Below are 72,089 nucleotides of genomic sequence, written 5' to 3'. Positions count from 1 at the left end.
TATTGATATGTTTTGGAGCTTCCTGGATGTATTGAAAGGAAGAAATTATGGGCTTCATCCATGATAACTTCCCTGAGCTCTCATTTTGGAACGACATGGCGGTCCTCGAAGAACAAGGTATCTCTTTCATCAACACGGAAGCACTTATATTTTGGAATGCTCTTTGCCAAGAAATCTTCACTTTCTTCACCATCGCATCTAGAAGTTGAGCTTGGCAGACTTGGTCTTCCAAGGTAGGAGAAATCTGTATATTAGCAAGAAATCCGTGAGGTACTATCTGAAGGTTGAGCTTCTTGAAAGATTCACAAAGATCAGGGTGGAGAGTCTTCATAATGAGACTGTTGTAGTAAGCCTTTCTGCTCAAAGCATTTGCACTGACATTTGCTTTTCCTGGAGTGAAGTCAATGCTTGGATTATAATCTTGGATCACCCAACGAGTGTGCGAAGATTGAGACTAGGTTGGGTGAAGATGTATTTGAGACTCTTGTGATCGGTGTAGACTTCAAACTGTCTTCCCAACAAGAGGTGTCTCCAAGTCATCAAAGCATGGACCACTGCCGCCAACTCAAGATCATGAGTGGGGTAGTTCTTCTCACTTGGCTTCAATTACCTCGAGGTATAAGCCACCACTTTCTTCTCTTGCATTAGAACTGCACTAAGACCTTGGAGATAGGCATCACAGAACACTTGATAAGGCTTGGAATCATCTGGACGAGTCAAGACTGGAGTTGAGGTGAGCTTCTCTTTGAGTGTATCGAAGCCAATTGTCACATTGAAGACCACACATACTTCACACTCTTCTGAAGAAGGTTGGACAAAGGCTTCGTAATCTTGGAGAAGTTCCCAACGAACCTTCTGCAATAGCTTGCAATCCCGAGAAAGCTTCGAAGTTGCTTCACATTCTGAGGAGGTTCCCACTCAACAATGGCATGCACCTTTGTAGGATCAACTTTGATGCCCTCGACAGAGATGATGTGCCCAAGGTACACAAATTCCTTCAACCAGAATTCACATTTGTAAAACATAGCATAGAACTTATGCTCTCTTAGCTTATCAAAAACAAGCCAAAGATGTTCTTCATGATCTTCCTCAGTTTCAGAAAATATCAGAATGCCATCAAGATACACCAAAACAAATTCATTTTTGAAGGGCGAGAAGATATAATTCATCATCCGAGAGAAGGTCGGAGGAGCATTGGCGAGACGAAAAGACATCACTTTGTACTCATAAGAGCCAAAGCTTGTCCTGAAAGTAGTCTTGGGAATATCTTCTTCGCGAATGTGGATCTGATGATAGCCCATACAGAGATCAAGCTTCGAGAAAATCTTGGTCCCTTTCAGTTGCTCGAACAATTCACTAATGATGGGAAGTGGATATTTGTTCCTGATTGTCTTCTTATTCAATGGACGGTAATCAACACAGAGTCGGTCAGTGCCATCCTTCTTCTTAACAAACAAAACACCATAACCCCAAGGAGATGAACTTGGTATGATCAGACCAAGACATTCTTGCTCATCAAGCTGCTTCTTCAACTCTTTTAGCTCTTCGGGACCAAGCTTATACGGACGCTTGCACACCGGTTATGTTCCAGGTTCAAGTTCAATTACAAACTCAACTAGGCGGTGTGGAGGCATTTTTGGCAATTCTTCTGGAAAGACATGTTCATACTCACAGAAAACCGGAACTTGAGAAATGGGAGAGATTTCATCCTTCTCATTGAGAGAAAAGAGGTAGATCGTGTCATCGCGAGTAGCGAAAATGATGACGTCCTATGAAGGATGAGTCAACTTGACTTCTTTGGCTTCACAATTGACAAATGCCTTGCTCATCCCTAAAAAATCCATCCCAAGGATGAGATCAATATACGAATTGCCAAGAACATAAGGAGAAGCCAGAAAGGAATAATTGCCCATCTTGAGAGAGACATCTGGAATGACCGATGTTGACTTCATTGCCAAACCAGGAGAAAGCACACCCAAAGGTCTACTCAACATTTCGGAATTGAAATCATGCATAAGAACTAATGGTCTAGACATGCAATAATGTGATGCACCAGTGTCAATTAGAAACTTTGGAGGAATAGAATTTACTCGGAGATTTCCCATGATCACATCTAAGGAGTTTTCTGCTTCAGCTGTATTCACCATTTTCACCCTTGCAGTCTTGGGGTTAAACTTCACCATTGCATTGTCTGGGGGTCTGACTGGAGGAGGAGATGGAAGACGCCGCTGACTGGTACACTTGTTTGAGTAGTGACCCTTCTGACCACACTTCTGACAAGTCACCTCTGACAGTGGACGAAATTGCACTTGAGGATTTCCTTGCTTCTCCTGCTGTAACTTCTGCTCGAAAGCTGGATTGGGTGGGTAGGAAGGACCATGACCACCAGACTGGTTGAACTGCGGAGTCTGCCAAGGAGGAGGAGAAACCCAATATTTATGTTGCTTCGGAACAATGTGAGTTGAGTAAGAGGAACTCGAGTCTCTGAAACGCTTCCTTGAGTTTTCAACTTTGAGCAAGGCCGACTCAGCCATGCGATCCAATTTGTAGAACTGGTCGAACCAAGTGGGATCGTGCAAGGCAAGGGTCAGCTGCAAGTCTTCCTTCAGACCACCACGGAACTGATAAATCTTGCTCTTCTGATGTGGAATGTCTTGCTTAGCATAACGATCCTGCTCCTGGAATTCCACATTGTAGTTGTACACTGACAAACTCCCTTGCTTGAAGCGCCTGAATTTCTCACGCATCTCTTCCACAAAACTTGTTGGAATATAGTGAGCCTTGAAATCCCTGCAGAAATCATACATGCTGATCACTGTCTCCTCTAGAATCCTTCAATTGTTGCCACCATTCTGCTGCCCGCTCATTGAGCTGGAATGTTGCAAACTTGACAAAGTCGTCTGGTCTGACATTACTGCACTCAAAGTGTTTGTTTATGTCATGAATCCAGTCATTCGCATCGAATGGCCGGTCACAGGAGGTGAAGGACTTCGGGTGGTTTGCTAGGAATTGATTCAGGGATGCAAACTGCTAACCACCATTGTTCAAGTTTCCCTGGTGCCCTTGGTTCCTCTCTTGCAACTACTCGAGCAACATCTGAGTGTTTGCATTTGTTGTTGCCGTCATAGCTTGCCATGCCTCATGAGGAGGAGGCAGTGGCAGAGGGGGTGGTGGAGGGTTTGACTGATCAGTCTCACGACCTGGATTCTGACGAGTTGGTGGAGCCATCCTGGAGATGGACAAAAACATTAGACCAGAGATTAAAATTCAAAGGTGAAGTTGATTCAATGGACAGAAATATCCGAACAAGAATTCTTAGCAACTGCACTTGAACTAAAATTAGTAAGAATACATCCACAAAATTACTATCGACAACATCTTATTGAAAAACCACTTGCAATCGTCAAGGGTGAGGTAGAATTGCTCGGAATAAATGTAAATTCCAAACATAAATCTGATGAAAGAATTCCTAAGTTACTAATGGAATTCCCACCTAAGAACTTCCGAAATTGCTGGTCATGCAATCGGGTCCACGGATACAAGGAGAAATTCATCACTCAACTCCTAGCATCTAACCCGTCCAATGTACCATATCCGTCAACACATAACCAGAATCTCGGAACCTGATCTATCTCAGACCCTCGTAATCACACCGATACTAAGTATGGCGATACATCCGGACCGATCTGCACCAGTACTGGGGAAGCCAGACTCCTCTCGCCACTAGTAGTATTGAAGCAATTTCGAACATCCTCCGTCCTGAGATACTAAGATTTCTGAACGATAACGATGTGCTCAAGAATCTCATGGATCTCAACTCCCTAGAAGAAATCAAGTCAGACAGGAGGCACCAAGACAGAACTCCGTCACATCGGCATCATATAGATTCCAAAATATCCGTGTGATCCTAAAAAAATTTGAGCGAGAAGAGGAGTAAAATTAAAATTTCCTAAGTCGTGAATCTCAATAGAGCATAGAAGAGGAGAAAAAAGAAACCTACTCTCCGATATAACTAAGACCCAAAATAGTTTTTCACTAGACTCGACTCAGCCAAGTTCGATCAACCAAAGGCTCCTATGGTCGTAAGGCTCCGATTACCAACTTGTAACGTCTAAGATGCGACACTTTCTTTATTTCGGGGCAAGGCTTCAAAAGGGGAAAGGGTCGCATCTAAGTGTTTTGCAAGCAGGATAAACATTGCATTACATAATAGATGGAACAGTGCTAAGATTTGGCTTACACTCGCCACAAGCTAAATTACAGAGCCACACGATCATTCATTATTCAAATAGAACACAGGGTCCGACTACGAAAAGATAAACGACAAAAGCTAATGCTATCCCTCCTTGCTAGTCCCATGATCACCACCAAGTGCCTCTAGTTCTTGGGGTACGTCACGTACAGCCTGCCATTGTCCTCTTTAAACTCCCACTTCAGCTGGGTATCCTCAAAAGCGTCTGTATCTGGGGTACCTATACCTGTGGGTGGTTGGAGTCATCTGTGAGCCACAGGGACTCAGCAATCTCATGACCTTGGTATCGAATCTAACTAAGTCACTTGGTGAGGATGGGGTATGTGATTGAGTTTTCAGCAACCTAAGCATTTATGGTGGCTAACTTACGTTGAACAAGAACTAAAGATATGGTGGTGTACGCATGACGATCGTTATCTAAGAATAATCACGAAGTGATCCTTAACACCTACTTACGTCAATCATAACACCATCGTGTTCTTGATCAGAGAAGGAACTCTGAGGGAGACAGTGACGGTTACACACACAGTTGGCAGGTTTTAGTTAAGTTACTTTAAGTTATCTAAACCGGATGTTAACAAAGTATGCAATATTTCCACATAACCGCGGGTACGGCTTTCCGAAAGATTTAACCCTACAGGGGTGCTCCAACTAATCCATCACAAATTACAATAGGTCGCATAGAAATCCTCGATCACGAGACCTCGTTGGATTCCTTAGTGGAAAACCTCAACTCTGAGAAGACCCAAAGTCTCACTGGAATCCCAATGCACAATATATATCGTTAACGTAAGACAAGTCCAGGAAAACCATCCGACGTGTCACCGAACTCGATAAGAGCCGCGTATCTCAGTATAAAGACATGACGGATAAGCTACTGTACAGGGCATCATAGAGATCTCCTAAGATGCCCTGGGTTGGCCCCACACAGTGCTCTAGTTTGGACCAACACTCATGAGGAGCACTGGCCCGGGTTGTTGATTAAGTCTCCTCGGGGTAGGTGTTCCCTACGCTTTTATTATTAAGTTATTACCAAATTAACACCAAAGTTGGGTCTTGCCAGACAAGCCTTAACACTGAATGATTTACCAAGGGGGTCCCCATAACAACCCCGAATGTGTTAGGAGCGCTCAGTTATAGAATAAAACACCGGTAGCCGAAACTAAGTTGGAAAAAATGAAACAAATCACCCGGCAAAAGGCCAAGCCTTCTGCCTTTTACCAAGTATATAGGTCCATTAATTAAATAGCATTTAAGTAAGATGATAGTCAAATTGCCCTTTTTATCACATGGACCAGCTTGCACCAGCAACTAGGAAAGCTAATGAAATGGTTGAGCAAGCCTAACTTAGCCAAACAATATTTGCTGGGAGGGGAAGTGTTGGAGGTTTCATGGCAATGTTTGATGGCCTATATATGAGGTGGTAGGCAACGGAGAATAACGATGGAAACGGATGAACTATGCACAACAAAGCAAGAAACGGTGTCAACATCACGATCATCTTGCTTGTGAAATCTTCAGAGTGGAACTGCTCGTGATCTTCCTGAATGTACTCACCCGACTCCTTGAACTCATTTCCCGCACTCGTTGCTACCCAAAAGAAACAATCATCCAATAAATTCCAGCAAGTGATAATGCAACAGACAATATGATACATGTATGGCACACACTTAGAAGCACGCACAGAAATAATCCTACTGAAATGACAAAGTGCCACCCCTTCACAATATGGCACTTTTGCAGAACTGCTCAAAACTGAAATCATGTGTCACCATTGGATTCCTTGGGTTTTGCTACCCCAAATCCATATATCATAATGCTATACTTTAATGCGTAAAAACACCACAAACTGAAAAGGAAATCTACCCGAGAATCATAAATCACTTATATCAAACACAGACTGAACTTGCATATGCCAGGTTTGGCATATTCCATCCCTGAAATGTTCGAGTTATGGAAATACACACAACTAAAAATAAATGCCCACAGAATATAATTTAACAGGGGGGCCACTAGTCATAGGCACCAGGGGCACTATTGCATTATAGGGGCCCCCATTGACTAAGCACACAATGGCACAGAAGAAAATAAAAGGGGCCAGTGGGATTCAAACCCAAGTCCCCTTGGGTCACACGACGGGTGTGCTACCACTAGTATACGGTGGTGTTATTGCTACTTCTAGGGCATAAACAGGGACATACTATACTTCCCTACCTAACGCACAAGCAGAAAAGAAACAACGCAGCAAAACAATTGCGCGCGGCAGGGGGGAGATTCGAACCCACGACTTCTCGGTCATTTGCACACGCGCGCTACCACTACGCTATGAAGGGGATCCTGAAAAAGAGGGGGATCCACAACTCTTAACCATACTAAAGGGGCGTGGCGCACCGCCAGCGGAACCGCGGCGAGACACGGTGGCTACGACATATGGACGGCTCTACTGCGAGGCAGATCCTTCACGAGGGATGTGGCAGGCCTAGGGAGCTCATTTCCGTGGCTAACGGCAGCAAACAATGCAACGACGAGGCGCTCGAGCTCGAGCTGCTGCTCGGCTCGGGCACGGAGGCGACAAGCAACAGCAGCACTATGCTAGGCGCGATGAGGAGCTCTACGCGAGTACCTAGACCGCTAAGTAGCGGCGGGGGCGATTAGTTGCTCACCAGAGAGACGGGAGCACCGATGCTGACGGGGACGAAGCAGGACATGGGCACTGATACGTCCATTTTGCATCATGCTTTTATGTTGATACTTATCGCTTTATGGGCTGTTATTACACTTTACGGTACAATACTTATGTCTTTTCTCTCTTATTTTATAAGTTTTACGTGAAGAGGGAGAATGCCGGCAGCTGGAATTCTGGTCTGAATAAGGAGCAAGTTTGAGATACCTATTCTGCGCAACTCCAAAAGCCGTGAAAATCAACGCGGAACTATTTTGGATTTTATAAAAAATACTGGGCGGAAGAAGTACCGGAGGCGAGCCACCAGGAGGCCACAAGCCTGCCAGGCCCGGCCTACCCCCCTGGTCGGGCCTAGGTGGCTTTTTGGCCCCCTGTTGCCCCTCCGGCACTCACCTTTTGCTATAAGGAGAGTTTCGTGCCAGAAAAAATCAAGAGGAGGCTTTCGGGAGGAAGCACCGCCGCCACGAGGCGGAACTTGAGCAGAACCAATCTAGAGCTCCGGCAGGGTCGTCCTGCCGGGGAAATTTCCCTCCCGGAGGGGGAAATCGTCGCCATCGTCATCACCAACACTCCTCTCATCGGAGGGGACTTATCTCCATCAACATCTTCATCAGCACCATCTCATCTCCAAACCCTAGTTCATCTCTTGTAACCAATCTCCGTCTCGCGACTACGATTGGTACTTGTAAGGTTGCTAGTAGTGTTAATTACTCTTTGTAGTTGATGCTAGTTGGATTACTCGGTGGAAGATCATATGTTCAGACCCTTAATGCTATTCAATACCTCTCTGGTCATGAACATAATTATGCTTTGTGAGTAGTCACTTTTGTTCCTGAGGACATGGGATAAGTCTTGCTATAAGTAGTCATGTGAATTTGGTATTCGTTTGATATTTTGATGTGTTGTATGTTGTTTTTCCTCTAGTGTTGTTATGTGAACGTCGACTACATAACACTTCACCATTATTTGGGCCTAGAGGAAGGCATTGGGAAGTAATAAGTAGATGATGGGTTGCTAGAGTGACAAAAGCTTAAACCCTAGTTCATGCATTGCTTCGTAAGGGGCTGATTTGGATCCACTAGTTTAATGCTATGGTTAGACTTGTTTTAATTCTTTTTTCGTAGTTGTGGATGCTTGCGAGAGGGTTTAATCATAAGTGGGATGTTTGTCCAAGTAAGGGCAGAACCCAAGCACCGGTCCACCCACATATCAAACTAAAAAAGTAGCGAACGTGAATCATATGAACATGATGAAAACTAGCATGATAGAAATACCCATGTGTCCTCGGGAGCGCTTTACCTCATATAAGAGTTCGTCGAGGCTTGTCCCTTGCTAAAAAAGTGATTGGCCCATCATGTTGCACCTTTGTTACTATTGTTACTTGCTACTCGTTACGAATTATCTTATCACACAATTATCTGTTACCGATAATTTCAGTGCTTGTAGAGAATACCTTGCTGAAAACCACTTGTCAGTTCCTTCTGCTCCTCGTTGGGTTCGACACTCTTACATTATCAAAAGGACTACGATAGATCCCCTACACTTGTGGGTCATCAGGCACTTGGGTGCGCGGCGAGGTCAAGGATAAAGCAGACGTTGGGGATGCGACCGCCGCGTCCTAGCGTCGGGAATCAGACGCGGGAATGGCCCTCGACCTCCTCGATATCTCCGACGGATGGTGGAAGGCCACAGACGGTGAAGGCGGCAACCGGGAGGCCGGAGATGTGCTTCTCCTTCTCTGTGAACTTTCGGTCTGAAACCTGCGGCTCTCTGTAAACCTACCAAGAGAAGGAGGAGAAGGGGAGAGGTGGCGGTGGTGAGGAGGAGAATGGGAAACCCTAAGCAGGGGGCACGGACGCCTATGCCTTTATTGGCAGGCGCGGCGTCGAGGTGGCTGCCATGGCGGCCATGGCCTCACGCTCTCTCTCTGACGCATAGAGGAGGAGGTGGAAAGGAGGAGGAAGAATAGCATGAGAGGAGTCGCTCGCAGATGGGCTATGCTCACGCCACGCTAGAGGGGGAGGGTGATGTTGGGCTGCATGGCGGTGGCGGCTGCTCGCTGCTGAGAGGGGTAAGGCCCAGGGTGGCTACCTCTCTCTCTCAGTTCTAAACAAAAAGGTTTTCCTTTTTGTTTTAAAATTGCTGTTAGCAAACTTTAAAATCCCACTAATTTGCAAGAGGTGGAGGAAAAGAAAGTATATCTGAACTCCCAACATTGCCCTTTGTTTTTATAAGAATAGTTTCGGGAAGAACATATAAAATAAAAGCATCAAGAACAGATGGGGCTCTATTTTTGCAAAGTTTTTGAAGGAAAATAATATTCACACCCGAATAAACTTCATAACAAATCCAAACAGAATATGTGAGGGAGGCCCAACATTTTTATTTGGCCAAAAAATAAACTTTTAACACATCTCCAAAATAAAAAAGAAGGGGGTTTTCCCTAGTTGAAGAAACCAAGGTTTTGCAAAGTTTGATAACCCAGACATGCTAGTGCTCACTCAACAATTGCCCACACCTCACCACAACCACTCACATGGCACTTGAACAAACATTATGCAACACAAATGGTATGATGCTTATGATGCTATGATGCAACAAGTGATGAAGGCCAAGCTTAAACTTTATTTCAAGTTCACACGTCAACATAGGAAGATTGCCATACAAGGAAATATATTACAAGAGGGGGAAGGAATTGTGATGGGACTGTTACAAGCGGGCCATGGGGTCGGCCAAGAGGAAGGGCCGGAGGCATGCGCAGGATGCAAGGGGCGAGGCAGCTACCGGCGCCGCCTTCGCTGATGTCACGTAGCAGGAAGACATCAATGCCCAGGTGCAGGCGAAAATGATGGAGGCCTTGTTGTATCTAGGAGTAAACCCTAGCCAGCGCAGGCTTGTCAATGCCGCCATTGCCACGGCCTCAGCCAGTATGGGCTCGTCATCATATCCTCGAATGATGCTGCCAGAGTCGCCGCGCGCGTCATGCACACAGCTAATTCCTGGCTTCCACGTCTACACGCAAGGTAGCCTATTCTCCACGGAATGCTCGCCAGAGGTGAGCATCTTGGCCCCTTCCACGCCCGCGCCGGTGACCATCTACCTCAACGCCGCGCCGGTGGCACGCGGATCATCGTTCGGAGGCATGAGTAAACGCGAGCGCGAGATGACAGCTGACATGCTCACCGACACGTGCAATCTGTTCAACGGAATACCGGCGGCCGTCGATGATGACACGGCCAACCATTTCCTCGAGAACATGATCTCCGAAGGTGCATCGGCGGTTACTGTGTACGATGCCGATGAAACACAAAGCTAGGACGGCCGAGGGATATTCACGCAAGCCACCAATGGTCCACATGGCGCCTTCATGCAAGACCAGGTCGGTCTAGACGGCTTCCCGCTCGACCATGAGTTCTCGGAGGACTACGGCCTTGAGGAGGAGGACGATGACATGGACATCGACGGTGACCTTTGTTTGAGGAGGAGCTCACCAACCGAACTCGAAGAAGGAGGGAAGACGGGACACGGTATCGACCGCCTTGCTAGAAAAGGTTGAGGGAATGATAAGGAAGAAGGACTTGAATTGCCGGCAAGAAAAGGAAGAACAAATGCACGCCTTCATGGAAATACAAAGGAGGAGGTTCGAGATGCACGCGGAGAGGCAAGTAAAGATGTTTGAGTTGGAGGAGGCCAAGCAAGCCAAGATGCTCGAGATCGAGGCGACGAATGCTAGGACCAAGGCGAAATAAGTGCCCCTTGCAAGCATGAAGATGGGCCCAGAGATCATGAAGGTGATCTAAGCACCATGTCACCAATGAAGAGATATGCTTTGAGAAGATGCAGGCCGAAATGCTTAAGTTAGACGAGCTGTGATCTGCAACAGAGATCACAGAACATTTTTTGTATGCCGGCAAGTGTGCTGGCATGACCACGGGCCGACATGGCATGGTAGAATTTGGCGTGCTGGCATGTGTGTGGGCTGCTGGCAAGTGTGCCAGCATGAACTGCATGGTGGTTTAATGTAGGCTGGCAATGTATGCCGACCGCCGGCATGGTGCCGGCATGAAATCTTGGGCGTTAGCATGCTGGACTGTTTTATCTAATGCACAGACATAAAATGGGTCGTCCGCTTGGGCACGCGGACAAGAGAAAAAGAAAAGCGGGCGGACGAGGAGCGGGCATGTCAGTGCACTAAAGACTAGGGTCTCCAGTGCCCCGGACACTGGCAGCCCCCTCCACACCGGCAAGGCGCGTCGCTGGAGCATAAGGCGCAAGCAAGACTCAGAAGCCCGCCAAGTACAGATTGCAAACCCCCGACAAGCACCCGCTTGTTGGGAATGAATAAGAGACCCCGGCAGGAGCTCCCTACCGGGGAGATAGACACTGCCAAGGCGAGACCCTCCCGCCAAGGAAGAAGGACGGAGCCCCGGCAAGCCATCCTTGCCAGGAATATTGACAAGGCCTCGACAGGCCATCACCTCCCTACGGAGAGGAACAAGAAGAGCCCCCGACAAGGTAACCTTGCCGGGAAGGAAGAGAAGGCCTGAAGAGAGGCGCGGGCCCAGGGCGCCCTCGCGACCTAAAAACACCTCCACCGACGAACATGCCACCGCCGATGCATGGACCACGCATACGCCCACACGCTAGTGAAACACCCCGAAGTAGCCATATGTGGGTACGTGTCCACCCGCCCCCCCCCCTGACGAGGTCAGAGAAGTCTATCGAAGCATTTAATGCACCGCGGTAACACTGTGGCGGTCGGTCGGCACTATTCTTCTCGCGAACCCACCGTTCACCCCCTGAGCCACTCTGGTGACCCCTTCGCCTATTAAAGGAGGCCCGAGGCTCAGTAGAAAGGACTTTTGGCTTTTTGACCAATCAAAAGGCTGTAAGAGGGACAAATCTACAGCAAACTAAAACGAATAACAAAACACATGCAGGAGTAGGGTTTTACGCACAACATAGCTCGAACGTGGGTAAAAACGACCTTGTCGGGCCCTAACTATTGGTTCTGCTCTTGCCGCTACCCCTCTCCCCGCCAAACCAGCAAAAGGGAACCGTTGAGGCCCCCATAGGTGTCGATCATTTCATCGACATCTTTGCCACACCAGGCCGGGGAAAGAGGGTCGCATAGACCTGATCTAGTGGTCAACGGCCGGATTACTTCATTAGCACCACCGCCATGGCTCCCAAGAGCAAGGGCACGACGACGGCCGAGACACCCGCGCCCAGTGCACCTGCCATGGCGCGGGCTCGAGGGGGTACGGGCGCGGGGGAGGAAGGTGGAGCCCCGGAACTCCCACAGCATTTCGTAAATCAAACGCGGGCGAGCGGGATCGTCCACGGTCCCGGAGACCCCATGCGTGCCGGAACATCCAAGGACGGAGCTGCGTAGCCAACAGGCAACGTGGATACCTCTAAGGACACTGGAGGACCCACGGCGACGCCTACGCCGCGGCCTTCCCAGGCCACGCATGATGGGTGGCCCCAGGATGAGGATCCTTCACCACTGCGACGATGAACCCTTGGTCCTCAAACACAGGACACTCACGGGAGACAGACACGCACCATGGCGAGGAAGGGCGGCGCACGCTCGCGTGGCCAAGGAGGGGCCCCTTCTGGCACTGCCAGGAGCAAGTGCCCCTCGCGTTCCACCCACGTGTCGCCTCCCGCTCGCGGGTAGAAGCGCTAAAGCGCGTGCAACTCCTCCTAGATTTTCCTATGACCGTGGACAAGATCAAGGAATGGAGGGCCACCATTCAGAGCCTCATCGCCTTCGCCAACGGAGACGGGCTAGAACACTCGGAGATGTCAAAACGACCCTCCAGTAGGCCTACCCATGAATGCACAGAGGAAGGGCGGGATGCTGCCGCCACGGTGCATTCCCCGCCGAGGCGGAGGTAACATGTCTTCGTCTCTGATGGCTCCACTGGATCCTCCGACACGCGCACTGATAACCCACAAGTATAGGGGATCACAACAGTTTTCGAGGGTAGAGTATTCAACCCAAATTTATTGATTCGACTCAAGGGGAAGCGAAAGAATATTCTCAAGTATTAGCAGTTGAGTTTTCAATTCAACCACACCTGAAAGATTTAGTGTCTGCAGCAAAGTATCAGTAGCGAAGTAGTATGATAGCAGCAGTAGCAACAGTAACCAGTAGCAACAAAGTAACAGCAGTAGCAACAGAGTAACAGTAGCAGCAGTGACAGTAGTAGCGACAAAGTAACGTAGCAAGGACCAGTAGGAAAAGACTCGTAGGCATTGGATCGGTGATGGATGATTATGCCGGATGCTATTCATCATGTAACAGTTATAACACGGAGAGATATGTAACTAGCTCCCGTTCATCAATCTAATGTAGGCATGTATTCCGTATGTAGTCATACGTGCTTAGGGAAAAGAACTTGCATGACATCTATTGTCCATCCCTCCCGTGGCAGCTTAGTCCTAATGGAAACTACGGGATATTAAGGTTCTCCTTTTAATAAAGAACCGGACCAACGCATTAACACTTGGTGAATACATGAACTCCTCATACTATGGTCATCTCCGGGATTGGTTCCGGCTATTATCACTCCGGGGTTGCCGGGTCATAACACATAGTAGGTGACTACAACTTGCAAGATAGGATCTAAAACACACATATATTGGCGACAACATAATAGCTTCAGATCTGAAATCATGGCACTCGGGCCCGGGTGACAAGCATTAAGCATGGCAAAGTAGTAGCAACATCAATCTCAGAACATAGTGGATACTAGGGATCAATCCCCGTCAAAACTAACTCGATTACATCATAGATCTCATCCAACCCATCACCGTCCAGCAAGCCTACGATGAGATTACTCATGAACGGTGAAGAGCATCATGGAATTGGCGATGACGAAAGGTTGGTGATGACGATGGCGACGATCTCCCCTCTCCGGAGCCCAGAACAGACTCCAGATCTGCCCTCCAAATGAACAACAGGAGCTGGCGGCGCCTCCGTATCGTAAAACGTGATGAATCCTTCTCCTTGATTTTTTTTCAGATGAAACGGACTATATAGAGCTGGATTGAGAGGCGGTGGAGCGTCGTCGGCTCCACAAGCCTGCCACGCGCAGCCAGGGGGGCCGCGCCTGGTGGGCTTGTGGGCTCACGGCTCCACTCCCTCCGCTGATTCTTGCGCCAGTATTTTTCATAAATCCCAGAAAAATTCTCCGTAAATTTTCAGGTCATTCCGAGAACTTTTATTTCTGCGCAAAAACAACACCATGGCAATTCTGTTGAAAACAACGTTAGTTCGGGTTAGTTCCATTCAAATCGTGCAAATTAGAGTCCAAAACAAGGGCAAAAGAGTTCGGAAAAGTAGATACGATGGAGACGTATCAACTCCCCCAAGCTTAAAGCCTTGCTTGTCCTCAAGCAATTCAGTTGACAAACTGAAAGAGACAAAAGAAAAACTTCAACGAACTCTGTTTGATCTTGTTGTTGCAACTATGTCTAACTCATAACCAGAATTTCAGCAAGATCACAAGCAAACCACATAATAAAATGACATCTAGGTCTCACAGTAAACTCATATCAATGGCATAATCAACTGGCGAGCAAATAATAATAAGTCTCAAACGTCAACACTTCAATCAAAACAATCATGAAGCAGTACGAATAGATGGTATCTCGGTAGCTCTTTCTGAGACCGCAAAACATAAATGCAGAGCACCTTCAAAGACCAAGGGCTGACTAAACATTGTAATTCATGACAATGAAGATCCAGTCACAGTCATACTCAACACAGTTAAAAGCACAGCATAAAAACGACAGAGGTGCTCTCTAATTGGTGCTTTTATAAGAGGAGGATGATTCAACAGGAACATAAATAGACAAGCCCTTCGCAGAGGGAAGCATTGATTTGCAGAGGTGCCAGAGCTCAAGCTTTGAAAACAGAGATAATAATTTTGGGTGGCATGCTTTCATTGTCAACGCAATGACTAAGAGTTCTCACCATCTTCCACGCTACACATGCTATAGGCGGTTCCCAAACAGAAAAGTAAAGTTTTGACTCTCCCACCACCAATCACACCCCACGACTAGCCGAATACTCGGGTGCCGTCCATACCAACATCAATCCAGGGGGGAGTTTTGTTTGCAATTATCTTTTCGATTTGAGCATGGAACTGGGAATTCCAATTACCGGCCCCTTTCTCGTGAATGATAGTGAATAAACACATATCGAGGATAACACGCCTAGCATGGAAGATACTGATAGCCCCCTGTCACTACATGAGCGGTTCGGGAATGCAAAACAGATTATTTTTGAAGATTTAGAGAGTGGCACATGCAAATTTACTTGGAACGGCATGTAGATACCGCAAATAGGTAGGTATGGTGGACTCATATGGAACAACTTTGGGTTCATGGAAGTGGATGCACAAGCACTATTCCCGATTAGTACAAGTGAAGGCTAGCAAAAGACTGGGAAGGGACCAACTAGAGAGCGACAACAGTCATCAAAATGCATTGAGATTAACTAACATTGAGTGCAAGCATGAGTAGGACACAAATCACCATGAACATGAATATCATAGAGGCTATGTTGATTTTGTTTCAACTACAAGCGTGAACATGCGCCAAGTCAAGCCACTTGAATCATTCAAAGGAGGATACCATCCTATCATACTACAACACAGTCATCTCAAAATTCATGTGGTCATCCAAGACAAACCATTATAAGCTCCTAGCAAAGTAAGCATGGCATAACCAACTATGATCTCTAAGTTGTCATTGCAAACATGTTTCTCTCACAACAAATCTGAATCAGGCACGATGAGCTAGTCATATTTACAAAAACAAAATAGATCGAGTTCATACCAGCTTTTTCAGGCTCAGTCACTTCATCATATATCGTCATTATTTCCTTTCACTTGCACGACCGAGCGATGTGAACAATAATAAGATTACTCGTGCATTGGACTATGCTGGAATCTGCAGGCAAACACAAAGGAGAAGACAAAGTAATATGTCTCCTTAACAGATAAACAGATATGCATGCGAGAGCCACTAAACATTGTAACCATGGTCTTCTACCTTGACCCAAAGAAAAAGAAAACTATTTACACGGGAAAGCTCCCAACAAGCAAAAGAAGAAAAAGAAAATCTTTTTGGGTTTTCTCAAACTAGACAGACACACAAAAAGAAAACGAGAAAAATAAAATAAACTAGCATGGATGAAACAATGGCTAAGTGTGAACACCGACGAACAAAGTGGAAGCATAAGCAAGAATGTAAAGTCGGTGAGAAACACGTACTCCCCCAAGCTTAGGCTTTTGGCCTAAGTTGGTCTACTCCCAAGGAGGGAAATAACCAGCTCCGGGATACTCCAGAGTGGATTGAGGATGCCACTGTTTTGTGAGCTCCTCTAGCTCCCACTGATAAACTGGCGTCTGGTACTCGACTGGTGGCTCGGGCACGGGCACCTGTGGTTGGGCTAAGCCCCAATATGCATAGATGTCCGAGGGCATAATAATGTACATGCCTGCATGAAGATTGAACAAAGAAGGAGCAGGCAAAGTAATAGTTTCACGAGTACCCTTACTAAACACCAGGTTATAAATCATCCTTCTATTTGTATCTCTATCAAGAAAGTCATGGAGAACCATGCTATCGTAATCTAAATATCTCTCGGGAAGAAGAATCTCTTCTTCCTCCCCGAGTCTAATAGGTATCTCAAAGTGTCTAGCAAGACGAGTAGCATAGATACCTTCATAGACAATGCCTTTAGAACGGTTCGTGTTCAACCGTTGAGCTACTATAGCACCCAAGCTATACGTTTTATCTTTATAAAGGGCTTCGCGCAAGACCGCAAGATCCGGGGAGCTAAGGGACCCAGCTTTCCCACGGCCAATCAAACATTTTCCCACAAATAGTGAGAAGTACCGAAGCACGGGAAAATGTATGCTAGCAGCTCTAGCGCAAGACATTCCTCTCTCCTCTTCTACAGAAATAGTATCAATGAAATCTTCCAAGTCTCGTGGACGAGGTTCATGAATATCCCCAACATAAGGTAATTTGCAAACATTAAAAAATCCTGGAGTGACATGCGCTGGGGGATATCATAAAGTTTGAACTCAACCATAGGAGGATTCTTCCTCGGATAGAAGTTAAAGCTTTGTACGAAGATATTAGTGAGAAGGAGGTATTGCATACACTTATCTTCAACGAAGGTGGTAAGGCCTGCGTTTTCCACCAAGTGATAAAAGTCCTCATAAAGTCCACCGGCGCGTAAGAACACGTCGCTTGGCCACTCGCACGCTCGAACTTCTGCGACTCGAGGGACCAGATACTTGGGCTTCTTCTCACTTCCATCATCCTTGGGGTCACGGCTTGAAGAGCCTCTTAAAAAACTCCTCATCTTTTCCCTTTTCTATCTCTGAAAATTTCTGAAATTTTTAGTGACTCTAAGGAAAAGTGAACAAGGCTCCACTAAACTTGTAGCAACTACTCCAACAAGTGCCTAGAGGCCATATTACGCATAAAAACTACTTGGGACCAGCTAGACTTAGCATGCAAAGCTCAAGAACATGGTCACCAAGGTAGCAAAAATACGCGAAATATAAGGCACTAGAGGAAAAACTAATTGGACCAATGGAGGAGTCACTTACCAAGGAGTAATTTCCCCAAAACAGTTTGGAGAATGGTGCTTTGAGCAAGGAGATCAAAAATCCCAGCAAGAGGAGCAGGAACACGGATTTGAGCTGCGAAACGATTTTTTCTGGAGGTAGGAAAACCAGATAGGAGCAAGAATGAGTGGAGGGGGTGCACGTAGGCCCCACAAGCCAGGATGGCGCGACCAGGGGGTGCCCGTGCCTCCAGGGCTTGTGGCCCACTGGTGCAGCCCCTAGACTAGCTCTTAGTCTCAGCATTTTTCACAAATTTCAGAAAAAAATCATACTTGATTTTCAGGACGGTCGAAGAACTTTTATTTTTGGGGTACTTTTCCACGGGACGCTAAAACAGAAAACAAGGAAAACTAAACAAAACCTATCATGTTTCTTCTAAGCAACCGAGGATGATAGCTTGGAACACAGGTTTGTGACTCCTCGATTCATCCATCTCATGGTCATCGAAAGAAATCCGTCAATGAGGTTGATCAAGTCTCCTCGACAAACTTTTCGAATCGCAAAAGAAGACGGAGAATTTTTGAATAATCACTAGGTTACCTCAATGGGGATGTGTATCTCCCCAACAAGCAAATCATACTTCATCTTAACACGAGGTATAGGGCATTCAAAGCTCCCAATAAGAATCGATGAAGTTTTTTCGATAGCATTGATGCAATGTACTCGATATTGTTTCTTCGGAAAGTGCACCGTATGCTCATTACCGTTGACATGGAAAGTGACATTGCCTTTGTTGCAATCTATCACAGCCCCTGCAGTGTTTAAAAAGGGTCTTCCAAGGATGACCGCCATGGCATCGTCCTTGGGAATATCCAGAATAACAAAGTTTGTTAAGATAGTGACGTTAGCAACCACAACAGGCACATTCTCGCAAATGCCGATAGGGAAAGTAGTTGATTTGTCGGCCATTTGCAGAGAGATTTCAGTGGGTGTCAACTTATCCAGTTCAAGTCTACGATAAAGAGAGAGAGAGGCATAACACTAACACCGGCTCCAAGGTCACATAAAGCAGTTCTAACGTAGTTACCTTTGATGGAGCAAGGTATAGTGGGCACACCGGGATCACCTAGTTTCTTGGGAGTTCCACCCTTGAAGGTATAGTTAGCAAGCATGGTGGAAATCTCAACCTCAAGTATCCTCCTCTTATTAGTGACAATATCCTTCATGTACTTAGCATACGGAGACATTTTGAGCATATCTGTCAAATGCATTTGCAGAAAGACAGGTCTAATCATTTCAACAAATCGCTCAAAATCCTCATCATCCTTTTTCTTGGATGGTTTGGGAGGAAAGGGCATGGGTTTCTGAATCCATGGTTCCCTTTCTTTACCATGCTTCCTAGCAGTGAAGTTGTTCTTATCATATCTTCTATTCTTAGGCTGTGGGTTATCAAGATCAACAGGTTCAATCTCCACATCCTTATCATTGTTAGGTTGAGCATCTTCATGAACATCACTATTGATATTATCATTAGGCTCATGTTCATCACCAGATTGTGTTTCAGCATCAGAAGCAGAGACATTGTTTGGACTCTTAGGTGTATCAGCATCAGGGTTGCTAGCGTGCAAGTTCCCATCATCTTTCTTCTTTTTCTAGGATGACTAGGTGCATCAGTGCTAACTCCTTGAGAATCTTGTTCAATTCTCTTCGGATGACCCTTAGGATACAAAGGTTCCTGAGTCATTCTACCGCCTCTAGTGACGACTCTAACAGAATTGTCATTCAACTCATTGAACAAGTCATTCTGAGCTTTAAGTACTTGTTCTACCTGAGTAGTAACCATAGAGGCATGTTTACTCAGAAGCTTAAGATCATTGACATTTCTGTCGACACAAGCACTTAAATGACTAAGCATACGAGCATTCTGTTCCAATTGTCTACTACCATAATCATTGAAACTCTGTTGTTTGGAAACAAAGTTATCAAATTCATCTAGGCATAAGCTAGCAGGTTTATCAAAAGGAATATCACTCTCATCAAACCTACGCAGAGAATTTACTTGTACTACCTGTATCGGGTTATCAAGACCATGGATCTCTTCGATAGGTGGTAGATTTTTGACATCTTCAGATTTAATGCCTTTCTCTCGCATAGATTTCTTAGCTTCTTGCATATCTCCAGGACTGGGGAATAGAATACCTCTTTTCTTAGGAGTTGCCTTAGGAGGTGGTTCGGGAATAGTCCAAGCATTCTCATTGCACAAGATGTTATTCAGTAGAATATCAGCTTGTTCTACGGTCCGTTCCCTAAAAACACAACTGACACAACTATCTAGGTGGTCTCTAGAAGCATCGGTAAGTCCATTATAGAAGATATCAAGTATTTCATTCTTCTCAAGAGGGTGATTAGGCAAAGCATTCAGCAGATGGACGAGCCTCCCCCAAGCTTGTGGGAGACTCTCTTCTTCAGCTTCAGTAAGGTTGTATATTTTCTGCAAGGCAGCTTGCTTCTTATGGGCAGGGAAATATTTTTCAGAGAAGTAGTAGACCATATCCTGGGGGCTACGCACACAACCAGGAGCAAGAGAAGTGAACCAGGTCTTAGCATCATCTTTTAGCGAGAAAGGAAACAGCTTGAGGATATAGTAGTGGCGAATCTTTTCCTCACTAGTGAATAGGGTGGCTATATCGTGTAGTTTGATAAGATGGGCTACAACCGTTTCAGACTCATAACCGTGAAAAGGATCAGATTCGACCAAAGTGATTAACTCAGGGTCGACAGAGAATTCATAATCCTTATCGGTCACAAAGATAGGCGAAGTAGCAAACTTCGGGTCGTATTTCATCCCAGCGTTCATCCCAGCAAACTTCGGGTCATATTTTTCTTTCCACTTGAGCAGTAATTTCTCAACATCATAGATATCCTTACACGCAACAAAGTCCTCAGCTATCTCTTACTCCATAACATAACGCTCAGGCATAACACGCAGTTCAGGCATAATAGCAGGTTCTACTTCAATAGTATCAGCAGTTTCAGAAGTATCATCACATCTAGCAGCAACTCTAGCAATTTGTGCATCAAGGAATGCACCTAGTGGCAAAGCAGTATCAAGCATAGCATCATCAGGCAAAGCAGTGTCAAGCATAGCATCATCATAAGTATCATGGGCAGCAGAAGTAGCATCATCAAGCACAAGCGACATATCAAGATTTCTAGCAGGAGGCGATGTCGCAAACTTACTCACAACTGAAGGTGAATCAAGTGCAGAGCTAGATGGCAGTTCCTTACCTGTCCTCGTAGTTGACGGAAAGACTTTAGTTGTTGGATCTATCGGCTTCCTCATAGTGACCAGTAGACGTCAATCCCATGTGACTCAAAGAATATAGTTATGCTTCCCCGGCAACGGTGCCATGAAATGGTCTTGATAACCCACAAGTATAGGGGATCACAACAGTTTTCGAGGGTAGAGTATTCAACCCAAATTTATTGATTCGACTCAAGGGGAACCGAAAGAATATTCTCAAGTATTAGCAGCTGAGTTGTCAATTCAACCACACCTGAAAGATTTAGTGTCTGCAGCAAAGTATGAAGAACAGGAGGTGGCGGCGCCTCCGTATCGTAAAACGTGATGAATCGTTCTCCTTCATTTTTTTCGGAAGAAATGGACTATATAGAGCTGGATTGAGAGGCGGTGGAGCGTCGTGGGCTCCACAAGCCTGCCACGTGCAGCCAGGGGGGGGATGCACCTGGTGAGCTTGTGGGCTCACGGCTCCACTCCCTCCGTTGATTCTTGCGCCAGTATTTTTCATAAATCCCAGAAAAATTCTCTGTAAATTTTCAGGTCATTCTGAGAGCTTTTATTTTTGCGCTAAAACAACACCATGGCAATTCTGCTGAAAACAGCGTTAGTCCGGGCTAGTTCCATTCAAATAATGCAAATTAGAGTCCAAAACAAGGGCAAAAGAGTTCGGAAAAGTAGATACGGCGGAGACGTATCACGCACCCGCTGCGACCAGCGTCATGTCCTGTGAGAGAGACGCAAGGAAGATGCTAGGACTATCATCTAGTGGCGGCGGGAAATACGTTGCCAGTCAGACAAGCGAGCTGAGACTGTCGCGGACGCGCCGTCCTCGGGGTACCCGGCGCCCTACCCTATGAGGTGGGTTTCCCGGCCTTCACCCCCGAGCTCCGACGAGTCCAGTGGCCCAGCTCCCATACTTTCAAGCCGGAGATACCCGAGTAGTACGACGACAAGACTCACCCTTCTGAGTTCCTCAGCATCTACACTATCGTGGTGCAGTCGGCCGGGGGCCAGGACGACAAGATACTTGCCAACTACTTCCCGTTGGTGCTTAAGCCCAACGTGAAGTCTTGGTTGATGCACCTTCCCAAGAACTCCATATCTTCTTGGAAGGACCTGTGCCAAGATTTCATCGACGCCTTTACTGGCGGCCGCCAAGCCCCTGGCCAGGAGAGCGACTTGCACATCATCCCCCAGAAGGAGGGAGAAACACTACGCAAGTACATCCAGAGATTTAGCTGCATTAAGCACAACATCCCAGATGTCCACCTAGCTGCCGTCATCAGCGCGTTCCATCAGAACGTGTGCAACAGGAAGGTGCAGGAGGAAATAGCGATGAATGATACGTCTCCAACGTATCTATAATTTTTGATGGTTTCATGCTATTATCTTGTCAAACTTTGGATATTTTGCATGCCTTTTATATATTTTTTGGCACTAACTTATTAACTCAGTGCCAAGTGCCAGTTCCTGTTTTTTCCATGTTTTTGACCCCTTTCAGAGGAGATTTTGAAACGGAGTCCAAACGGAATAAAATCCCCGAAAAGATTTTTTTTCCATAACAGAAGAAGATCAGGGACTTGAGAGCCAACACAGGGGGTCCCCAGGGGCCCGACAATCCCCCACCCCGCGGCCAGGGGGGAGGCCACGGCCCATAGGCTTGTGGGGCCCCTGGACCAACTTTGCCCTAGGTCTTGCGCCTATATGTCCCCAAAAATTCCACAAAACATCTGGAGATCATCGAAAGTACTTTCCCGCCGCCGCAAGCTTCTGTCTCCGCAAGATCCCATCCGGGGCACGTTCTGGTGCCCTGACGGTGGGAGGGTTCAGATACGGAGGGCTTGTTCATCAACACCATGACCTCTCCGATGATGCGTGAGTAGTTCACCATAGACCTACCGGTCCATAGCTAGTAACTAGATGGCTTCTTCTCTCTCTTGGATCTTCAATACAAATTCTCCATGATCTTCATGGAGATCTATCTGATGTAATCTTCTTTTGCGGTGTGTTTGTCAAGATCCGATGAATTTTGGATTTATGATCAGATTATCTATCAATCTTATTTGAGTTTCTTTTGATCTCTCTTATGCATGATTTCATATCCTTGTAATTCTCTTCGAGTTGTGGGTTTTGTTTGGCCAGCTAGATCTATGATTCTTGCAATGGGAGAAGTGCTTGGTTTTGGGTTCATACCGTGCGGTGACCTCACCCAGTGACAGAAGGGGTAGCGAGGCACGCATTGTGTTGTTGCCATCAAGGGTAAAAAGATGGGGTTTTCATCATTGGTTTGAGATTACCCTCTACATCATGTCATCTTGCTTAAGGCGTTACTCTGTTCGTCATGAACTCAATACACTAGATGCATGCTGGATAGCGGTCGATGTGTGGAGTAATAGTAGTAGATGCATAAAGTACCGGTCTACTTGTCTCGGACGAGATACCTATATGTATGATCATTGCCTTAGATATCATCATGACTATGCGCGGTTCTATCAATTGCTCGACAGTAATTTGTTGACCCACCGTTATATTTGCTATTTTGAGAGAAGCCTCTAGTGAACACTATGGCCTCCGGGTCTACTCCACACCATATTTTCAGCCTTACACTTTTTACTTTGTTGCACTTTCCGCCTTCAGATCTCACTTTGCAAACAATCTTGAAGGGATTGACAACCCCTTTGAAGTGTTGGGTGCAAGCTCGTTTGTTTTTGCGCAGGTACTCTGGACTTGACGAGACCCTCCTTCTGGATTGATACCTTGGTTATCAAACTGAGGGAAATACTTACTGCTCCTTTGCTGCATCACCCTTTCCTCTTCAAGGGAAAAACCAACGCAAGCAAGTCTCCGTCAACGTGTCAATTTCTGGCGCTGTTGTTTGAGAAGTACGAAGAAAATTTTTGGCGCCGTTGCCGGGGAAGGACTTTTGTTGCTGTAGCAGAAGAATTTCTGGCGCCGTTGTCGGGGAGGATCAAGTCAAGAACTCATCCAAGTAGGTGTCGCAAACTCATCTCTTACATTTACTTTGTTTACTAGTTGCCTCTCGTTTTCCTCTCCCCCACTTCACAATTTGCCTTTTTCGTTTGCCTTTCATTTGCTTGTGTGCTATGTGCCTTCAATATGCTTGCATCTTCGCTTGCTGAAAATCTAGTGAGATGGATCCTCACGCACTTGCTAATCTCTTTAAGAGATCCACTTATGTGGAACCAATTGCTAGTGAGTTGAGTGCACTTGGCTTTCTTTATGGAGTTTTGCTTGAGATGCGTGAATCTGAAAATCGTGATGAAGAAATTTATGAAATGATTCACGAGGGCTCCTTGAATGAAAAGCATGATTGCAATGATTTCATTATAAATTCTGTTAATGACAATCATGCTAAAAATATGCAAAACCCTAAGCTTGGGGATGCTAGTTTTGCTATGTCCACTACTATTGCAATGATATTTGCAATAATATTGAAAGTGGGTTTGGAGAAGGCATGACTTTAGTTGATGATAATCCGACTATTTTTGAAGAGCGTCAACTTTGCATGCATGTGGAGCATGAAAAGAATATCCTTTGTGATAGCTATTTTGTTGAATTTGATTATGATCCCACATGTAATTGCTATGAGAGAGGAAAATATGATGGTAGAAACTTTCATGTTACCAAATTACCTCTCGTCATGTTGAGATTGATATTGTCTCTTTCTTCTTCCTTGCATATGGTATCTATTGGTTGTCTTGATAATTTGTTTTCCTATAGAATGCCTATGCATAGGAAGTATGTTAGAATTAGATGTGATTTTCACAAGCTTTATGATGCTCTCATTGTGCTTCAATTCTTGTCTTTTGTGAGAGCATCATTGAATTATCAATGCCTAGCTAAGGGCGTTAAACAATAGCGCTTGTTGGGAGGCAACCCAATGAATTTATATTTTTATTTCTGTTTTGTTGCCTCCACACCATCATAATTTTGTTATGATTGTGTTTTTTGTGTTTCTTTTTGTGTTTGAGCCAAGCAAAACCTTTATGACTAGTCTTGGTGATGGTTGTTTGATCCTGCTGGAAAAAGACAGAAACTTTTCGCTCACGAGAATATTTTTCATTTTTATTCAAAAAGAGATTTTGAGTTGATTCTTTTTTCTTCTGGTTGATATGCCTTTTTCCCACACATTCTTAAGTTTTCAGATTTTTTGAGGTACCAGAAGTATACGAAGTATACAGATTGCTACAGACTGGTCTGTTTTTGACGGATTCTGTTTTTTGTTGAGTTGGTTGCTTCTTTTGATGAAACTATGGTTAGTATCGGGGGTACTAGCCATGGAAAAGTGAGAATACAGTAGCCCAACACCAATATAGATGGAATTCAAGTTTTCTATAGTACCAAAAGAGGTGGTAGTTTGTTTTCTTGTGCTAATGTTATCACGAGTTTCTGTTTAAGTTTTGTGTTGTGAAGTTTTCAAGTTTTGGGTGATGTTCTGATGGACGATGAGATAAGGAGTGGAAAGAGCTCAAGCTTGGGGAGGCCCAAGGCATCCCAAGCCAAATTAAAGGACACCAAAAAGCCTAAGCTTGGGGATGCCCCGGGAAGGCATCCCCTCTTTTGTCTTCAATCCATCGGTAACATTACTTGGAGCTATATTTTTATTTACCACATGATATGTGTTTTGCTTGGAGCGTCTTGTATCGTAGGAGTCTTTTATTTTTGTTGTGTCACAATCATCCTTTCTTCACACCTTTTGAGAGAGACATGCACTCATCGTGAATTTGCTAGAATACTCTTTGAGCTTCACTTATATCTTTTGAGTTAGGCAATTTAGCTCACTTGTGCTTCACTTAGATCTTTTAGGCTTCAATGAGATTGATGAGTGCTCTCTTAATTGGCATCTTGTGGATTCTGCTGTTAAGAAACCTATGGGAAGGATCAATGATGTTCTTATTATTGAAAATAGGAACTACGTACCCTTAGATTTCATTGTGCTTGATATTGATTGCAATCCGACATGTACCATCATTCTTGGTAGACCTTTCCTTAGGACTATTGGTGCTATCATCGATATGAAGGAAGGGAATATTAGATTTCAATTTGCATTAAAGAAGGGCATGGAACACTTTCCTAGAAAGAAAATAATATTGCCTTATGAATCCATGATGAGGGCTACTTATGGTTTAAGCACCAAAGACGACGATACTTGATTCTATCGCCTTATGCCTAGCTAAGGGCGTTAAACAATAGCGCTTGTTGGGAGGCAACCCAATGAATTTATATTTGCCTTTTGTTTTCTGTTTTGTTGTGTCCAGACCATCATAAGTCTGTTATGATTGTGTTTTTTGTGTTTCTTTTTGTGTTTGTGCCAAGTAAAACCTTTATGACTAGTTTTGGTGATGGTTGTTTGATCATGCTGAAAAAGACAGAAACTATGTGCTCACAAAATTATTTTTAATTCCTATACAGAAAGAGCTTTTGAGTTGATTCTTTTTTATACTGGTTGATATGCAAATTTCCCTAATTTTCATAATTTTTCCGTATTTGTGAGATACCAGAAGTATACGAAGTATACATATTGCTATAGACTGGTCTGTTTTTGACAGATTTTGTTTTTGTTGTGTTGATTGCTTATTTTGATGAAACTATGGATAGTATCGGGGGGTACTAGCCATGGAAAAGTGAGAATACAGTAATCTAACATCAATCTAAATAGAAATCAAGTTTACTACAGTACCTAAAGAGTTGGTAGTTTGTTTTCTTATGCTAATGATATCACGAGTTTCTGTTTAAGTTTTGTGTTGTGAAGTTTTCAATTTTGGGTGATGTTCTCATGGACAATGGGATAAAGAGTGGAAAGAGCTCAAGCTTGGGTATGCCCAAGGCATCCCAAGCCAAATTCAAGGACACCAAAAAGCCTAAGCTTGGTGATGCCCCGGGAAGGCATCCCCTCTTTCGTCTTCAATCCATCGGTAACATTACTTGGAGCTATATTTTTATTCACCACATGATATGTGTTTTGCTTGGAGCGTCTTGTATCATAGGAGTCTTTTCTTTTTGTTGTGTCACAATCATCCTTGCTGCACAGCTTTTTCAGAGAGAGAGACATGCACTCATCGTGATTTTGCTAGAATGCTCATAGTGCTTCACTTATATCTTTTGAGCTAGATACTTTTGCTCTATGTGCTTCACTTATATCTTTTAGAGCACGGCGGTGCGTGAATTGGCAGTTGGCTTATGCTATGAAAGTAGTCCCAAAGGTGATAGGTACCCAAAGAGGATACAAAAACCTCCATCTTCATGTTCATTGAGTAGAAAGAGAAGTGTTGATTCCTCTCAATTAGTTTTGAGACGTGGATTCGGTAATATTAAGAGCTATGTTAGTAGGGTGTTGTGAATCTAGAAGTACTCGTGTTGAAGTTAGTGATTCCCGTAGCATGCACGTATGGTGAACCACTATGTTAGGATGTCGGAGCATAATTGATCTATTGATTTTCATCCCTTGTGTTGAGGTCGGGATCGCGCGATGGTTAACACCTACCAACCCTTCCCCTAGGAGTATGCGTTTAGCACTTTGTTTCGATTACTAATAAAAACTTCCGCAACAAGTATGTGAGTTCTTCATGACTAATGTGAGTCCATGGTATAGATGCACTTTCACCTTCCACCATTGCTAGCCTATTTTGTGCCGCGCAATTCTCGCCGGTACACAAACCCACCATATGCCTTCCTCAAAACAGCCACCATACCTACCTACCATGGCATTTTCATAGCCATTCCGAGATATATTGCCATGCAACTCCCACCGTTCCATCTCATGACTTGTGCCGTCACTCTCGTATTTCCATTGCATGATCATAAGATAGCTAGCGAGATGTTTCACAATCATACGCCAAGCTAGATTGTTGCACATCCCGGTACACCACCGGAGGCATTTCCTATAGAGTCATCATCGTTCTAAGCTTTGAGCTGTGAGTAAATAAAAGTGTGATGATCATCATTATTAGAGCATTGTCCCATGTGAGGAAATATAAAAAAAGATGCCAAAGAGCCCACACACAAAAAAGAGATAGAAAAAAGAGGCCTAAGAGCCCAAATAACAAAAGAGAGAGAAAGAGAGAAGGGACAATGCTACTATCTTTTTCCACACTTGTGCTTCATAATAGCACCATGTTCTTCATGATTGAGAGCTTCTTGCTTTGTCACTACCATATACTGGTGGTAATCTTCATTATATAACTTGGCTTGTATATTCCAACGATGGGGTTCCTCAAAAATTGCCATAGGTCTTCGTGAGCAAGCAAGTTGGATGCACACCCACTAGTTCTCCTTTTGAGCTTTCACATACTTATATATCTAGTGCATCTCTTGTATGGCAATCCCTACTCATTCACGTTGATATCTATTAATGGTCATCTCCATAGCCCTTTGATACGCCGAGTCAATGTGACCATCTCCTCCTTTTTGTCGCACAACCACCACCACACTCTATTCCACCTATAGTGTTATATCCATGGCTCACGCTCATGTATTGCGTGATAGTTATAAAAAGTTTGAGAAAGTAAGAGTGCGAAAACAATTACTTGGCCAATACCGGGGTTGTGCATGATTTACATTAGTTGTGTGAGGATGATGGAGCATAGCCAGACTATATGATTTTGTAGGGATAACTTTCCTTGGCCTTGTTATTTTGAAAGTTCATGATTACTTTGGTAGTTTGCTTGAAGTATTATTGTTTTCATGTCAATAGAAAACTATTGTTTTGAATCTTACGGATCTGTCATTCATGTCATGTGAAAGAAGTTCCAAAGGACAACTATGCTAGGTAGCATTCCACATCAAAAAAATCATTCTTTATCACTTCCCTACTCGAGGACGAGCAGGAGTTAAGTTGGGGATACTTGATACGTCTCCAACGTATCTATAATTTTTTATGGTTTCATGCTATTATCTTGTCAAACTTTCGATGTTTTGCATGCCTTTTATATATTTTTTGGGACTAACTTATTAACTCAGTGCCAAGTGTGACTTCCTGTTTTTCCATGTTTTTGACCCCTTTCAGGGGAGATTTTGAAACGGAGTCCAAACGGAATAAAATCCCCGAAAAGATTTTTTCCGTAATAGAAGAAGATCAGGAGACTTCAGAGCCAAGGCAGGGGGTCCCCAGGGGCCCCACAAGCCCCCACCCCATGGCCAGGGGGGAGGCCGCGGCCCACAGGCTTGTGGGACCCCTAGACCTCCTTTGCCCTAGGTCTTGCACCTATATATCCCCAAAAATTCCACAAAAAATCAGGAGATAATCGACAGTACTTTTCCGGCGCGGCAAGTTTCTATCTTCGCAAGATCCCATCTGGGGCACGTTCTGGTGCCCTGTCGGAGGGGGGGTTCGGATAAAGAGGGCTTCTTCATAAACACCATGACCTCTCCAATGATGCGTGAGTAGATCACCAAAGACCTACGGGTCCATAGCTAGTAACTAGATTGCTTCTTCTCTCTCTTGGATCTTCAATACAAAGTTCTCCATGATCTTCATGGGGATCTATCCGATGTAATCTTCTTTTGCAGTGTGTTTGTCGAGATCCGATGAATTGTGGATTTATGATCAGATTATCTATGAATCTTATTTGAGTTTCTTCTGATCTCTCTTATGCATGATTTCATATCCTTGTAATTCTCTTCGAGTTGTGGGTTTTGTTTGGCCAACTAGATCTATGATTCTTGCAATGGGAGAAGTGCTTGGTTTTGGGTTCATACCATGCGGTGACCTCACCCAGTGACAGAAGGGGTAGCAAGGCACGCATCGTGTTGTTGCCATCACGGGTAAAAAGATGGGGTTTTCATCATTGGTCTGAGATTATCCCTCTACATCATGTCATCTTGCTTAAGGCGTTACTCTGTTCGTCATGAACTCAATACACTATGCATGCTGGACAGCGGTCGATGTGTGGAGTAATAGTAGTAGATGCAGAAAGTATCGGTCTACTTGTCTCGGACGTGATGCCTATATGTATCATCATTCCCTTAGATATCGTCATGACTTTACGCAGTTCTATCAATTGCTTGACAGTAATTTGTTCACCCACCGTGATATTTGCTATTTTGAGAGAAGCCTCTAGTGAACACTATGGCCCCCGGGTCTACTCTCCACCATATTTTCAGCCTTACACTTATTACTTTGTTGCACTTTTCGCCTTCAGATCTTACTTCGTAAACAATCTTGGAGGGATTGACAACCCCTTTGAAGCGTTGGGTGCAAGCTCGTTTGTTTTTGCGCACGTACTCTGGACTTGACGAGACCCTCCTTCTGGATCGATACCTTGGTTCTCAAACTGAGGAAAATACTTACTGCTCCTTTGCTGCATCACCCTTTCCTCTTCAAGGGAAAAACCAACGCAAGCAAGTCTCCGTCAACGTGTCAATTTCTGGCGCTGTTGTTTGAGAAGTAGCAAGAAGAATTTCTGGCGCCGTTGCCGGGGAAGGACTTTTTTTGCCGTAGCAATGAACAAGGTCCACGACGTCGCCGAGCTCTATGCTCTGGCCGACAAGTGCGCGTGGGCAGAGGAAGGGAGGAGGCTTCCTGGCGAAGGCGCCAGTGCAGAAGCCGACTCCGAAGACGATGACGAAGACCCTCCGTTGACGAAGGGGAAGAAGCGCAACAAGAAATGGAAGAGCAAGGCCGTGTTTGCCCTCGAGCGTTATGGCGACGTCGATGCCGCCAAGAAGGCTAAGGCGGAGAACCCTGGTAAAGGTGATGTCAGGTGCGACTCCTGCCATGCCTTGGCATCCACTGACAAGCCGGACGGCTCCGGCAAATAGTACTGCAAGATCTACCGTACCAAGGGCCACGACCTCCAAGACTACCGCCAAGTCGAGGAACTCACGGAAAAGAAAAAGGCTGAGTACGAGTGGTGCGACAAGGAGAAGGCCCGGGACGGCGCGGAGGGGTCCGACAGGAAAAAGGGTGGACGCGGAGGATACCCTGGCAAGGTACGAAACAAGCGGTAGGCACCCGCGTGACGGCGAGACAAGGAGGAAGATGAGGACGAAGGCAGCCCAGAAAACGACTCCAGCGACCATGAGTTTCAAAGGGCCACTGATATGATGTGCCTCGACGGAGGCGCGTCGCTGCACTCCTCCCACCGCCAACTGAAAAAGTGGGCAAGAGAAGTGAGGCGGATGAGCCCTCCGTCAGGGTCTATAAGCCTGTGAAATGGTCGAGCACGCCCATCATCTTCGACTCTGAGGATCACCCTGACCAAGTTACTGCACTCGGGTGTTTGCCATTGTTGGTTTCGCCAACCATCCGCAACCTCAAGGTGACGAAGATGTTGGTGGATGGCGGGTCCGGCCGGAACCTCATCTCCCCTGACGTCATCCGGAGGCTGCAAATCCTAGACGAGGATCTCGAGGAATCGGGAGCATTTCAAGGGATCAACCCTGGGAAGATCTAGCCAAAGGGGAAGATCACGCTGTCGGTAACCTTCGGCAGCGACTAGAACTACCGGACCGAGAAGGTCGTCTTCGACGTCGCCGACAACCCATTCGCCTACAATGGGATCCTCGGGCGCCCCGCATTGGCCAAGTTCATGGCGGCATCACACTAAGCCTACAATACGTTGAAGATGCCCGGTCCTATCAGCGTCATCAACGTTAACACCGACAAGAAGGACGCGCTTGTTTGCAGCAACCGCCTCTACCGGGAAGCCATCACGGCATCCGCCGACAAGGCGCCCACTCCCGCCGCCTCGGCTCCGGGCAGTAGGAAGAGGAAGACCGTCAAGGAGGCCCGTCAAGCCGGCCCAGGCAAACGCACCTCCTCAGAGTACTGCACTGCCGGAGCAGAGGTGCTAGAGAGCTCCACCGGCAAGGACAAGAAGTCAAAGGCAGCCTCGCCTGAGACCAAGAAGGTGCCCGCCAAGGAGGATGGTACGGGTGGGACTTTCACCATCAGTTCTACCCTGGACAGCAAATAGGAAAGCACGCTCATCGCCTTCCTGCATGCGAATCTCGATGTGTTTGCCTGGGAACCATCAGATTTCCCCGGCGTTCCCAGGAAGGTGATTGAGCACCACCTAGTTGTCTGCCCTCACGCGCGGCCGGACAAGCAGAAGGTGAGGAAACAAGCTCTCGAGCGGCAAGAGTTCATTGCCGAGGAGATCAAGAGCTAGAAGCAGCGGGCCTAGTTAGGGGAGTCATCCATCCTACGTGGTTGGCCAATCCAGTCGTGGTGCACAATGCGAACGGGAAATGGCGGCTATGTATCGACTTCACCGATGTCAATAAAGCTTGTGCGAAAGACCCTTTCCCCTTGCCGCGCATCGACCAGATTGTGGACTCCACTGCTGGCTATGATCTGATGACCTTCCTCGACGCCTACTCAGGATATCACCAGATTTTCATGGCCGAGGAAGATGAAGAGAAGACCGCGTTCATTACCCCATGCGGCATGTACTTCTTCGTGCGTATGCCTTTCGGGTTGAAGAATGCCGGATACACATTCAAGAGGGTGATCCAGATTGGTTTTGAGCCCGAGCTCCATAGAAACTTGGAAGCCTATATGGATGACATAGTGGTCAAAACCAAGGACAGGGAACGCTCATACAAGATTTGGAGGAGACGTTCACCAACCTACGCAAGATCAACCTCAAGCTCAACCCTAAAAAGTGTGTCTTCGGTGTCCCATCCGGAAAGCTTCTCGGGTTCTTCGTGTCCCAGCAGGGAATCGAAGCTAATCCCGACAATATCAAGGCCATCGAACAGATCGAGGCACCAAAACGCGTCAAGGATGTACGACGCCTAGCCGGCTCTGTCGCCACTTTGAGCAGATTCAACTCCAAGTCTGCTAAGCGTGCCCTGCCCTTTTTAAAAAATCTTGAAAAAGGCAGGGCCCATGCAGTGGACCCCGGAGGGAGAAGCGGTGTTGCAAGACCTAAAGAAGTATCTTTCCACTGCACCAACCCTGGTCGCGCCTAGGCCACATGAGTCGTTGCTCCTGTACTTGGCCGCAACCAACCAAATGGTTAGCGCCGCTTTGGTGGCGCAGAGGGAAGAGCCTGAAGCTATGACGGCACAAGCTACACCATCAGACGAAGCAGGGCCAGCCCGCGAGCCAAGATCCCCAACAAAGGAGGGGACCGGCGATGCCGGACCGCCGCCATCCGACGAGCCGACACGGAAGAAGAAAGTGGTGCAGCGCCCTGTCTATTTTGTCAGGTCCCTACTACAGGGAGCGCAGTCGATATACTCGGGGGTGCAAAAATTGCTCTTCGGCCTCCTCATGGCCTTGAGGAAGTTGCGCCATTACTTCGAAGCACATGAGGTCACCGTCATCACCCGTTTCGTGCTACAGAGGGTTCTGCGAAACCCTGATGCCACTGGCAGGATAGTGGAATGGGCTTTGGAGTTATCGAGTTTCGGCCTGAAGTTCGAGAGCACATCAACCATCCAGAGCAGAGCCCTGGCGGAATTCATTGTTGAGTGGACTCCAACACCCGATGACGAGATTCAAGAATCAGCCCTCCCGGGCAAGGAAGCAAGCGAAGAGTGGACCATGTACTTTGACGGTGTGATCTCCCTCCATGGGGCAGGGGCCGACGTGTTGATTGTCGCTCCCGTGGGAGAACACCTGAAGCACGTTGTGCAGATGTACTTCCCCCGAGAGCAGTCGACCAACAAAATGCCGAGTACAAGGGGCTCCTCGCCGGTCTCAGCATCGCGACAGACCTCAGAATCATAAAGTTGGTCATCATAGGCGATTCACAACTGGTCGTCCGGCAAGTCAACAAGGATTACGAGATCCCGCTGATGGAGGCATACATCGAAGAAGTGAGGAAGCTGGAAGAGCACTTCGACGGTCTACAAGCAGAGCACATCCCCCGTGCCGAAAATATCATTGTCGATTACCTGTCGAAGCGTGCAGCCCTTAAGTTACCTGTGGAACCAGGGACTTTCGTGCTATGGCTCACCCAACCATCCATGACGACATCAGCCCGGCAAGAAAAGAGAAGGAAGTTGGACTCTGGTGAATACTTCCCAGCAGACCTGCCAGGAAATTCTTGCAAGGGCTCTGCCGGGGAGAGATTGTAGGGGAAGACCTCCAGCCTGCTGGGGGGATACCACCCTGGCGGAAGACATGCCTTTGGTTCTTGCCGTCGAACCACGCGCTCTGGCATGGGCACAACACATCGTCCAGTACCTTCAGACTAGGGACCTACCCGAAGAGAAGGAAGAAGCAGAAAGAGTAGCCCGTCAGTCCAACACGTATCAGTTCATCGACGACACTCTATACAGAAGACGACTGAACTCAGTGAAATTTAAGTGCATCCCCCGAGACGAAAGCCTAGAGCTGTTGGCCGAGATACACGGATGCATATGTGGCTCCCACATAGGATCAAGAGCGCTTGCCGGCAAAGCATTCCGGCAAGGTTTCTTTTGGCCCACAGCTCTCCAGGATGCAACGACGCTAGTAACCAAGTGTGAAGCGTGTCAATTCCATTCGAAGAAAGCTCATCAACCAGCTCAAGCACTCCAGACAATCCCTCTCTCCTGGCCATTTTCGGTCTGGGGGCTCGATATACTCGGCCCCTTTCCCCGCGCTGCCGGGGGCTTTGAGTACTTGTACATAGCAATGGACAAGTTCACAAAGTGGCTGGAAGTGGAGCAAGTGAGGAAGGTGACTGTGCAGTCAGCCATTAAGTTCTTCAAAGAATAGTTTGCCGTTTTGGTGTCCCAAACAGAATCATCACGGACAATGGCACCCAATTCACAAGCCGCTCCTTCATGCATTACGCTCAAGATCTCGGAAGCCAAATATGCTTTGCTTCTGTTGCCCACCGAAGGAGCAATGGCCAAGCGGAAAGGGCAAATGCTGAAGTGCTGCGAGGACTGAAAACAAGAACTTTTGACAAGTTGTGCAAACACGGAAGGAGGTGGATTGACGAGCTGTCGGTGGTTCTTTGGTCGATCAGAATGACGCCAAATCGAGCCACCGGCCAGACACCCTTCTCCCGGGTCTACGGGGCGGAGGCAGTTCTTCCCCTAGAACTCATTTACAGATCGCCTCAGGTGCTCGCTCATGATGAGCTCGAGCAAGAACAACGGCGCTAAGACGACGCCGTGCTCCTCGAGGAAAGCCGTCTGCAGGTAGCTGCCCGAGCCTCTCGCTACCAGCAAGCCCTGTGCTGCTACCACAACCGCAAGGTGAGAGCCTGAAGTCTTGAGGAAGGCGACCTTGTAGTTCGGCGCGTTCAGTCGGCCAAGAACTCAAACAAGTTGATGCCAAAGTGGGAAGGCCCATATCGGGTAGTGCGAGTCACCAGGCCTGGCGCAGTCCGGCTGGAGACAAAGGATGGAATTCCGGTGAGCAACTCCTGGAACATCGAACATCTTCGCAAGTTCTACCCATAGGGAGAGGCTGCCGGGTACACCGGCGACCACCTTTTGTACAAGTCTTGCCGATGTTGCATGTAATCCTTTGTACAAAGCCACGGGAAGACCCTGAGTGCAGTCAAATAAAGTTTAGCGTCATGCGTCATCTCGATTTCTCAAGATTAAGATCATGCATGCATATAATCTAGGGTTTAATGTAGCGCATAAACTCACAAGCACCAAGATATCTATATATATTTCCTCTTCTTTCTTACCGCGAAGAACAGGTCTTCCTCCGCGCACAAGTTTGTCGAGGGGGAGGAGAAGAGGAGGAAGCATACAACATGCAGAACAGGAACGAGATCGGAGTCAAAAGGAGAGTCGCGGTCCAAGTGACAGGTGAAAAAAGCTGCGAATGAACTCCTGGCTCAAGGTATAGCTCCTTACCAACACCTTCAAAACTCTTATATGGAAAACTTGTGCGCCGAAGAGCCTAGCCGTGGATGCCCTGAATACTATCTAGAAGCGCGCCTATGGACTAGCGGCCTCTCATGGCCGCGTCAAAAGGAGTGCTCGATAGTGCGAGGGCAAAACATAGAAGGCGACATGGCACCTCGCCGGTGGTGATGACCCTGGCAAGGAAGCCATGGCCTATCTCCCGTGGCATCCCCGGGAAGATGTGCCGGCGGAAAGACAACACAAGGATAAACCATACAAAGAAAAGTGTGATAGCCTGGCTTATTAGGGATGATAGACTACTTATATCAATAAGGAATTCCTTCTTTTCCGGGTGCCCATTCGAACAGAACTCCCAAGTTATGCGTGCTCGACTTGGAGTAGTTCTAGGATGGGTGACCGACCGGGAAGTTGTTCCCGGGTGCGCATGAGTGAGGACAAAGTGCGCAGAAAAGAAAAGTATTGATATGTGGGGCCAGTCTAGATCCCGCGCCGGCGGGTGTGTCCGGGGCATTACAAGTTTGGTATCAGAGTCGACCTACGCGGTTACACGGATATTTGCGGACAGGTGTGCGGTAATGTTGTTCATGATGTTTGTGACCCGTCGTGGCACACGACATGGTACATGTACTGGACTGGATGCACAAACATTTGTACCAAGAGGGAACGCTCCTATGAATCGACGAGGACGTCCGTTCCTCTGAGTGGTGGTGTATGTGATAGCCTGGCTTATTAGGGATGCTAGACTACTCATATCAATAAGGAATTCCTTCTTTTTCGGGTGCCCATTTGAAGAGAACTCCCAAGTTAAGCGTGCTCGGCTTGGAGTAGTTTTAGGATGGGTGACCGACCGGGAAGTTGATCCCGGGTGCGCATGAGTGAGGACAAAGTGCGCAGAAAAGATAAGTATTGATATGTGGGGCCAGTCTAGATCCCGCCAGGAGTAACGGCCGCCGGCGGGTGTGTCGGGGGCGTTACAAGTTTGGTATCAGAGCCGACCCTCGCGGTTACACGGATAATTGCAGACACGTGCGCGGTAACGTTGTTCATGACGTTTGTGACCCGTCGTGGCACACGACATGGTACATGTACTGGACTGGATGCACAAACGTTTGTACCAAGAGAGAACGCTCCTATGAACCGACGAGGACGTCGGTTCCTCTGAGTGGTGGTGTATGTGATAGCCTGGCTTATTAGGGATGATAGACTACTCATATCAATAAGGAATTCCTTCTTTTCCGGGTGCCCATTTGAACAGATGTCCCAAGTAAAGCATGCTCGGCTTGGAGTAGTTTTAGGATGGGTGACCGACCGGGAAGTTGATCCCGGGTGCGCATGAGTGAGGACAAAGTGCGCAGAAAAGATAAGTATTTATATGTGGGGCCAGTCTAGATCCCGCCAGGAGTAACGGCCGTCGGCGGGTGTGTCGGGGGCGTTACAAGTTTGGTATCAGAGCCGACCCTCGCGGTTACACGGATATTTGCGGACACGTGTGCGGTAATGTTGTTCATGACGTTTGTGACCCGTCGTGGCACACGACATGGTACATGTACTGGACTGGATGCACAAACGTTTGTACCAAGAGGGAACGCTCCTATGAACCGACGAGGACGTCGGTTCCTCTGAGTGGTGGTGTATGTGATAGCCTAGCTTACTAGGGATGATAGACTACTCATATCAATAAGGAATTCCTTCTTTTCCGGGTGCCCATTTGAACAGATGTCCCAAGTTAAGCATGCTCGGCTTGGAGTAGTTTTAGGATGGCTGACCGACCGGGAAGTTGATCCCGGGTGCGCATGATGCGCATGAGTGAGGACAAAGTGCGCAGAAAAGACTAGTATTGATATGTGGGGCCAGTCTAGATCCCGCCAGGAGTAACGGCCGCCGGCGGGTGTGTCCGGGGCGTTACAAAAAGGCGGCTGAAAGGAGATCACACCTTGTCGATAAACATATATTACAAATGCTTATGAGCACATTTTAAGCTTAAAAGTGTCCATGAGTTTAAGATCGCAGGGACAGGGGTACGCGAAGCCGTTAATACTGACGGGAGCCTTGCACCCTCTTAACTCGGTCCACCTTGCTGACGATGGGCATGACGAGCTCTTCGAGCGCCTTGAGGTCCACGCCCTCCGGTATGCGCCCAAGGGTGAAGCTCATGCCGAGGTTTCGGTACGCCAGTTTGGTGAGAACCTTTAAGAGAACACCTCGAAAAATCTCGCGGGACTTGTACGCAAGGCGCGCTGACTCACCGGCCTGGCGCTGCTTCAAAGCGTCCTCCACGCTTTCGAAGAACAAGATCAATCGGGTGCTATGAGACACCGCCGGGTCCAAAGGGTAGGCGAAGCCCTGGATGCCCATGGCGGACATTTGCTAGTCAACCATTCTGGCCACGTCGACGAGACGCTCAGTCCACAACTCGACTTCGCGCGGATAAGCTGCACGGTTGCAGAGATGGACTTGAGCTCGTCAGCCTCGCCCTGGAGCTTCACGGCCAGGGTCTCCTCGCGAGCTCGACTATCTTGGAGAGCTTGATCCGAAGAGGCCAGTTTCCCTTTTAGCGCGACGGCGGCGTTGTTGGCGGAGAGGAGCTTGGCGGAGGCGTCGGAGGCAGCAGCTTGAGCCTCCGTCAGACTAGAGAGGGTCTTCTCCCTCTCGGTCCTGAGCTTCGAGGCCTCGTTTTTGAGCTCGGCAAAGTTCGCTTCCAGCTCCCTCGCCCATGCGGCGAGCTCCTCCTTGGCCCCTTCGACGGTGATGGCCCTGTCCGCCATCTTCTTCAACTCCACGGCGAAGTCGGAGGCCTGGGCGGCAAGGGCATTTTTGTCCTGCTCCGCCAACTCTTGGGTACGTTGCACCACAAGATTGTCGACCTCTTCGTCTTTTGCACGAAGGCGGCCGTTGAGCGCCTTCTCACGGCCAGCAATGTCCTCCTCTGCTGCATCAAGGTTGATACGGAAGAAGTTGAGGCGGACCTCTTCGGCGGCCTGGCAAATTTTCGCCTCCTCCTCCCACTTCTGGATGTCATAAGATCTTAGGAGGAGGTCCTCCCTTTCGGTCTTCGACCTGGCGCGCTCCTCCTGCAGTTCTTGGAAGGTTTTGGCGAGCTGTTCTTGCGCCTGATCGACGCACCGCTGGAACACCTCCTCCCTCGCCTCAACAACCGCCGCCCGGGAGTCCAATTTCTCCTTTCATGCGCGATAAAGGTCCTGGAGCCGGCTCAAGTCGTCCTCCATGGACAAGAAGAGATGCTCCTCGCCGAGCTTGCTGCTGCCGGCCTCCAGCCCGGTGACGACCTCGAGCCCGTCGGCGGTGGAGACATGTCCATCAACGGTCACTCCCGCCACAATCTCGCTTGTGCGAGTCATCCCCGGCGGGCTAATAAATTGCCCCTTGCGTGGACGGATGTACTCGCCGGCAGGAGGGACCGATGAGGAAGAAGGATGGTCCCCTCCGGCTCCCTCGTCGATGAGCGGGGAGTCCGCGTCCGGTGCGGCCTCCTCCACGGCGGCAGCAGAGAAACTGCAAGCACGCCCTTCAGGCTCTTTGGCACTCTCCTCCATCGGGCTCCGGGCGGTCGAGTCCCGCGCCTCCGCCGCGGTCTCCCCGGCAACAACCTTGTCGGCCTCGGTGTGGCGTCCAGTGCTATCCCAAGCAAAAAGATAAGAGGAAAGAGTGTGAGGTCCGGGAAAAGGAGAAAGACAGAAAGGGAAGGGAAGCGCAGGTGTCCCCGACGGGATACTCACCTTTGTCCAGCGGGGCCGGGGTGGCTGCCCTCTCCCTGACAACGTCCGCGGCCGGCACAAGGTCCTCAACCTCCAATCCTACCGGGCCCTCCTTGGCGGGACTGGCCCCAGCAGGGGGGCCGTCCCCGACTGGCGTGGCCCTCAGAGATTCCGCCTGCTACCGGGCCTTCCCTGCACATTGAGTAATGTTAGCGGTGAAGACCGCGTCCCCCGTACTCGGCAAGGGGAAATGTACGGTGGACCCATGCTGGGGGCTATGCTGCGGGCTGACTAGAGTCGACTCGCCGTGGGGATGCTAGCCATCCTCTGCGCCAGCGTCTCCGTTTCCCTGCAAGAGGCCGAGATCAAGAAGAGTATCATGAAAGATAACAAGAATGGAAGAATGGAGGCACGGATGCGTACTATTCTTCCTCCTCCGAGTTGAAGGTCGAGAAGTCGAAGTTCAGATCCTCCTTGCCACCGGCGGGAGGAGACGGGCCTCTTGAGCGCTTGACGGGGACGAAGACTGGAGTTTTCCGCACCGGGAGCCTAGTGTCGGCGCGTCGAACGACCCGTTTGGGCCTCCGGTGGACCAAAGGCTCCTCGGCCTCCTCCTCCTCCTCCTCTGCCTCTTCAGGCACATGGACAACGGAGCGGCCTGAGAAGAGGAGCTACTGGCTTCCCCAGCATGTGCATCCGCTGCCGCCGTCAACTCCTTGTCGTATTCTTCCTCGTCGAAGGACCCGACCTCCCCACCGCTGCGTCAAGGGCCCTCTCCGGAAGCCGGCTGGCTATGAATTCCACCTCTTCTTTGGTGGTGGGACGGATGAGCATGACCTCCTCCGCCCTGGCAACCTTCTCTGACAAGTGGTCGAAAAAGGACAAGATCTCCTCATCCGACGGCTGAGCCCAGGTCGGAAGGACGCCATGGGCGTTGCATTCCGGCGTCATTGCCGTGAGCGTGCTCAGGGCCGAGCTAATGAACACAGGGATAACTCCCGCCGGAAGCTGGAGCTTGGGGTCGAACTTGAACAGCTTGCTGCAGACGAAGGCGTGTTGTAGGACGGTGAGGTTGTTATACAACCCCGGCCGCAGCCGCATTATGTCTGCCGCAATCGAGTACGCTGACGCCAGCATCCCCCCTCTATTCTGAAGGGGGGTGATGTGCATTCGAATGAAATCAGAAGACACCATTTCCATAGTCAGCCCTGCGCCTCTCAGACGCAGGATCCTTGTGACGGGGATGGCTAGTTTCCCATCGTCTGGATTGAGATTGCTCCAGTCATCACCCCGGGCCTCAATCTTGGAAGTGTTGGGCTCGCAAAAGGGCAGAAACCCATTTTTTCCCAAATCCAACATCATTTCCCTCACCACTCCTCCCACTTCTCCCAGAGAGTCCCTTCCAAATATGCCTCCTTGCACCCGGTTCGCGGAATCCAGGTGATGGAGCCACAAAGGTTGTCTCCTCTTTGGATACGAGGGATGAAGTAGTGGCGGAAGAGGGCGGTGTTGGGTACGATGCCGACGAAGTTTTCATAGAGATGTGCGAATATCGACATGCACGTCACGGCATTCGGCATAAAATCCAGAAGCCGAAAGCCGTAGGTCTGCATGATATCAAAGAAGAACTCCGAGAAGCTGGGCAGAGCCCGCAATAGAAGAAATCGGCGAAGAACGGGTACTTATCCGGTTCTAGGCCCGATTCCCTGTCGTTCATGATGGTGGCCGGATGCGCCATCGTCTTCACCGCCCACTTGAAGCGATAGCGGTTCGACAAGGCATGCGCCTCAATCCCCGGAGGGAAGAACGCGAGCTCCTGTCGCTTCTTTGCCATCTCCTTCTCTGTGTTGACTGGCTTCCCCTTCTTGGCTCTGCTTCCCTTCGGCGGCACGTCGACCGTGGAATGGGCTGCTACTGGGGGAAGCGGTTTCGGGAAGGAAAAGGGGGAGCAGAGGCTCGATCTCCAGGAAGAAGATGACAACGGCGGTGAGATTGGAGGAACAGGAAAGTAAGGAAGCAACCACGCCCCTCATTCTTTTCCTTTATGAGGAACACAGGCCGGCCCTTGGTTGCCTAACTAACGGCTCCTGCGACGGCTCGATTCCGATAAGCCCGGCGCCTGCGAGTCCGCGCACCACTTTGGGCCTAGCCCAACAACACCTCGCATGCGTGTGTGGCCCAGACCCGGGGGCTCCTGTCGGTGCACTAAAGACTGGGGTCTCTAGTGCCCCAGACTAGTGCGCGGACACTGGTAGCCCCCTCCACAGCGGCAAGGCGTGTCGCTTGAGCATAAGGCGGAAGCAAGACTCGGAAGCCTGCCAAGTACAGATTGCAAACCCTCTACAAGCACCCGCTTGTTGGGAATGAAGAAGAGACCCCGACAGGAGCTCTCTGTCGGGGAGATAGACATTGCCAAGGCGAGACCCTCCCGCCAAGAAAGAAGGACTGAGCCCCGGCAAGCCATCCTTGCCAGGAAGATTAACAAGGCCTCGGCAGGCCATCACCTCCCTGCCGAGAGGAACGAGAAGAGCCCCCGGCAAGGTAACCTTGCCGGGAAGGAAGAGAAGGCCCGAAGAGAGGCGCGGGCCCAGGGCGCCCTCGTAACCTGAAAACGCCTCCACCGATGAACATGCACTGTCAATGCATTGACCACGCGTCCGCCCACACGCCAGCGCAACACCCGAAGTTGCCACATGTGGGTACGTGTCCACACCCCCCGGACGAGGTCAGGGAAGTTTGTCGAAGCATTTAAGGCACCGCGGTAACACTGTGGCGGTCGGTCGACACTGTTCCGCTCGTGAACCCACCGTTCCCGTTGAGCCACTGTGGTGACCCCTTCGCCTATAAAGGAGGCCCGAGGCTCAGTAGAAAGGACTTTTGGCTTTTTGACCAATAAAAAGGTTGTAAGAGGGACAAATCTATAGCAAACTAAAACGAATAACTAAACACGTGCAGGAGTAGGGTTTTATGCACAATGCGACGAGATCCTAGGTAAAAACGACCTTGCCGGGCCCTGACTATTGGTTTTTCTCTTGCCGCGACCCCTCTCCCTGCCAAACCAGCAAAAGGGGACCGTTGAGTCCCACATAGGTGTCGATCCTTTCACCGACAGGGCAGCCGACCCAAATGGACAAAAAGTGGACAAAACCACCGTCCGTTTGGGTCGGCCGATTGGATTTGCTCTTACAGTATTGCAGTCACATGGACGCATGCGATGGTGTGCACTGAATCAGCCCCGCCTTGGGGCAAGCCTTCTACAATTGTATATCAGGCGAGGACCACCACAGATCAGTTGGTGCAATACCTGCCTGCTTGTTTCTTGCATGTGGACTTGCTTAGGGCCGAGTGAATGGCGTTGTAGATTTTAAATTTGAAGAAGTTGGTGGATTACCGACCGAGTCCACTTAATGAAATACACTGCCTTTGGTCTACGTGCGAACATTGAAAACCTAGCTCCAGTATCATCATCTTGGTGATGAGGGTCACCACCGGTGTTGGAGGAGGTCGGGTGAAGAGTTACAACACAAAACTCGGCAGGGATGGTCGTAGGCCGGGAGGAGCTGAACAAGGGTTAGAGGAGGTCGGGTAAAGGACGGCAAGGCCCGTCGGGTTGGGCGCGTCGGTCTCCTCTTGTCGGGTGCTGCAGGGTCGGACGTAGCTCGTGTGAATGGAGGAGAAGAAGACGGGCGACATGACGGAGAACCCGCTCGCTGCTCGATTCGTTCGGCGGCGGGTGAGGATCGAACGAGGAGATAGGGGAAGTTGGGCCCAATCGTTTTTTTGAGGGGGAGGCAGGTTCAGCAGTGGGAGGGCATTTCCTTCGTAAATTCATGCTAAAATAGGGGTAGACTCCTAAAAGCCAATCATTTTCTTTTGAGTGAACTCCATAATCGGCAGAATCGACCCAGATCGATGCTTCTCATTTGCACTATCAATTTTGGTTTGATTCTCACGATTCTAGACAATCAGATGGAGTTTTTTTGGGCTTACATTATCGAGACCCTAATTCTCCACAATGGATGAAAAGAACTTGGCCTATATCAGGTGCAAGTTGCAGAACTAAACCATGGCAGCAAAAGCATATTCCTTTCGTCCGATGGAGAGTGTACATTTGGCTTCAAATTTTCTCAGCAAAAGAGTATACTTTTATCTTTCCAATACACTTTAGAGTGGGAAAAATGTTTCTCTCTCATCACGCGGTAATCAAGACCAAAAGTAATTAACACATGGTTTCCTAAATATGTACATTCATTTAGCTTATTGGGTGTTGGATAATTAAAAAGGAGAGAGATTATGGCCGAGTTCTTTTGACCCGATCATGGAGAGTGAGTGTCTCCAAAATCAAAAGGTAGAAACAAGTGGTTTTGATTTTGTAGAATCGTCAAAATCAAACCATAATCGATAGTGCTACTCAAAACAGCGTTTTGAGTCAATTCTCGCAATTCTTGAGTTCTCTCAAAAGAAAACGTTTGAATTTAAAGGTTGTACCCCTGTCTCAGCCTCAACTTACGACCAAAATGCCCCTTCCACAGCTCAGCCGAGCGTGGCCAGGAAAACCAGCGATCGACCGCTCACTCATTGTCCTCTCTTGATTCCCTCCTCGCTCGCTCGAGGGTCCTTCCCGCCGCTGCTAGCCTGCTAAGGTTCCTAGCCCCGCCACCCCTCCTCCCTCGACAACCGACGGCCGCCTCGGAACCCTGTCCGAGCCGGTGAGTGCTGCCCCGACGCGCCCATTCGCCCGGTCGAATCAGTTCTCCGTGTTGTCTCCCTCCGACCCCGATCGCATAGGGTCCTCCGGTCCTTTGCCCCGCCATGCGTTGACTGCCATCCACGCCGGCCCCTGAGGTCCTCCGCCATGCCGGCTCTAATCGCCCTCTGCGCCACCTCCTCCGACCACCATCTATCCGATCTGTGAGTTCCTCCGCCCGCCGGCTACAATGCCCTCCCGCCGGCACCCGAGGTCCTCTGCCCCGCCGGCACCGACCACCCTCCTCATCGTCCTCCGTCGGCCCCGACGAGCCCATCCAGCCTGCTGTTGTTGTCCTTTGACCTACCTCGGTGATCATGTGTATATGAAAGAGTGGATTCTTATTCTTCTATGTACATGGAACATTGGATGGATAGATGAATACATGATGGATACATGGATGTAGATGATTTGCCTGATTGATGAATTCATGATGTTAGTTTATTTGTAGATGGATGGATGAATGGTGCAAGTATGTTAAAAATATATTTTATAGCAAAGGAAACCCTGAAATCTTCTCTATTGCAACAATTATCAATCTAAAATATTCATAAGTTGTATTCATGCTCATATTCGATGATAAATTGTTTGAAACAACTAAGTGTTAGCATTCAACATTCAGTTTCAGTTCAGGGAGATTACAAACATTTCACTATACAACTCATCCCATAATAAGAACTGAGTGGCTGATTCTAGCTGATCGAGGGGGAAGCTGTTTCTGGAGGATGTTTATCAAAAGCTCATTCTAGAGAATCACAAGTTGAAAATAACTCGGCCTATGGCTTGCACCTTTTCAATGCATTTTTTTAGTTCACTCCATAATTTTTCTAAATTTTCTATATGCACACTTTTCATCAGATGGAGTATAAACATATGTTGGAGCTAGGTTTTGAATGTTGGATGCACAACAGATAGGCCAAGCACTAACTGCCATTAACTAAGCAAGTCCACATGCACGAAACCAAGGACGTAGGCACGACGTCGACCCCGTGGCCTGGTTCGTGATTGGCGGTCGGGTTTTAATGAAATGAAGGGAAAGTGGAACGAGTGTGTCCCCGACAGACGGGTCAGGAGAGGGCAAGCACGCGCATCCCGTCCGTCCGTGTGCTCCCCGTTTGAGCTGCTGACATAGTCTTGCTTGCCAAGTGCCCCCGTGCTACCGCTACAATCGAGTTGCCGACTGTCACTGCTATGGATCAATGTCGTTCGTTAGGCTGCCTCAACCGTCTTAAAGCACTTCTGCATTATGATAAATTATGTTTTGTGATGCTTCCAGGGTACTACAATTCATGAAAGTTCTTTTGCTCTAGTGAACTCTTTGGATCATTGTCAAAAGAAATGCTCACTTATTTAAATGAAGTGCCAAATTTCGTATAGTTGCTCTATTTCTCTAAAAAACAATGGATCATTAATTCGGAGTACTATGAACGCGTACATATGATTGATTGTTAAGGACCAGTTTTTTTGGCTTCTAGAAGTTCATTGCATAAATAAACCTAAAAACCTAAAGAACCCGCTTTAAGAAGCTAGGTCCGCTTATTTCCAAATGCACTTCCTTCATCATAAAAATAAGCTCGGGTAGGGCTGCTTTCCACACAAGCCCACTTAAAAAAAAGCCCTTCAAAAAAGGGTATATCCATATGCCACTAGCCTTCTTGATATTTACGAAGAAAATGCGACGAGGCGGTACTTCCCTTCCCAAACGAAAAAAAATCGGAAATGGATCGATCTAGTGCACTCGCACGCCTTCGCATCGATATGGTTTCCCCACCGCCCAGCATCCCGCCGCCACCACCGCCCTTCCTCGTCCTTCCTCTGCCATCCTCCTGAGCCGGAGCAGGAGCTCCTCGCGCCACCATCGGTGATCCCCTTCATCCCAGCATCGTTCCCATCTGCCCTACAGTTCTAGCCCCCTCGCTCCGTTCCTTTCTTGCCTCCTTCACAGCGCTGCGTCGAGGACCTCCCCGAGCCTGATCCATGTGAGGAGATGAAGGAGCACGCGCTTCGATGTTAGATCTGGACGGATCCTCGCCATCCTTGGATCCTAGGCATCGCGGTGTAGTGGCGTAGCAAGCCTAGTGTGTTAAGGTGGTCAAATGATCGAAATTTTACATAAATTTATTTGTTTTTGAAGATATACATGCTATGGGAAAAATTTAGGCCCGTTGTCCACCCCCTAGCTACGAGCGGCCCGTTATAAGCTGGAACAAACCATGGACATTGTCGAGCTCCTGTGTGGTCATCCTATTTCGCCTGGCCATGGTCATAGATCTCGCCATGGGCATTTCACACTTCCACTACACATATCACAAATTAAGCTGAAGAAAAGAAGATCTAAAAAGAACTGGATGACTTATTTCCCTGGACTTATTTCCACAGTAGCTTCTTCATGTCTGATTCCTACAACACCTTATGCAAAAGCTGCACCTCAAAAGAACTAGCCCTAATACTACATTAGCACTTGAGTTTCTTTGGGTTTTTTAGTGGTAAACCAACATTTATTGATTTGGGGAATAGTTTACAGGTCACCCCAGCCCGTCATCTAAAGACGAAGAAAATTTAGCTAAATTATGAGCAACAACATTCTCTCATGGCCTTCGAAAACAAACTCGTATTTGCTAAAATTGTGAGCAACAAGTCCTATCTCCTTGACAATGGAACTCTATCTTCCCTCTGTGGTGGACATGATTTCTTTGACAACTGCTTCACAGTCACAAGTAGTAACCACTTGATTCAAGGACATATCAAGCTCTAGGGCCAAAGAACAAAATCAATGAGTACACCAATGAGTACACAATTAAGGAACCATTTATGTGAAATCCTTCACAAGAGATGACAAGCAAACTAAATTGGAAGAGGAATCAAACATATATTCAAATTTACATGCCGTGGCAAAAACCCTACGAGAAAACCCCCAATTTGATCCATAGAACCCTAGAAATATTTTCCAACGTGAGCATAATCAACAGAAACCCTACATAAGCTGAATGGCATCTCTACATAACTCGATTGGATGTCAAATAGGTCGGAAATCTTCACTTAATGTACTCGGGGGCAGGGACTCCATCCAGGCGACGAATTGCAGCGATGGCGGCGGGGCCTTCTCTTCAACACGGTGGCGAGACCCTCCTCCGCAGCCGACCCTTTCGACCGCTCCAACGATCGTCGATGACAAGAACACCAACGATCAACTGCTCCCTCCTCGGCCGCGCTGTCGTCTCCACCCCCCAAAAGATGAGAGTGAGGAGGAGAGACAGGGGTGGGATGGCGACCGGGGATTGAAACAAGAATTGGAGGGGGTTTCTATAAATTTGCCATCATTGCTCTTCTCCAAATGACATGTAGCGCTCCCATGCCTACGTGTCGCCCGTGGACTGGTCAAAACTACGACGTATTGACTGGTGTACGTGAAGAGTGACCGTACAAACACGTCCCATCGTACATAGTAACCGTAATGATGGTATTTTGAAGTCGAGTAACCAAACCAAGCTCATGTAACATGTTGAATCACGTGTAGTGCATTTTACTCTTTTCACAGCATGTGCACTGGGGCCGCGTCATGTCAGCGCACAGTCACGCACCCCTTCACACACCAGACTGGCCAACGACACTATCACCCACGGGCATTAATTGTTGTCACATGGGTACTACTCCATGGTATCTTGTCATCCACTGTGCACCCGTGACTTAGGCCAACTCCAGCGCATGATCCCAAACGAACATGCGTTTTGCTAGGAATCTGTCTGTTTGGGTAGGGCGATGGCGTCGTGTCCGGGCCTGTCCTGGGATGCGGTGGTCGTGCGCCCACCACGTGGCCGTATCCTTTGGACCCATCTTGTCCGCCTCCAATAGAATAAATTTCAAATACCAACGCCCTAGTTCACGCCGGCAACAGAGCCAGCGGTCTACACGTCCTCACCGGCAACAAATCCAGCGGCCAACAACACAGCCGGCCTCCAAATGAATAGTTTTGTTCGCCGGCAACATAGCCAGCGGGCGGAAACACAGTCAGCCTCCAAAATGAATTTGTTTCTCGCCGGCACACAACCAGTGGCCCAGCGGGTGGCACCCATGCCAGCCTCCAAAAAAGAACGGCCACGGCCGATCGGACGACCTAGTTCAGGTCGTCGGCATCGAACATCTCCTCCTGCCTGGCCTCGAACCAGCTCCTCGTCTTCTCGCTCATCTTGGTCAAGTCCACGCTCATGATTGCAAGGGCCACCTCCTTTGCTTGGTTGTGCCATTGGTGGCCTTGATGTAGAGCTGCCTCTTCCTGTCCTCGACATTGGCGGCCTCGATGTCGAGCTGCCTTTGCTGGGCCGCCTCCTCCAGGTTGATCGTCCTCTTCTTGGCCGCCTCCTCCATCTCAAGCTTCTTCCTTTGAAGCTCCATGTGTTGCTTCATTTGCTCGTCCTTGCTTTGCCGCTTCTTCTCCTCCCTCATGTCCTTTTGAGACATCATGCCATGCAAAGTCTCATGCAAGGCCAAGGATGCGTCATCACGTATGTCGTCCACCTTGGAGTTGGTCTTGCCACACGGCCTCTTCAACGCCTCGCCATCTCCACCTCCGGCGAACTTGGTCGTCTTCTTGGCTCTCTTCCTTTGAAGTTCACGATATTTATCCTTGAACTTAGGGCAATTGTTGATGATCGTCCAACAATGCGTAAGAGTGAATGGCTTGTCATTGTGCCGGGCCTTGAATGCTTCCAAAATTTGAAATGCCTACACCACATGATCAACAAGATTTGGACATGCAAACATATACAAGACCGAAGAAAGGACTAGGATGAGGAGAGCATACCATGTCCCCAATGTCGAGACCACTCACGGGTCGTGCTTCAACACTCTCCAATGCGGCACAATACTTGTTGCACTCTTGTTGGATGAACAACCATCTCTTTTAAATCGAGGTGATGCCACGGTCGCTTGTGATTTGATAGGGCTCAAACATCTTCCTTTCATGGAAAGTTTTGTGGACTATCGTCCAAAAAAGGCCCTTTTGTTGCGCACTCGTCCTCGGATCTTGGCTAATCTCCATCCAACATTTGCAAATCTACTTGTCCTCATCTTGTGTGTACGAACCCGTGCGAATGCTCTTCTTCCTCTTGTGTGCTTCCACTCTTTGGGTGAGCTCGTTGATGAACAATGGCTCACCACTAAAATCAATGTCATTGCCTTCATCTTCATCACCATCACCATCACCTTCGCAATAGATGTCATCGTCTTCATGCCACAAGTCATCATGGTCGTAGTCAGCACGGTCATCGGCCTCTTCATCGGCAACGAACTGGGCGCGGCCATACTGACTTTGGGTCTCCTCGGGATCGTAGGTAGGGACGTGCCCACCGTCGTAGATCACATCCTCCATGAACTGGGTGTAGTAGGGGTCGTCGACTAGTGCCATTGGTGTTGGCATTTCGTCGAACAAGACGCGGGGGACGGCATGGTGCCCGCAAATGGCGGCCGTGCTTGCTTTCTTTGCATCTTGATGGATGGCAGGCCGCTGCTGCTGGACCTAGGTGTGACGTTGAGGTTGATGCCGGCCTAGGGGCGTGGGGTGGATGGAGCGACCACACTCACGTCCGGCGACCCCGAGAAACGAGTGTGGGCGCCGTGCCTTGGTAGGGGGGGAGCCAGGCGACATAGGCGTGGTCCCTGACATCGGTGACTGGCAGTGAGGAAACCGGGCGATCGACGAGCCTATGCTCGTCGGGCCGACGGCCGCTGCAGAGAAACCGGTCGGACGACAAATGTCAAGCATGAGGAGGGCGTGCGCTTTGTTAACGGTGGCCTCTTTCTCCTCGACATCGGCCTTGCGTTGCGCGGCCTCCATCGCATCGCGCTCGGCAACGAACTTGCCCGCGGCGGCGTTGTCCTTCACGACCACCCTCCGGTTCATCCTCTTCACCGATTCTGCGTCCAACTTGACGATCTCCTCTGGCGTGCACTCCACCTGCAGCTTCCTTGGCGCCTTGGCCTTCTTCTTCTTGGCCATTCCGGGCGGATCGACGGCTGGGCCTCCGGAATTCGGCTGGGCGTCGGCCATGGACGAGGGAGAGAGGGGGACGGAGGACGTGGGAGGGTTTGAGGGGAAATGACGTCAAAGGGGGCGGGGTGGGTTATCCTTTGTGCCACCGATAGGTAGGCCAGGGGCGGACAAGTACGCGCGTCCTGTGCGCTGTCCGTTTCACTCAAAATCGGCATAAAGTTGGGTCGGGGATGGTTCGAAAGCAAACACAAAACGGACAAAAGTTCGGTTGCTCCCGCACGCTGGGCCGTCTGCTTCGTCCGTTTTACCCCAAACTGACGTGTGCGGACAAGATGGGGTCGCGCGGTGGAGTTGGCCTTATTTCCTCGTCCACTGTTCATTCAGCAAACTACACTATTATTGGCATTGCTCGTGTGGGGTGGGCTCTAATCGATATATATTTTTCCTTTGAGACTTAGTGCCATTTTCATATGACTTTTGTGCCACACAACTTGAATTGAAGGTAGATGATCTTTTTTCATGATAGGAAGACAATCTTGTGGTTATGACGTCAGGCTATAGGTGGAAGTCGGCATAAATGGGATAACTAAGTCCATCCCATTTAATCATCTAAGGGGAAATCCATTGGACAAGAGTAAAATTAAGTGGTTGTCCCATTAACCCGCTGGTAACCCACTACAAGTCACCCACCACACCAGTGCAAACATGTTGTTGCTGACCTTACAATCCCAAACCCATCAGCAGGCAGCAGCTACGAGGCCAGTCTGGTCTCATTTCCTCTACCACAAGAACTTGAATGCGATGCTTGACCGCAGCAGCTCACAAGATTGCTCCATCGGCACCTCCCTCAAATACTACCACACCGCCACCTTCTGCGTAATTGGGCGGGCCCACCGACCGAGCTCCACCACCGTGAGTGATGGACGCCGCCGGCCTGCCGCCCGCAGCCTCCGTCGCCGACGTAAGCGGCAGCAGGTCTTTCCTCAGGCTGTCCACTGTCGCCGAGGCCGTGTTCGCGAGCGGCGTCATCCTGCTCCTCGTCATTGCGGCCGCATAGATCGCCATCTACCACCACAAAAGCTAGCACACAATCCCTTAACATTATTCTCTAAAATTGCAAACTTTCCTCACGAGGACGGGGAGGCTTTTCCTGGTGCTTGACGAATTCAACAATCAGACGGGCATGCACAGGATATCCGGTAGGACGGTTACATGACAACTAATGCCATGGACGGTCGGTACAACAGCCTGCCCACTTAACCCGATTAAGCTTTGGCGGGCTGTCCGCTCACGTCCACCTATGTGTATTGGGATGAAGTGGGCTGAGGTGGGACTCCCACGAGCCACGAGCAGTCCCACCGACAGCGATTCTGGTGTCGCAAGCCTAGACCCGCCTTCTCTTGTCCCAGCAACTCCCGCATCCACTTAGATCCGTATTCTCTTCATGTCTAATCTCAAATGAATCCGCCACCCTCGCCGCCTAGCATTGTCCTGTGGATATAGCTACTCCGATGGGGAACCGAGGTGAAACAAAGTCGTGCACTGTTTTTTTCTAATAAAAGGAAATATATTAATATCGTGAAGATATCAATTGCCTTCATTATCTGCACCTCTCACGAGGCACGCGATCAGGATCGCGTTTATTGAATGTTTTTGTCCCAGGGACCCCTCCATGATACAAGATAGCCCGCACTCACCCGTGACCGTCCTTTCTGATGAGTAAACTAGATCATTGATGACGCGCGTCGCTACATCCCTCCATTTTGACCATAGAATGATGCAATTTTGTAGATATCTATGGCACTTAGCCATAACTTTACAATTTAGCTCATAAGTTAAACCTCAATGTGTTTTAGGAACCACCTTACCAATCCATTGATATAGACAAAAGCTACGACATATGCCTTGCTAGAATATTTAAAACAGTTGCTTGCAACAAATTTCAAACTTGAATAGCAGTCTAGACTTTGTTTTTGCACCTAAAGTGCAAAATCAATTCTGTGGGACAATATGCATAAACACACAACCCAGATAAAATACCTGAGGATGTAGCGCTATGGTGCAGTCCCAACAACTTGCTTGAAATCGAGTGGATCTTCAACCGCCATTGGTGCATCATGACCAATGTTCACAATGCCGGTAACTGGGTACCATATCGTTTGGGTTCCCAGTTGGGATAAATAGGCGATTTTCCAGTTAAAATTTAGTTAATAGGTTATCTGGTCACCCTGCACAGCTGCTTCCGGTATAGGAGCCACAATAATTGATGGGCATGATCTAGTCTGATGATCTAGTCTGATGCAGATATCCGATGGCATAAATTTAGAAATTTTTAAAAAATATTCATCAAATATAGTGTACATCCAGTCCTCATCTATGTAACCTAACACCATAACAACCCCAAGAGTGAGCATGTATATGTTAAACTTGGACCGTCACTAATGCTGGTCAAAAGGCATGTGCAAACATGGGATCCACACGAGAAAGTCATGTTATGTCCTTGTGAAAGCATGTTTTTTAGGGGACCTGGTCAAAGCAAGTTTAGCCACCTCTTGATCAAATTGGGCACTTCACAACTGGATTATAACGAATTTAGAATTAACTATGGAGCAATCCCAACAAAAGGAAACAACACAAAAGAGAGAAAAGCACTAGCGGAAGCAATTCCATAAATAGTGTTTTTGTGTGTATTTTGGACCGCAGGCAACATATGATCACTCTATTTAGCTCATCCAAGGAGTACACCCCTTTAGTAGTTTAGTGTTTGCAACCTTCAAGTCTGGTATTACCCTAGCTCATTTGAGTGCGGTAAACTGGAAAGATATCACATGCATCAGTTAGAACATATACGACTCCTCTTAAGAAGAAGAAAATAAATATGCTTTTTATACTGTGCATTTAGAGTATAATTAGTTTGAATAAACATCATATGGCTCCTCTTAAGTTTGTTGTGAATGCTGAATGTTAGGATTTCACTTTGGACTTTTCCCTTCTTTATAGTATAATTAGTTCGAAGGAACGCCATATTAGGTCTCAAACAAAGTTGTGCTAGTTTGTCATGAAAGTACCATGTTAATGAAAATTATGTACAAACTTATTTCGTCTATATTATCTCCTGGTTTTCTAGAAAAATATAAGCATGATTTGATTAAAGTGGGATGATGGCTGCAACTACTAAATTAAAAGCTACCATTAAAGTGACATCATGACTTACAAGTACTTGATTATATTACTCCCTTCGTTCCTTTATATTAGGTGTATTTGTTTTTTTTAAATTCAAAAGAGTCCATGTTTAACGAGTTCTAGAAAAATATATCATTATCCACAATACAAAATTTATATCATTTGATCCATCATGAAAAGTAGTTTCACATTTTATCTATTAGGTATTGAAGATGTTGTTATTTTATTCTATAATCTTGGCCAAACATTCAAATGGTTAACTTGCATGAAACCAATACAAGTTATATTCTAGAATGGAGGGAGTATGTTTCGAGTGATAAACATTATTGGGAACTAAGAAACAGAACAATTGGAAATAGTCGACTTTCCAAAGGTAAAGACTTAAGCCTATCCGCTAGTAGAAGTGATGATAGTGCATTCTTTTACCATACCTACGACCTCTTGCTTGATCATTGTGATGCCATGCAACAATCCCAGGAAGCAGGACAATTATAACACAAGTTTCATCATCGCAAACATTCTATTTGCAGCTGAATATTCTATTTTTATCAAAAAGTGAACATGGGAGGGACCACTTACATCGATGTTTTGAAATATACTTGGAGTGCAAAAAAAGCAATAGGCAACCAGAAACATCAGGAAGTTAATTGATGACATCATTAGGTTGCACATGAGGCAAGCATATGAGAGAATCACAATGTATGCATATTTTCATTTATTTATTTTGCCAAACTCATCTAAAATGAACCCTTTGTCGTGAACAATCAACAAAAGGTGAACCAAGGAATGATAACTTATCCACAAAGTGGATTACTGATAAGATGCTAGCAAATATAGCCTCTATAAAAGAATCCATGGTAAATAATATCACTAACTAGAAAATTATGAGGATATTGTACTAAACCCTAAATACCAGATGGATCGAATGACGACTTCTTGAATTGTAGTATAATAGATCCTAGTCACATATATTTTTGTTTTAACTCTAGTTTGGACTACTGGCCATAGGCTTCAAAGCATATGCTAGTATCATGGAATGATGTCATTAATGTAAATAAAAACTGCAGAACAGTGCACTTGATTTTCAGAGCATAGAGAAATAATGTCATGATGGCATAAATATAAATCGAAAGGATACCAAGTAGTGCTCCTAGAGGCTCGAAAATTTAGATCCATACGATGTAATGCATTAGAAAGTTTTTTAAAGAACATACTCAATACTTCCATTCAGCTTCAAATACTTCCATACACAATCTAATCATAAACATCCATATGATATGAAAATAGGAGATCAAAATGCTCTACTTCCGCTCCAATTCCACATCATCCATTAGAAGAAAATATGAAGACCTTGCATGGAAATTCATCTGACTACCAATACTAACCTGAAATTTAGTCATGGAGATCGACAACTCTAGGATTCCTTAAGCCAATTGAGTAGAACCGGTCGCCAATCCCTACATTGACAGTCCTGCACCAAATTTGGAAGGAACAAAAAATGTAGCAAGACCTTAGAATAAGTTAGTTCAACGAAGAAAGGTAGGAAGGTGAATCAGCAGCAAGGGAAAAGTCAACCGAGCAGAATGGGATTCGGGCATTAGAATGTAGTTAAAAAATGAAAAATAAAAAATGTCATGGAAAAATGGATGATAAAGGCCTCCTACATGGGTGATAGTCTCTCGGCGACGGGAAGCAACAAAGCCTCCTCAAGGTCACACGCCTGGTGCTGCTTCTCATCGCATCTTAAAGTCTTGAACCTGCATACGCAGCCTAGGGCTCAAGCTCGACGACACCAAGATGCCAACTGACGCAACTCTATCACAAACTCAAAAATAGCACACACCTCCAACATGGATGAATTGCAAGCTCTGCCAATTAAGCTTACTACTACCATGGATTTCAGTGAGGACAAGATGCAGAAAAAGGATTCTTCAGGAGCTCGGTCTTCCCGAACGACTCTGCAAGGAACCAGTTAAGCAATCAGTCCAGGACGTCCATATAGGGAATCTTTGGGTAATAAATCACAAGAACTCGATACAACATATTGCACAAGATTTTCATTTGGATCAAAATTCAGGTACTCAAGTTTGACAACTTCAATTGTTATTATATTCTGCTACAAAACATATGTAGAATAAACAGGTGAGCTCCGATGAACAACATGTCCAGCATCCATTAGAACACCTCGAAAGATATACACGAGTCCATCCAAAACAGAGGAATGCCTAGCTGAATAGGCACAAAGCCAAATATCATCACTTATCTTCCAGTCGGGTGGTAGAGTGAGGTTTGATCCTGCGATGGCGCATGCGATGACTCGAGACCGAAGATAGGAGAAGGAGGATGACAGCTGCTAGGTGAATCAGGATGACACGTTCCGCACAGGGTATGGTCGGGCCTGAGAGTTGGCAGAGGATCATGGGGAGTACCAATTGGCGACGTATCGAGATGATGTCGGGGGAGGAGGAGGTAGACCTTGATAGTGGGGAACTGAGATGATTCCTCTTAGGGGAAGGGAGACCTTGGTGGCGGCGGACCTCGTCCTGATCTGCTGTCTCGGGTCGATGGCGGACCTCCGCATGATTTGCTCTGTAGCATTCTACGCATGGAAATATAGCCGCGATGTGGAGAGGAGCGGTCGGGGAGACCTCGGGGAGGGGATCATGATCCCCATGTTGAAGAGGAATAAGGATGGCGGGGAGGGGTAGTGTCATATCCAGGTTCGCTATTGGCGAGCGAGAGAATGAAATGTCGCTCAGGGCAACCATCCGCGTCGAATCACCTCTCCTCTCTCGCGGTGATGGATTCGGTAGACCGCGATTGAGTTGACTAATCGGGCCGAAAATTGGCCCGGGTAACGAGAGGGCTTCGATTTTTCCTCCAAAGTAGCAGCCCTTTAGGACAGACGGCCCACGAACCAATCTGATGGCTGAAATCGTTTAAATCATCTGAATGGACAGTGAGGAATGCCCAAGTCGTGAGAGGGCTGGGGTTTGACTCTGTTTTACTGTTCTAAAACTAGATCAATGATGGCGCGCGTTGCCGCGCCCATCTATTTAGAATTTTCTTAAATATATAATTTTCTTTAATACAATGGGCATCTATTAACTTATTTGTTAGCAATAAAATAGAGAAACTTTAGTTGGCTTGCAAATAAGTATTGGGGTAGTATGGCAGGATATGGATTTTGTTCAGTTTAATGAACTTTAATTGGAGGAAAACGACATATGATGGGGCGCATAGTTAAACCCTGAAAAATATGTGTGCTTCATATTTGGGACTATATATTCATACAAAATATATACTACTATTTCTAGAAAAGAATGATTACACTACACTTTGTTTTCTTTGGCAAAAAGAGAGAGAGCACATACCACAATACAATGTTTTGACATTTTGGCACGGGAACTTTTAGAAATGTTTAGTGAGGGGGTGAGGGGGGTACATGATGCACTAAGTGTTTTTATCTGCTATATGTAGCTAACTAATACATTCTTAATAATGTTGCAGACGATTATTATTTAACGGTGTATTTGCCAATAATAACATGCACATTTTCAATGTTCGCTTGCATGAATTGAAGACTTCAAAGAATGCATACATAGATATCCACGAGGACAATTGATTTGTGCATTTCATCAAACAAATGACTGACCAAATCTAGAGATAAGAAAGGGTGCAAACATAGTAGCATGAACGAAAGGCACTTACGATTGGAGTGTCCTTTAAGCTACAAGAATGGTTGAGTGACACACATGCACTCGAGTGAGGGGGCTCCTATGACACTGACAATCAGCAGCCGGAGGTGCTCATTGTTTCCTGTGACGCAAGCACCGCCACCATGGCACCTCCCAGTGTGGTGTTCGCTCGAGTTGGCGGCGGATCTAACAACCAATCCACTACATGCTCTTGCTCGTCTCCAGCAACGCAGCAAGGAGCCTGTATGTGCATGGGAGGAGACCTGAATCGGTCGTCAAAGCAAGCATTGCCTCACTCAGATTAAGCCGCCCGCCTGAGAAGTTCATCTCTTGTGTATTTGATGTTATACAGTAGTTCAAGTCTACAACCAAAGAGAAAGATTGGTTGACAATTTCTAGAATAAAGTTTGTTTAATTGAGAGGCCACATCTCTACTTGAATACTTAAAATAAGTTTATTTTCTTGGAGAAATATATTACCTACAAAATGATAATCCCCAAGTAGGAAAACACCAATGATTTTGTGTGTGATGGAACTTGACAATTGACACCCAAGGGAGAAATACGCAAAAATGCATAACTTCACCACGACAAAACATAGATGCAAACTCAATTCTAGTTAGGTTAATCCGTTCAACTGTACAAACACCAACATCGCCATACCTGAAATGAACAAGAGGACGTTGGGGAGAATAGGGTCCCTCCTTTTCCACCTAGTCCATGAGAAATCCTCCATTGTCGCTAGAGAGATCCCTTCCGAAATCCAACTAGGATCATTTTAATCTAACCAGGTCATATGCTACTCTAAGCCACCCACAAATTGATCTCAAGTACATAACCACACCAACCAGGGAAAGCCAATAGTCAACACAGGTCATGCAGAGCAACCAGCGGCGAGGGAGGGGAAGGGGGATCGCGTATACGGCGTACGTACCTAAACACAGCTGCAAACACCATGGCCACCTGGATGACTCAGGTGAAGGGAGGACGAAGCGGATCGTGGTGGGGGTTGCCGCTCCAAGTTGTGCTCAGCGGTGCACCAGAGGGGAAGTAAGGGGAAGATGAGATAACGTAGGCACGGGCTTGCCAGGAGAGATGAGATGCAAGGAGGGATGGAGGTTTCCGTTTGACAGCGGGCATCACCAGTGTCGCCGGCGGCGGCGCTATCTCTTTGCTCCGCCTCAAATCGGGACGAGATTTTTATATTGAGGCAACCGAATCGGAGCTGGAAGGATTGGACCCGGTCGCTCATCTCTATGCCGCAGGCCCAACGGACCTCCTTTAGCGCTGGAATGGGCCAACGGCCCAATGCACCCGAGGCCTTCATTTCGGCCTCTAGAGCACCAGCCCACACGACACCTGGGCCAGGTCACATATACTGCGGGACAAAACGCTTTGTACACGAGATCTGTCGGCCACGAATGTTCAGATCGCATAAACGGACGACCAAAAACACAAATCGTGTGAGGGTAGGGATTAGGTGCAGTTATACTATCCTTAATAGGAAAAAAAATTCTTAAACTAATCCACGAATAAATCACCAGCATGGCATTCAGAGAAACATAAGCGTGCTGATATTTGACCAAGCAAGCACATACTACGATAACAGCAGCTTCATCTACATATAACGTTACTAATGATATAGCAGAAATAAACTGGAGCGGTATAAGCATGTTATACCCTCCAATGGGCCAGTTGGTCGTAGCAGCAACAGTGGCGGCGGCAGTATCCTTGGTCGCCTTCTTGTCGGCTTCGGCCTTCTCTCAGGCGAGACGGTCGACGTTGGTTGGTGAAGACATGGCGATGGCGAAGGCGACGCAGATGTAGGGGAAGCACACAAGAGAGGCGAGCAGTTGCGTAGTCACTTCCCAAAAACCTAATCGCCCCTCTCTCGTACAAGATCCACAGAGGCGGGGTTTCAAATGCCTCCTCTCCCTTCGGCCGTGTACGTGGTGAACGGGACGGAGTCACCGGCGGGAGCGGCAACACAAGGAACGAGCGCATAGAGCAGATGTGATATAGTCGTGACAGCTAGGCAAAAATAAGCGTGTAGGTATGAGCTCGCCTTGGCTCAATTCTGCATCCCGCGTCATGAACGGTGTGGCGTGGTGTGATGGGTGGCGGAGGAGGAGTACGTGAGGGCCTCCTCTTTTCTCATGCTCCAATCTCTACTATTAAAGCAGGATCGGACGTCGTGATGGTTCGACCTGGCAGCGATGATTCCACATCTCGTTCGCTCCCCACCTCCTGCCGCTGGCACTTCCACCGATTTTTTTTCCATCCCTCCATAAACCAGACGATTAAATAAAGAAAAAACTGGTTCACTAAAAAAGGCCCTAATTATATCTCAACCCACGTACGAGATTCATCCAACAGCCCACAACCCACTCACGCACCTCCCATGGCCCCATCTCTCCCACATCCCCATCTACCCCAACTCCCTTGCCCAGCCGCCATGCCCCCCCTCTCGCGCTGGCCATCGAACCCTCCCTCCAGTCCCGTGCAAGCTGACCACCGCCGCGCGTCAAGCCCTCTCCCGGATCGCCGGCGTGCCGGTGGAGCAGCTGGTGCGACGGCTGGAGCCGGACGAGCAGCCGCCGCTCGCCAACGCCAGGAGCATCGTGGAGTACTGCTCCTACGTTGCACTCCGCGCCGAGACCAAGCGCCGGCACGACCACCTCGGCGACAGCGAGTTCCACTCCCTCACCTACGACATGATGCTCACCTGGGAGGCGACCGACCCCGACACCGAAGCAGAGCTCCAGGTCTGTCATCTGTGTGTGTATGTGTGTTGAAATAGATCGATCATCATGATTAATCAACGGTCCTGTCATTGTAGAAAATGGCGTTTAGCTGGGCCGACGGCGCCAATGACGACGACGACTATGACGGGTCCATATTCTACTCCAGCCCCCCCAAGACAGCCATTCAGGTCATCCCACCGCTTCGCCTCCTTACTATATATTGTGCTCTGTTCTTGCTCAATTGATTACATAATGATTCGTTGATGGATTCTGGAATGGATGTGCAGGTTGACGGGAGGAGGATGGTCGGGCCGGAGGCGTTCGCGAAGATCGCCCCCGCTTGCCCGGCCATCGCGCACCCGATCACCGTCCGCAAACTCTTCGACGCGCTCACCAACTCCACCGGCAGCCGCCTTCACTTCCTCATCTACCACAAGTACCTCAAGAGCCTGGACAAGTAGGTGACATGACAGACATCCTCTGCTCCCTCCATTGTCACAACGTACGACATTTGCATGATCTCCATGTCTCTGTTGATCTTTTTCAGCGTGCTGAGATCGACGAAATGCATCTCCGGCGGGCACAAGGCGCCGGCGGGCACAAGGCGCCAACGCTGGACCTCTGCGCCGGCGCCGCCACGACGCAGCCGGTCCTGCAGCACATAGGCACGTCCACGTGGCCTGGTTAAGCACCTTCCCTATGGTAAATTTGTGTGCCGGTGCTGCTGGTCCGTGCTCCTTCAGGAGGGCCTCATGTAAGGTGATCCGTCCACATTGTCGTAGGGAGGCTCACGCTGACGAACCACGCGCTCTACTTCGAGGCCATCGGCATCGACTTCTACCTCACCAAGGACCTGAAGCAGTGCGTGAAGCGCGAGTCCACGGGGCCATGGGGAGCTCACCTGTTGGACAAGGCGGTCATGTACAAATCTAGCTCCCTGTGAGTGAGTGCCTGATCGATGATGCTACAATGCAGCCTGCCATTTGCAATTTTCAGTTCAAGCAATCATGTACGTATGACATATGTTCATGACACATTTAGTTTTTGGTACCTATGGATATAAATGAGCCAGTGTTCTTCGAGTGATCCACCGGCACACCGGCGGATCCTGCTCCCTGATCGCCTCCAGCGTTGGACGCCCCGGAGCCGAGCCCGGCGTTCCTCTCCCGGGAAAAACGCTAGCGCCTCGCCCTCGAGCGCCGTCAGGCCGCCGTCGCCGACTAGCGCCGCTCCGCGCTCCCCACTCCGCCGCCTCCCCCTCGTGAATCCTCTTCACCACGACGAGAATATCAGGACCGGCACCGTGACCGCCGCGACAGAGATCGGGACAGGGACAGGGATGGCAGGGAGAAAGACCGGGCGGTGAAGATGGCGGAGAAGGCGCGGGAGAGGAGCTGGAGGCGATCAGGGAACAGTACCTCGGGGGATCAAGGAGAAGAAGCCCAAGACGGTCCCCAAGCCGCGGGACAGGTTCCGCTTCGACTGGGCGAGCACAGACGACACAAGCCGCGTCGACGCCGCCAACAACGAGCCAGCGCAGGGCGCGCTGATGCTCTACGGCCGCGACTTCCTCCGTATGGTATCAGGATGGTGCAGGGACGCCAGGGCTAGCGTGTCTGGCTATACGTGCGGGGCACCATCCTGGGCTTCAAGAGGTGACCGTCCATCTCGCCCGCCACCTCTGTCTCTCGATCCGTGCTGTCGTTGCGGGGTTTCTCACTTCGTTTTGCGGCGGCGGCAACGCAGGTCCAAGTCAAACCAGTACGAGAGCACGTCGCTGCTGCAGGTGGAGGGGGTGAGCACCAAGGAGGACGTGTCCTACTACGCCGGCAAGCGCATCGCCTACGTCTACAAGGCCAAGACCAAGAGCAGCGGCACCACCTTCTGCTGCATCTGGGGAAAGGTCACGCGCCCCCACGGCAACTCTGGCGTCGTCCGCGCCCAGTTCCGGTCCAACCTCCCCGCCACCTCCATGGTACAAGTCTCTCCTTCGCTTGCGCCTTCACACGTCATCGTGACCCGTCACTGATGTACTCGGTTCTTGTTCTGCAGGGCAAGAAGGTCCGCGTCTTCATGTACCCCAGCAGCACCTAAGGTAGAATAGATTGTTGAACAGTAATTTTCTAGTGGTTTATGCTCGTACATAGTGTGTTTGTTTCAGTGATTGTGTCCCTTTTCTGCTCATTGGGTTATCAGTTCAGGAATGAGTGCAGTTGTGTCTAGATGATTCAGGTATCCAAGGACCATGGTCTAATTTGGGGCTCATAAGTGTTGAAATGATGTCATATTAGGTCAGTCATACGTTTTGGTTGCAATACACGTTCAAGGGACCCATGCCATTTGGGGGAAGCTCTTTCAGTAGCTTCGAAATACCTGCAGGTTCTCTGCGGGGTGCTCGGAAGTTGGGGCCCTAGATCAAATGCAGTGGTCTCATAGTACGAGGTTGCGCTGTGGTCAATGATTTTCTCGCCGATCAGTTTCTCGCAGCCTTGCCTCCAATGACCCCAATATTCGTTAAATCATATATGTGTCCATGTTTGTATTATCATTTGTTCCAGTCTATGTTTTGTTTGATTTAGGTAGCTCTTGGTGGTTTATTACTCTCTTGAGGAAATGAGATTTTGATGAGTTTTGCGAGTGAAATAATTGTATTGGTTGCCTTATCCATGTTTCTAGTTTAGGCATATGCTGAGTTGTTTTAGGTTTGCATCTGTAATTCTGAGTGCACATTCAAGGGCCCCATGCCAATTGAGGGAAGGTCTTTTTGCTAGCTTCAAAATACCTGCAGGTTCTTTGTGGGGTGCTCGGAAGTTGGGGCCCAATTCCAGAACGTCGACATAATGTGCAGACTTCCAAATTGGGACAATTTAGATCATGATATGATTTGGAGAGTTGATGCATGATTGCAGATGGATACCATAATGGAAAAAAAATCAATCGGCACCAATATAGAGGTATTTCACATGTGCAGGTTTGGTTCATGATTGCAGGTGCATGTAGGATTCAATTTGTGCATGAAAAGTATATATATGCATATCCAATAATGATTACTTCATTTTCAAATTCAAATGCGCACCTGTTGTGCGCATGACAAGTGCATGAATAAAATAGTATCATGTTGCGTGCACATTGTGCTTTTTTTGAATAATGTGTCATATTTCAATTTTTGTGTTTGAATATTGATGTGTGTAGAATTACTTCCTGCAGTGAGTGAGCTAGACTGCATCACGTCTTCTCATAGCCTACCACCGCCAGTCAAGTATCAAGCTTGTTCTCGATCGTTATCCAGTTTGACGAGTAGTTTCTCTCTCGCTGCTTCGCCAATCCAGGCCCCATTTGCGTGGGAGATACTTTTTTGATAGATTGGAAAAGGAGATGCTTTGATAGGAGAAAAGGAATTCGAAAATCGAACATGCATATCACAAGAAACTTTCAATGAAATGTTATTATGTACATTTCCGGTGTTAGATATTGAGAACCTGAAGAATATACACACACACTTACATATTCCGTGTGATGGTAGTTTGTTGTCATAGTTTTCTATTAACCAGGCATGTTGGCTCTTAGTGTCATGTTGAAACTTGGAGGTGATCGAATCATATGCTTTTTGGGTTGTATACTATATAATAGAAGATTTTGACAAGAGGGCTTACACACCATGGCAATAAAAAGGTGAAGGAAAAGAAATGGCAATGAGAAAAATATCGTTTTATCTTCTTACGAGGAGAGAGTGGTTGAAGAGACACGACAATTGCCTATGCAGGAAGAAGCATGAGGGAATAAACGTATAGAGAATGAATTTGTTATTATATATATCAAAATCACATGATGTCATGTTTAAAAGACACTTTTAAATTAAAACAATTATTTAATAACAATGTGTTTCGTTGCTCTGTGGCAACGCACGGGCAGTAAACTAGTTAGTATGTAGAAGAGAGACCCTTATTAAGGGGTCCAACTCCTTTTCCACTAGCAAGGTGGGATTAAACTACCCACCACCGCTTGTCATGCCACCACCTACATGGGCCCTTAGAGATTTTATGAAATTATCTTCTGTTCCCAAAGCCCATCAAATATTTTAGCAACCTCCCACCATATATAAAGGGCACATATGTCCTCTTGTTTTAATCACTGTTTTGATATACCAGTATTTCAGTGAAGACCTGCTAAGGTTGAGCTTCACCTAGAGCAACTAGCTACACTCCTTCACAACTGAACAATGTACTATGCCTTGAATTGTCAGTTTGGCTTAAATAATTTTCACCACAAGTCTTACTAGTACTATGCTGCCGAAGGCTGACCCCTTGGGTGGAGCATATTAGTTACACTCTTGACCTATTCACAAGCTTACTAGAGATCACACACATTTCATAGACCATGACCAACAGTCGGGCTCACATAGGTGTGTTCCTCCAAAGATCACTCGACAGTACATAATCTTGCTTACAATAAGCTTTAGAACACATTAGGACAGTAGTCATCCTACCGTACAATATCTGAGAGTATTGCATTTCCAACGGAGTGGGTTAGTAAAATTACCCTCCTCAGTTCACCACTGGCTTTATTTACCACGTCCTACTTCATGGGATCTCCGATCACATAGGTTGGGTTACCATCATCGCAACTCATGTGGGTCTCATACCCATCTCCCTTGATGCATTATCTATCACAACAGGTGATGGCCCTTTATTAAAGGGATTTGTCAGATTCTTAGCCGTTTAGATATAATCCAACACTATCACTCCGAAGTTTCTTAAACATCTGACAACCTTCAATCTCGTTCTTATATGTTTGTTGGACTTCATGTTGTCCTTTGAACTCTTCATTTTGACAATAACTGTATGATTATCGCGGTTCATAAGGATAAACAGAACCGGCTTCTCAAAAACACGCAAGTCCATGAAAAGATCTCAAAGAAATTCTACTTCGACACGAGATGTGTATAATGTTGTTAATTCTGCTTCCATTATCGATCTCATTAAGATCATTTGCTTGCAAGACTTCCGGGAAACAGCACCACCTCCAAGGGTAAACATATACCCAGTAGTGGCCTTCATCTCATGACCATCAGAGATCCAATTCGCATCACTATACCCTTCAAGTACCGAAGGGTATCTGGTATAGTGGATTCCATGGTTCATAGTACCTTTCAGACAGCGCATATTCTTTCAACTGCACGCCAATGAAGATCACGTGGATCGGCAGCAAACTGGCTCAGTTTTCTCATACCAAAATCGATGTCACGGCTCATTACGCTATCTAGATACAGAAGTGAGCCAATAACCTGAGAGTATCTCAATTGATGTTTAGTTGTGCCTGTGAACTTTCGAACCAGCACACTAGGATCATATGGTGTTTGAGAAATTTTGCAGTTCGAATATCGAAAGCGACTCAAAATCTTCTCAACATAGTGGGATTGCAGAAGTGTGGTCCCACCCTCATCATCTCTCAGAAGTGTAATCCCACCATCATCATCTCTCAGAAGCTTGATGTTCAAGATAACCTCAGCCAATCCAAGATCCTTCATCTCAAAATTCTGAGACACAAAAGACTTAACCTCCTCAATTACTTTCAGGTTGGTTCCCAATATGAGTATGTCATCAGCGTACAAACACAGTATAACTCCTTCGCCCCCACCATGAGAATATTATACACATTACAACTTCATTAACAAGGAACACAACAGATGTGAGCGTTGTATTAAACTTATCATGCCATTTCTTAGGTGCTTGTCTTGGGCCATTTAAAGATTTCAACAACTTACACACCTTTCCTTTTTGACCATCTATAGCAAAGCCCTCTGGATGTTGCATATAAATTTCCTGGTCTAGCTCCCCATTTAGGAAAGCCATTTTAATGTCCATTTCATGAACGAGGATACCATGTGAGGCCGCCAACGAGAGTAGTACTCGAATGGTGGTCAGTCTGTCCACAAGTGAATAAGTGCAAAAGAAATCTTCTTCTTTCTGGGCATAACCCTTGGCCACAAGCCTAGCCTTGTACTTTTCAATTGTACCATCGGGTCTAGGCTTTTTTTTGAACACCCACTTACATCCCAATGGTTTGCAACTATAGGGAAGATCAATAATTTGCCATGTCCCATTAACCATGATGGAATCCATCTCGCTACAGACCACAATTTCCAGTAGTCAGCATCTGGAGATTCATAAGCTTCTGAAATAGAAGTGGGATTATCATCCACGAGGTAAACGAGGAATTCAGTACCAAAGGTCTTTGCAGTCGTTTGTATCTTGCCCCTACCAAGGGTTTCCTCGTCATCCTCCTTGGGATTTTCCTCATGTGTTTGTTCCTAATATTTCATAGGAATGGGAGGCTGAGGAGTTTCCTTAGATTCCTATCTATAAATGCTTTGCATATCTCTCATGGGAAAAATATCCTCAAAGAATGTAGCATCCCTAGACTCAATAATTGTACAGACCTTCATGTCACGTACCTCAGATTTAACTACTAGTAGAAATCTATAGCCAATGCTATTCTTAGAGTATCCCAAATTAACAAATTCCACGGTCTTTGGTCCAAGACGCTTTTTGGGGGTCGACAGATTGACTTTCGCCAAGCAACCCCAAGTACGTAAGTATGAGAGCGTTGTCCTTCTCTTAGACCACTACTCATAGGGAGTGACCTATCGAAGGACGTGCATGTCACCTAGAGGGGGGTGAATATGCGCTTTAAAATAATTACGGTTTAGGCTTGAACAAATGCGGAGTAAAACTAACATTTAATTTATCAAGCACAAAACCTAAAATAACTAGGCTCATCTATGTGCACCAACAACTTATGTCAAGCAAGATAAACAACTAAGTGATAGCAAGATATATAACAAGAAACAATATGGGTATCACAAAGTAAAGTGCATACGTAAAGGGCTCGGGTAAGATATAACCGAGGCACATAGAGACGAAGATGTATCCCGAAGATCACACGCTTGCGGATGCTAATCTCCATTTGGAGCGTGTGGAGGCACAATGCTCCCCAAGAAGCCACTAGGGCCACCGTAATCTCCTCACACCCTCGCACAATGCAAGATGTCGTGATTCTAATAAGGGGCCCTTGAGGGTGTTCAACGAACCCGTACAAACAAGGTTGGGGCAATCTCTACAACTTAATTGGAGGCTCACAACAACACCATGAAACTTCACCATAATGGACTGTGACTCCGAGATGACCTCAAACGCTCGGGGCAATATCCACAACCTAATTGGAGACCCCGACGCTTACCCAAGCTTTATACCACAATGACTGAGCTCCGAGGCACCACCAAGCTTCTAGGACGCCAAAGAATCAATGAAGAACAATCTCTAGGGTACCAAGCACCCAAGGGTAAGAAGCTTCTCAAACTTTTCACTTATGCGTATGACCGTGGAGAGCTCAAATTGATGCAACTAATGCAATGGCAAGAACACACGAAGTGGACAAGTCCCTCACACTCAAATCCCTCCACAACAATAAAAGCTATGAATGAATATGAGAGGAAGAACAAGGAGCTTGCAAAGAACTCCAAGATCAAGATCCGAGGGGTTCCACTCGTATAGAGGAGAAAGTGATTGGTGGAAATGTGGATCTAGATCTCCTCTCTCTTTTCCCTCAAGAACTAGCAAGAATCATTGGAGGGATTGAGAGTAAGCAAGTGGTAAGAAGGTCAACAATGGGGATAGAACATGAGCTCAACGGATAGATAAGTTCAAGGGGGAAGAAGATCCCCTTTGTATAGTGGGGGAAGAAATCAGACCATTACCCCCACTTACAGCCCGTGCACGGCGGTACTACCGCTAGCCCTGGCGGTACTACCGCTACACCCTAGCGGTACTACCTCCAGCCCTGGCGGTACTACCTCTAGCCCTAGCGTTACTACCTCTAGAGGAAGTCTTCGCAAAAAGTCTGACGAAGAACAACCACTCAGAGAGAGGTACTACCGTCTCGAAGCGGTACTACTGCCCACCCGGAGAGGTACTACCGCTCCTAGAGCGGTACTACCGCTAGGGCGCGGTAGTAAGAAATTACTACCGCTCTAGGGGCGGTACTACAGCTCCGGGGCGGTACTACCGCTACAGGAGCGGTACTACCACTGGCACCAGGAGCGGTACTACCGCTTGATACTGAATCTGCTCTAACTTTCGCATACGGACTCCGATTTCAACGAAACCAAGTTTGTTGGAAATAGACCCCCTTTTATAGGCCACCCCAAATCAAACCGTTATGTGCACAGGTTGTGCACAAGCAGTAGTACCGCTGGGCTGACCGGTACTACCGCTGGAGCGGTACTACCACTCCAACCCAAGCGGTACTTCCGCTTAGAATGGGCGACGGTTCATCAGAAGCCAGAGAGAAAAACAAGCAGAAGTAGGGCCTTAAGGGGTGGGCATCAAGGAAAAATGCATCGATGAAGCTAGAGAGAAATTATAAGAAGAAGAGAGGCCGGCATGGGAGGGCGAAAGTATCGCTAGAGCGGTACTACCGCTCAGTCCGAGCGGTACTTCCGCTTGAGAGAAAACCTGCCCAGAACTGCCATAACTCTCGCATACGAGCTCCGAATTGAGAAAAGTCAAGCTTGTTGGATAGCACACGACAAGTACTATCCAAACAACGACCTCTATGAACATGCAATTATGAAAATTCCAATGATATAGAGATGTGAAACCTCCATGAATGAAGAACCGACAAAAACTCCAACAACAAAAAAACATCATAGAAGATGCATATGGAATCCGTTTTTGATGAACTTGAGCTTGTCATGAAGATGACCAGAAGCTCTACAACTCACAAAGAGAACTATCAAACAAGAACCAAGAAAGATGATGCAAGGATGCAAATGGTTTTAGCTCTCAACGAACAATACAATCAAGCTACTCACTTGAGAGCCCCCTTGATAGTGTGGCAATCTATCCTATAAACCAGTCTCCCAACTAATACCATTGTGAGACTGGTAAAACAAAAAACCTATCGAGGGAAAACCTATAGCTTGCACATAGCCCACTTGACCTAGATGATGATGATCCTGACTTCATCAAGGTGGACCTGTGTGACGCCCTGGTAGTTAAGCTATAGTGATCCCATGCTAATGATGCCATGTCATCATGTTGATCTAAGCCAAATTGCTACTTGTTAAAAATCAAAGCCAATTTCAAATTTAAATTAAAGTCAAATTATTATTTCTTCAAACATAAAAAGAAAAAATGTTCCTAATGTTACAAATAATCCATAGTTAATTATGGTGGAGAAACCAACATTTTTATGAAGTGTATAAGTGACAAAAAAAATAATAATAGGGGCGAAAACAATAATTTAACTACTTGTTAAATTATAAAAATTACAAACTATTTTACTTATGTGCCAAAAATTTTTGACAATGTCTAAAAATTGCAACACTAATTATGGGCCAAGTTTCATATTTTACAAAAACCTTTTGCTAGATAATTTAATTATAACACAAAAGAAATAAAATATTAGCTAAGATTAAAATAAAAGAAAGGGCAAAGTCCACTATGCATTGGCCTAGTGCAAATGGAAAATCCAGCCCAACCTATTCCCACTCATGTCCCACCTCGTTACAGGGAGGCACGGGAGCCGTGGCAGCCATGTTGGGGAACGTAATAGTAATTCAAAAAAAATTCCTACGCTTCACCAAGATCCATCTAGGAGAAACCAGCAATGAGCAAGGGGTAGAGCATCTTCATACCTTTGAAGATCGCTAAGCGGAAGCGTTACTATGAACGCGGTTGATGCAGATCAGATCGCGGAAGGTTCCAATCTAAGCATCGAACAATGGTGCCTCCGCATTCAACACATGTGCAACCCGGTGAGCTCTACTTAACCTTGATCCAGCAAGGAGATAGGAGAAGTTGAGTGAGAGCTCCGGCAGCACGACGACGTGGTGACGGTGGAGCTGTGTGGTACTCTGGTAGGGCTTCGCCAAGCGCTACGGAGGATGAGGAGGACGAGAGGTAGGGCTGTGCCGGGGGAGATATGAACTTGTGTGTCTAGCATCCCCAAACCCTTGCATATATATAGGATGAGGAGGAGGAGGGCCTGCCACCCTAGGGTTTCCCCTAGGTGGTGCGGCGGCCAAAAGGAGGAGAGGCGATGCCCTAGGGGTGGGCTTGCCGCCCAAGGCAGCCCCCCACGCCCTAGGATTTGGCCCCTTAACAATCTAGGGGCTGGTTCGTGCTACGGCAGCAGGAATCCTTTTGCTGCCTCTTGAGCTTGCGTTGGTTTTTCCCTTGAAGAGGAAAGGCTGATGCAGCACAGGAGCAGTAAGTATTTCCCTCAGTTTGAGAACCAAGGTATCAATCCAGTAGGAGAACTGCGCCAAGTCGAGAGTACCTATGCAAACACAAAAGAGCTTGCACCCAACGCTATAAAGGGGTTGTCAATCCCTTCAAGATTGATTGCAAAGTGAGATCTGAAGGTGGAAAGTGCAACGAAGTAAAAGTGTCAGGCTGAAAATATGGTGTGAAGTAGACCCAGGGGCCATAGTGTTCACTAGAGGCTTCTCTCAAAGTAGCAAATAATACGGTGGGTGAACAAATTACTCTCGAGCAATTGATAGAACCGCGCAAAGTCATGACGATATCTAAGGCAATGATCATACATATAGGCATCACGTCCAAGACAAGTAGACCGATAATTTCTGCATCTACTCTTATTACTCCAGACATCGACCGCTATCCAGCATCCATCTAGTGTATTGAGTTCATGACGAACAGAGTAACGCCTTAAGCAATATGACATGATGTAGAGGGATAAACTCAAACCCATGATGAAAACCCCATCTTTTTACCCTTGATGGCAACAAGACGATGCGTGCCTCGCTACCCCTTCTGTCACTGGGTGAGGTCACCGCACGGTATGAACCCAAAACCAAGCACTTCTCCCATTGCAAGAATCATAGATCAAGTTGGCCAAACAAAACCCACAACTCGAAGAGAATTACAAGGATATGAAATCATGCATATAAGAGATCAGAAGAAACTCAAATAAGATTCATAGATAATCTGATCATAAATCCACAATTCATTGGATCTCGACAAACACACCGCAAAAGAAGATTACATCGGATAGATCTCCATGAAGATCATGGAGAACTTTGTATTGAAGATCCAAGAGAGAGAATAAGCCATCTAGCTACTAGCTATGGACCCGAAGGTCCATGGTGAAAACTCACGCATCATCGGAGAGGTCATGGTGCCGATGAAGAAGCCCTCTGTATCCGGATCTTGCGGAGAGAGAAGCTTGCGGTGGCGGAAAATTATTTTCATGGATCTCTCGCGCAGTTTTGGAATTTTTCTGAATTTATAGGCGGAAGAGGTAGGGCAGACGAGCCACAGGGGGGCCACAAGCCTGCTAGGCGCGGGGCCCCCTGGCCACGCCTAGGGGGCTTGTGTTGGAAATATGCCCTAGAGGCAATAATAATTAGTTATTATTATATTTCTTTGTTTATGATAATCGTTTATTATCCATGCTATAATTGTATTGATTGGAAACACAATACTTGTGTGGATACATAGACAAAACACTGTCCCTAGTAAGCCTCTAGTTGACTAGCTGGTTAATCAAAGATGGTCAAGGTTTCCTGGCCATAGGCAAGTGTTGTTACTTGATAACGGGATCACATCATTAGGAGAATCATGTGATGGACTAGACCCAAACTAATAGACGTAGCATGTTGATTGTGTCATTTTGTTGCTACTGTTTTCTGCGTGTCAAGTATTTGTTCCTATGACCATGAGATCACATAACTCACTAACACCGGAGGAATGCTTTGTATGTATCAAACGTCGCAACGTAACTGGGTGACTATAAAGATGCTCTACATGTATCTCCAAAGGTGTTCGTTGAGTTAGTATGGATCGAGACTGGGATTTGTCACTCCGTGTGACGGAGAGGTATCTCGGGGCCCACTCGGTAATACAACATCACACACAAGCCTTGCAAGCAATGTGACTTAGTGTAAGTTGCGGGATATTGTATTACGGAACGAGTAAAGAGACTTGCCGGTAAACGAGATTGAAATAGGTATGCGGATACTCACGATCGCATCTCGGGAAAGTAACATACCGAAGGACAAAGGGAATGACATACGGGATTATACGAATCCTTGGCACCGAGGTTCAAACGATAAGATCTTCGTAGAATATGTAGGATCCAATATGGGCATCCAGGTCCCGCTATTGGATATTGACCAAGGAGTCTCTCGGGTCATGTCTACATAGTTCTCGCACCCGCAGGGTCTGCACACTTAAGGTTCGACGTTGTTTTATGCGTATTTGAGTTATATGGTTGGTTACCGAATGTTGTTCACAGTCCCGGATGATAACACGGACGTCACGAGGGTTTCCGGAATGGTCCGGAAACGATGATTGATATAT

General features: G+C 47.4%; 2 pseudogenes; one reads left to right on the top strand and one right to left on the bottom strand.

Annotated features, from left to right (window-relative positions):
• Positions 1-48,204: 48,204 nt before the first annotated feature.
• Positions 48,205-50,136, bottom strand: LOC123408767 (annotated as a pseudogene).
• An 11,154-nt stretch (positions 50,137-61,290) lies between these two features.
• LOC123413015 lies at positions 61,291-61,797 on the top strand (annotated as a pseudogene).
• Positions 61,798-72,089: the final 10,292 nt, after the last annotated feature.

The sequence above is a fragment of the Hordeum vulgare genome, chromosome 7H (assembly GCF_904849725.1).
Source record: "Hordeum vulgare subsp. vulgare chromosome 7H, MorexV3_pseudomolecules_assembly, whole genome shotgun sequence".
Classification (NCBI taxonomy): Eukaryota; Viridiplantae; Streptophyta; class Magnoliopsida; order Poales; family Poaceae; genus Hordeum; species Hordeum vulgare.
This window is presented reverse-complemented; position numbering and strand designations above follow the sequence as displayed.